General features: G+C 40.9%; 2 protein-coding genes and 1 long non-coding RNA gene across 5 annotated transcripts; all 3 read left to right on the top strand.

Annotated features, from left to right (window-relative positions):
• The first annotated feature begins 14,130 nt into the window (after positions 1 to 14,130).
• Positions 14,131 to 18,096, top strand: LOC127529896 (uncharacterized). Its single transcript, XR_007936501.1, has 2 exons — positions 14,131 to 15,487; positions 15,724 to 18,096. It is a non-coding gene; the product is annotated as an uncharacterized LOC127529896 (long non-coding RNA).
• A 3,433-nt stretch (positions 18,097 to 21,529) lies between these two features.
• LOC114661974 (tripartite motif-containing protein 16-like) lies at positions 21,530 to 37,875 on the top strand. The gene is made up of 6 exons (XM_028815249.2): positions 21,530 to 23,005; positions 25,075 to 25,170; positions 29,312 to 29,545; positions 29,742 to 29,901; positions 30,365 to 30,430; positions 36,594 to 37,875. Exons 1-6 carry the CDS (start codon positions 22,223 to 22,225, stop codon positions 37,136 to 37,138), a joined length of 1,884 nt encoding a protein of 627 aa, XP_028671082.2. The 5' UTR covers positions 21,530 to 22,222; the 3' UTR covers positions 37,139 to 37,875.
• A 2,407-nt stretch (positions 37,876 to 40,282) lies between these two features.
• Positions 40,283 to 62,378, top strand: LOC114661973 (E3 ubiquitin/ISG15 ligase TRIM25-like). 3 transcript variants are annotated; one of them, XR_003717936.2, is made up of 7 exons: positions 40,283 to 41,183; positions 47,586 to 47,678; positions 48,588 to 48,683; positions 51,245 to 51,445; positions 51,526 to 51,645; positions 54,654 to 54,744; positions 61,785 to 62,378. XR_003717936.2 is itself a non-coding variant. In XM_028815248.2 (6 exons), the coding sequence occupies exons 1-5, from the start codon at positions 40,605 to 40,607 to the stop codon at positions 51,622 to 51,624; spliced, it is 1,068 nt and encodes a 355-aa protein (XP_028671081.1). In that variant the 5' UTR covers positions 40,283 to 40,604; the 3' UTR covers positions 51,625 to 51,645; positions 61,785 to 62,378. The 3 variants fall into 3 exon arrangements, 1 of the variants encoding a protein (XP_028671081.1); XR_007936500.1 differs by having other exon boundaries at positions 51,245 to 51,645; XM_028815248.2 differs by lacking the exon at positions 54,654 to 54,744.
• The last annotated feature ends 9,711 nt before the right edge of the window (positions 62,379 to 72,089 follow it).

Genomic DNA, 72,089 nt, shown 5'->3' with positions numbered 1-72,089 from the left:
TTTTTAATTATTCCTTAAATAGTTATACATACACAAAGTGTCATTCTCTGTTTAGGCGGATTGGTCCATGGTGCACCTTACCACAGCACAATCAAGAGCACTGCTGTCTCATAAATCCAGCATTTTAGGTTTGAATCTGGTTCCTGGTTACCTTGTGTTTCCTTACATGTTTTGATTGGAATGGATTTTTGATGAACTGGAGATTCCAATGTGATTGTTTAGATGTATGAAAAAGTGGGCTTTGTGATGGACTGATGTCCTATAGAAGGTTGTCTCCAGTGCTTGCCAGAATAAGCTTTGGATCTACCATGACCCAGTATTAGGGAGAAGGAGAATGTTTTGTTAAACATTATGTTAACACACTATTCGGGGAGTGGATGTAGAGGTGGTGCACTCCTAAAAGTACTTGGGGGTCCACATCAGTGATAGGTTAGACTGGTCTCCGGAACACAGAGGAACTATGTAAGAAAAGGCAGAGCAGGCCATAATGCATGGGACACAGCGATGGCAGGTCTATTAAAGCCATCATATTTAGGACTTTGTTGCATATCCCATGCATGCAATGACTGCTTGAAATCTGCAATTCATAGACATCCCCAGGTGCTGACATCTTCTCTGGTGATGCTCTGTCAAGCCTCTAATGCAGCCATCTTCATCAACTTGTTTCAGCAGCTTGTCTCCACAAGTTTTCCCCTCAGCATATGGATGATCTGCTCAATTGCATTTAAATCTGGTGACTGGCTTGGCCTTTCAAGAATTTTTCATATTATAGCTTTGAAAAATACCTGTGTTGCTTCAGCAGTATGTTTGGGATCTTTAGCTTGTTGTAGGATGAATGAGTTTGGAGGCATTTACTATAGCTTGAGCAGATCAGATGTTTCTCTACACCTGAGAATTCATTGTGTGGCTGCCATCAGCAATTCCATAATCAATGAAGAGAAATGTGCCAGTAGCTGTGGCAGCCACACATGCCCAAGTCATAACACCCGCAAGCACCATGAGGTTGAGGTGGAATGCTTTGGATCTTGAGCAGTTCCTTTTGGTCTTCACAATTTGCTCCTGCCATCACTCTGATCAGGTTCATCTTTGTCTCATTTGTCCACAAGACCTTTTCCCTGAATTCTGCAGGCTCTTTGAAATCTTTTTTCATAAACTGTAACCTGGCCATCCTGCTTTATGGCAAAGTAGTGATTTGCATCTTGCAGTGTGGCCTCTGTACTCGTATTTCTGTTCATGGAGTCTTCTGCTGATAGTAGTCCTTGACACTCACATCTGCCTCCTGAAGACTGTTTCTGATCTGTCAGACAGGCATTTGGGGCTTTTTCTTTACCATAGTGAGGATTCTTCTGTCATGAGCAGTGGAGGTCTACGTTGGCCTACCAGTCCCTTTGCGATTACTGAGCTCACCAGTGTGTTCTTTCTTCTTCATGATGTTTCAGACAGTTGATTTCGGTCATCCTAAATGTCTGTAGTGGCTTTTTCTTGTTTATCAGCCACATAATGGCTTCTTTGACTTTCATTGCCACCGCTCCTGTCCTCATGTTGAACAATGGCAGCTACAGACTTCAAAAGGTAGAAGCAAGCCGTGGGATCTTATGAAGCAATGAAACCCACCTGATGAATCACAAATTGTCCCAAATATCATGGTGCCCTGAAATGGGGGGGACAATGTAGAATAAGTGTTGCCATTTCTACAATGTGTGACAAATCCCCTTAAATTAAAGTCTGCAATGTGCGCTTCAATCACAATGTCTGAATTGTTTGATTTGTAATTTTACACCATGGAGCAGAGGGGTAAATCAAAGGAAAAAATGTGTCTTTGTCCCAAACATTATGGCGTGCAGTGTGTACCGCCATTAAAGGGGCTTTACAAAGTAAGAGAAACACCATCATCTATAATTCTTCAGCTTTCAAAAGCACCAACTTGTTACTGTAACAGAATTAAGGATGGTCTGGTGTTTATAAAAAATGAAACAAGACAGAAAAATCCCCTAAATTACCAGTGCCAAAGAAACCCTAACTTAATGAATGACTGGGAAATTCCTGTATGATGTACAGTATCTTTGTGGTGGGCTGGCACCCTGCCCGGGGTTTGTTTCCTGCCTTGCGCCCTGTGTTGGTTGGGATCGGCTCCAGAACACCCCCGTGACCCTGTGTTAGGATATAGCGGGTTGGACAATGACTGACTGACTGACTGACTGTACAGTATCTCGTCCAATTTATATATTATAAAATATAAGCAGTTTAGGCAAACTTCTTTACATGGCACACATGCAATGTGCTTGCAGTTTCGTTATGCCTGTTTCTCCACAGCCTTCGCGCCAAAAGCATCAACAGAGTCATGTATGAACAAGCAAAGGGCGGATTAAAGCCAACGTCGAGCAACCGAAATGATTTTATATTAATATTTAAACCTTACAAGGTCTAATGTGTTATAAGAATAAGGTGAGTGGCTTCTGTTATTTGAGGGTGGCACGGTGACGCAATGATAACGCTACTGCCTCGCAGTACAGAGACCTTTGTTTGCTTTGTTCCCTGCGTGGAGTTTGCATGTTCTCCCCGTGTCTGCGTGGGTTTCCTCCCACAGTCCAAAGACATGCAGGTTAGGTGCATTGGTGATCCTAAATTGTGCTTGGTGTGTGTGTGTGTGTTTTGCCCTGCGGTGGGCTGGCGCTCTGCCCGGGATTTATTCCCTGCCTTGCACCCTGCGCTGACTGGGATTGGCTCCAGCAGACCCCCGTGACCCTGTGTTAGGATATAGCGGGTTGGATGATGACTGGCTTCTGTTATTTGCATCACTTTTCTGCTCATAACACACTTAACAGAATGGATATTACTGTAAAGAAGTATAAAAGGTTTTAGAATGCAGGCAATAAGGAAAAAATAAAAATGTCTAAAACAAACAATTAAGCTTTTTATCAATTAAAAATGAAAGAAAATCAAACTTTCATTCATGTGCTGATCCCTCTTATTCTATTACAGGGTCACAGGGAATTGGAGAAAACACTGGGAACATTAGACACAAGGCAAGAAGCAGTGCTGGATGGGATACTAATTCATCACTAGCCACACACACTCTTAAACAAGGAAAACGTGGAGTCAGTTATGAGTCTAATCTCTGTTTGGGATATTAAATGGAAATGGAGTACTGGGGAGAACATGTAAACTCCTTACAGACAGCAACAGAGCCGGGATTTGAACATCTAGGCACTTGGATCACAGTGCTAATAAGAGCACAACCCACAAAGAAAAGCAACACAAAACTTGAATAGATATTGAGGATCAGGGGGGTACTTGTGAGATTTAATCGTTTTTTTTTTTTTTCTTTTATCAGACTGCCCCAACGTAAATTCCTAAAAGCCTCCTATCAACGAAATTGTTTCACTTTCATTCCTGCCTTTATATAACACACTGCACAGTCTCCTGAACTCTCATTTCTAGACACAGTGGCAGAAACTAACATGTCAAACTTGAGATGCTTGATGCATCTTCTAACTGACTGGGTCTCCCCACCTCTTTATAAAATGCATTGAAGACTGCTGGCATCACCCTGGACTGTGTGACTGTGTGAAAGACCCTCACCTCAAGGCGTGAGTGGTACACAAACTCTGAGCTGCTTTGAAGTTGCAGAGAAGAACTCAGCTCTCCTCCACCCATAAAATGATCAAGCTGGAAAAAGCAAGGGGTCTCAAACAGGTATGTCTCTTTCGACAGTTACAGACGTTGTCAGAATCGTTACTTCTTCTTCTTCTTCTTCTTTCCTTATGGCTTTTCTCTTTTCTGGGGTCACCTTTTCTATCACATTCTTTTTCCTTATTTCACCCTTCATTTGACACCCTTCTTTCTGGTTTTGATCTCCATCTTTCTCCTGACAACTCTCCTTAACCAGAGTTTTCTTTTTGTCTCCGTCTGTGTATAGCCTTCTGGAGTCTTCTCTCCGTCATCTTCCAACGCAGTCCTGTCACCTTTAAGGTCCTTAATGTGGTCCTTTTGTACTCCCACATTTTGATCACACCACAGCATTTTCATATCTTGAACTCCAATTCCTTCAGTTTGTCCTCTAGTTGTGGCCCAGGTTTCTGGACTACCATCTTATAGAAGTTCTATGTAATCTTTGCAGCTGTCCTTATGTAGCAGAGCATTTTACAGCACTTTGTTTATTTTGTTTTTATCCTACTCTGATTATTTGCCTAATTTTCCCACTTAGTGTTTGTTTATAAAGAGTTTGTACAGAAACTGTGATTCTCTTCAATATAGGCAGACTGACCTTATGCTGTCCTTCTTATAAAATTTTCACAACCCTTCTAAACTGGGGTGGCACTGCGGCACAGTGGTTAGCCCTGCTGTGTCACAAACTCAACATACCAGGTTCAAATCTTTCACCCAACCGATGCCAGCACCGTGTCTTGGGGTCTGCATTGGTTTTCCTCCCATAAGCTACTGCTAGTTGTAAATTGGGTGGATGTGTTTGTCACTGGACCCTGCGTCGGACTGTACAACATATTCTCACAGGTGGCGCAGTGGTAGAGCTGCTGCTTTGCAGTAAGGAGACTGTTTCTCCCTGTGTAGATAGCGCTTTGAGTGCTGAGAAAAGCGCTATATAAATGTAATTAATTATTATTATTATTATTATTACAACTATCCAGGGTTGGTGCCAGCTTTGTATGTGGTGCTCAAGGGTGGGGTGGGCCATGCTCTCTGTTATCGTAAAATATTCAAAATCAAATACAAGCTATAAATCAAAATTATAGAAAACTTTACTTAGCCTTTTAATTTAGTGATGATTCACTGCCTAACCTGGGGGTCTCCTACTCAGTTCCTTGAGGGTTGCAGATTTTCATTCCATCCACTTCCTTAATTAGTTATTACTTTCTAAAATCTAAATTTTTTTTCTTCTAACCAGTTTCCACTTAACAATGAAAATATTTGAATCGTGGGCACCGGCTTGGGGGGGGGGGGGGGGGTCTTCTTATTTAGCCTAAATATAAGTTATTATTGTTTCCTTTTACAGTATTCCTTTTTCATTTTATCAATAAAAATTAGATCATAAAAAATAATTATTTAATCATGTGACTCAAGTTCCATGAGGGTGGCAATGGCTCTGAGATTTTGAATCAAATAATTTTATATTTTCGAGGACATTTTTGCTGTTGATATAGAGGTTGTGCGTTGTACAGTGCGTTGGCACACCCACCACCTCAGGATCCCAAATTAGGACCCAAGCACAGCCATACAATGGGTGACACCTCAGTACAACACCAGTTTAAGTGGAATGAAACAGTTTTTTTATGGTGGCTGGAGTGCCAGTCCTGCCACCAACCTCTAAGTTTTCCCTGCAAGTTGGAGGACCTGCTTGCTGGGCTGGATGCAGATTAACGCCATACCCAGGATGGAGCAATTGCAGGTTAAGGGCTTTGCTCAAGGGCCCAACAGAGTGGGGTCACTTCTGGCATTTACAAGACTTGAACTGGCAACTTGCCGATTGCTGGCGCAGATTGGTAGCCTCAGAGCCACCACTCTGCTGTTTATATACACGCTCCTATATTTAATTATATGACTTGACAATGAGAAGTAGAGTAGAGAAGAAGTAGAATATGCTCCATTAACATTCACTGTGGCCCTCTAGGAACAGAGTTTGCAGGCCCGGTCTTAGGTATTATGGGGCCCTAGGCGAAAGGGGGGTCCAGGGGCCCCCTGAGGGGGGCAGAACCCCCCTGGAAGCTCTGCGAAATGCGTGAAAATTAGACCAAGGAGACATTTTCTTGTAACGTTACGAGGTCATCACCCTGCGTCCCTTTTTCGCCCGGAGTAGTTAGCTGCTACAATTTAGCCAGTTTGAACTGTTTCCACTGGGCACCACGTGGCGGTATGTAGCTAAGCCCAGCTTAGTTTTTTTGTATTTTTTCTTTTTTTAGTTTTTTTGTCGTTTTTTATTTTTTCGGATATTTGAAACTTTTGGAATGCATTACGAGGGGAGGGGCGGGCCGGGGGCCTGGCCGCCGTCGATCCGGGGCCCCCCGGACACCGGGGCCCTAGGCGGTCACCTACTTCGCCTATACCTAAGGCCAGGCCTGGAGTTTGAGACCCCCCCAATTCCTATACCCAAAAGCGTTACTTGGGGGTGGCAAGTGGGGTGACCGCCCCAGGTCCTGTGCCTAAGGGGCCCCTGCTTTTGAGGTCTGTGTGTCTCGTTCAAACGGATTTGTCAAGTTATATTCTCCAGTTAAATTTTGATGAAGTCCACGTGTTATATCTCTATTATAAAAAGAAATCCTGTCCCCTGTCCTGATAGTCTACGATAAGTGATTTTTCTCGGAAGATAATTTAAAGACCCGCGAGACGAAAGAGACCTGCCACGGTGCGTCTCACGGGAACATAGAACGAGAGTCTTGCAAGACACACCCGCAATATCAAAAAAAACAAAAACAAATCAGTAGTGTAAAGGCAGTCATACAGCACACACAGCTCCAGGGCTCTCAGTGGATATAAAGTGTATAAGGTCAATACGGTAGAAATGAAATGAATAGGGTAGAAATGAAACATCGACGATTAAACGAAGAAGAAAGAAAAGCGCTGAGAAAAGAGACTCAAATGCGTTGGACAGAAAAAAAAGCAAAAAAGAATAATCGAGGTGCAAATTCAGAAAATAAGGAAAGTAATTATCAGCCCGGAACAAGAGGAATTGAAAAAAAAAACCCGTCCAAGCCGGCTCTTAAATAAGTGACAGTGAGTAATATGACAAAGTACAACTTCATAGAGATGTTTACAAACACTGGCGCTAAACACATGCAGAACAGGGGGGTATTTTTCGTACGTGGATTACTCGCTTAGCCGGATGTAATTGTTGACGGTTTGGCCTGATCCTGATCTGTCGGTTTTTTGAAACTCTTGCTGGAAGTGTTGTCATAGCAACACATCCAAATCCGCAAACCTGCTCGGAGCAGGTTTGTTCTGCGTAAACAAGGATTAGTGTACACACGTGATCAGTGACGGTGTGGAAGTCATCCAGTCAGGGCTTCGCCGTTCATGAATGAGCGACCAATTGATATTGGTGTGCAAATTATAGGAAGAGAATTTCATATAAAGAGGGTTTTGCGCGATCGGCAAGATCCTTTATTGCCCCCGGAGGAAATTCTGTACGAAAGATACCGCTTTAGCCGAGGGGGAATATTGTACCTCAAAGATTTATTAGCTCCGTATATTCGAAGTCAAACTCGGTGAAGTCGGGCTCTCACAACCACACAGACAGTAGGCATTGCTTTGAGGTTTCTTGCAAGCGGCACTTTTTTATATACTGTAGGCGATGCGGAACATCTATCGAAAAGTGCAGTTTGCCAGGCAATTCGTAAAGTCTGTTTGGCTCTGAAACATTTCCTTCAGGTGTTCATTGTGTTTCCTGGACACCTGCGTGTGCAGACAATAAAAGAGGCGTTTCATGCCATTGCAGGTAGGTAATACACAGGCTAAAACACCCACAGTTCCACGAAGAATCTCAATCAGCCTAACATTCTCATTACCAGGATTTCCAAATGTGATTGGGTCACATGGAACTGATCAGAGTGGAGTTTGATCAAACATTATTTGGAAAGTGTACCTCTCCTCCTGATGAATAATCAGACACAGTGTCTTCATCAAATATTTGACCTTCGTTAATATCTCGTTGGTCAGACACAGGTTCAAGGGATATGACATTCCTTGCAACTGACCCAACAAAAAAGAGGGCTATATGGAACATACCTATAGCACACATGGAGGACAAATATGCAATGACCATCCTTTACCTGAAATGAAGTGACCACTACTTCCTGCCACTGGTTCTGAGGAGGAGCTTCCCCCTGGAATGCCCTCAGAAACAGGGCGATGGGCATTTTGCTGGAGAGCCAACTCTTCTGCAGGGGTTAGGTCTGGACCGCATGGACCTCCACCTGTTTTTTGCTTGTCTGCCTCCTTATTAGCTTTAAAATTAATGTTTTTTATATTATATATGATTCTTCATGTCAACAATTCTTTAAATAGTTATATACCAATATTTACCAGTTTGAAGTATATTCTTGTACTTCACTTTAACCTGTTCCCATGTTCTCCTTGTGCTCACGTTTGATCTGGAATTATGACATATTAAATAATAATTAATCTGACACATAGGAAATGAAACGCTGCATTCACTAAGTACAATGTACACTACTTAGCGTTTAATTTTTTCGGCCACTTTTTGCCAGCCGTCTGTTCTGGTCTGGGCTGCTTTTGCAGTGTTACCCCTTGTGTATATTAAATCTTGAAATTCTTTGTGTCCTTCGAATAAAAGGTCTTGCGCCGCATGTGTGAAAAAAAAATGCGCCCGTTCTTTCGTCATTTTGTTACAGCCTATCAAAGACTTGCTGATCATGTTTTCTAGACTCAATATATATGGGCTTTTCACTCAGCGTGGGCGCGCGCATTCATCTCGTATGATTAGATCCAGCTAAACTAATCTACTACACAGCTGCGTTTGAAAAACCGACTTATCTGGATGAGTTTCACTGGCATGAACTCATTCAAGATGAGGCACCTGATCTCGGATGGTTTAAGCGACGTACGAAAAATACCCCCCAGGTTAGAGATTATGAAACCAGTGAAATTAGAAAGGCTCAAAAAAAAACAAAAAAAAAAAACCAGCACTATACACATGTGGAGAAAGTTAAAGGATATGAAAGTAGGAAAATTAGAAAATATAAAAAAGTAAAGATCGCAGTAGTGCAAACAAACAAACTGCCTCATTTAACTATACACCAGTCTAACTTTGGTTTTGCACAATAATTACTACACTACTGCACCTTAACACTTAATTCTACTTTATTCACATAATTTTACTTATTTATTATGTTCTACTATACTGTTATCTTTCGATCTATGACTTTTTGTTAATCTAACTGATATTCTTCTAACTTTGCACAGTTTTTGATAAGCGGATCAGGATGCATTTCACTGCGTGTTGTCCTGTATAACTATGCATGTGACAAATAAAGAATCTTGAGAATTTCAAAAACGGAGTTTACCGCACATGCATTTATTGGTTACTTTGTTCATGTATATATATTTATCTGTCTGCTTATTTAAAAACCTAAATTTACCCCAGGAGTCAAAAACGTTCTGTCTAGCCCTTGTACAAAAACCTAGACAAAAGCTGGGGTATCACCTTGGTAAACCCATGTACTTTTGGAACTGTGAGAGGAAAATAGCACGAGTTTACAGACAGGAGTCCAATGCAGAACTCTACTTACTTTGTTACTTTGTAAAAAAAAAATTATTAAATGCTGATGATGTCGATCGTTTTGTCTGTGCTGAAATTCCAAACAGAGAAACCTATCCTGACCTCATTAAAAAGATTCAGCATACTGGGACTCACAAGATTACAAATATTGTTTTTACAGAAGTTCTGAAATAAAAGTGAAACTAATGAAATAGCAACAATTGAAAGAAAAAACAATCTTAAAAGTGTGTATCCGGAAAACCAAATATGGGGGTTGGCGAGCGAAGCAAGCAGGGGGCGAAGCCCCCTATTCTTTCAAAAATTTAGCTGAATACTGTAATGAGAAAATCCAGTGTATCCATCCATCCATCCATTATCCAACCCGCTATATCCTAACTACAGGGTCACGGGGGTCTACTGGAGCCAATCCCAGCCAACACAGGGCGCAAGGCAGGAAACAAACCCTGGGCAGGGTGCCAGCTCAAATCTGGTGTATGTTAACATTATTTTTATTAAATTTGCTCGCATGTTTATACAGTCCACACATACTGGTAACAGCGTTTGACGTAACCGGCCCCATGTGGGGTTGGTCAGCCCTAGGACCCGCACACCGCTAAGGCCACCTCTGCCTATTACCTAATGTGATATGAGAGGTAATCAATGGTAGGCAGTGTGGTTAAGTGGTTATGGCTTTGAACCTAAACCCCTGAGGTTGTGGGTTTGAATCTGGGCACATTTATCCCAAAGAAGGCACTCGGAGTCTCAGGACAGGCAGCAGAATCAAGCTTTACTGTGCAGTGCACATACAGACTCAAATCAGATGACTTGAGCCAAAAACAACAGGGCTGGCTTTGCTTCTATTACAGTTGTAATCAAAAGCTGACCTCACTCAACTCATACATCTGACTCCCAAGTTATGGTCCGGCATCTAATTAGCTTCACCAATATTTCCCAGCCTAATGAGCGTAGCACTCTATCTTATCCATTATGCCCCCCTGACAGACCCTTTCCCCAACCTGAACCCATCCAGTTCCTGCCACCATTATTTCTAATCCTCGGCTCACATTCACCATCTGGAAAGAAGGAGGGGAGTTTTGCCTGTCAGCCTTTCTCTACATACCTGACCTTGGCTCATGAAATATTGGTGGTTTCCAGCTTGCTAAAAAAATTTAAAAATACACAGGTGTAAACCTATTTGTGATTTAACCCTTGCTATACTGACGTGCACGTGGATATAATGCTCATTTTCATACATGCACATGATTCTCTTTAATCATCTACTTTTCTACAAAATCCCACTGCTGACACCTGCCTGTGATCCAATTGGAAAAACAAAAGAAACGTAACCTACTGTATCTCAAATGTTATAAGTCGCCTTATGTTAAGTCATCAATCAAGAAAGAGTAATAATAATCAATCGATCAATTCAAGAAAGCTTTGCTATACTTCCTTAGAAGACTGGCGTCCTTCAACATCTGCAATAAGATGCTGCAGATGTTCTATCAGACGGTTGTTGCGAGAGCCCTCTTCTAAGTGGTGGTGTGCTGGGGAGGCAGCATTAAGAAGACGGACGCCTCACTCTTGGACAAACTGGTGAGGAAAGCAGGCTCTATTGTAGGCACAGAGCTGGACGGTTTGACATCTGTGGCAGAACGACGGGCACTGAGCAGGCTCCTGTCAATCATGGAGAGTCCACTGCATCCACTAAACAGTGTCATCTCCAGACAGAGGAGCAGCTTCAGCGACAGACTGCTGTCACTGTCCTGCTCCACTGACAGACTGAGGAGATCGTTCTTCCCCCAAACTATGTGACTCTTCAATTCCACCTGGGGGGGTAAACGTTAACATTATATAAAGTTATTGTCTGTTATACCTGCATTTTTATTACTCTTTAATTTAATATTGTTTTTGTATCAGTATGCTGCTGTTGGAGTATGTGAATTTCCCCTTGGGATTAATAAAGTATCTATCTATTTTAAAAATTATTTTCAGACCCAATATACACTTCTCCTTATTGTGTTTATCTTGCAGCACAAGCATCAAGAAGAAACTTAACATGGACCTGCAACCGTGGAGCCCATCTCTGTGTGCGCCTCCCTCTTGAGGCCTTAGCAGCTAAATATCTCCTGCCTGCAAACTGCTTTTTGAGAATATGAAACTTTCAGCTCAATCGCCACAACGGGAAAAGGTGAACTGGACTAAAATATGATTATGAGAAATTTAGTTGAAGAAATGACCTTATTTTACACAATTAAATCAAATATGCTTTCTGGGGAACAATTTTTATAGTTTAGCTTCTGTGTCACCAAACAAGTCAAAAAGTTGGACTGGAGTTTATGAAGCTGAGCTCTCGATGGTGTTGCACCAAAGCTGCTGTCACCTTTTTGGGAGCACTTGCCTTATCTCCTACTAGCCATGCTTATTGCCTGCATCACCAAGGGATTGTTCCCTCCCAGCATTAATATGGCAATGATAACTTTATTACTAAATTTACTTTATTACTATAATGAGTCCATTTTTTGTCAGAGCTTCCATCCCTTCAATCTATGAAAATACATGTCAAATGGATACATAACATTTTAGAAATTCATACTTTAATCAGTCGTGACCAGAGTGGCTTTATTCACTCCAGATTGCGCCTTTTAACATAATAGCGTGTCTTTCAAACTACCTTGCTGCACATCTCCATTCCTGCCTAAATTGACCCTTCTTCTACCATATCTTTGGGCATCCTTTATTCTTACCCCTCCACTGTCATTTTATCCCTCACACTACTCGCCATTCTTGCCTAAATTAGCCCTATTTCCATCATATACTTGGCCACCCTTTATTCTTACACCTCCATTTTCATTGTAACCCTCATACAGTCTTCATATGCTGGCTCAGTGCTGTGCCTTTATGGGTCTTTTTTGATCCGATTCTCATATAAGTGCCTTGCACATCAAATTTTTCACCCCAAACCTATTTTACATTGTTTGATGACGATCCTACCTTTTAGAACCGATTACTTTTTTATGGGTTGTAACCAAATACAGTACGTTAAATGCAGTAGAAAATATAGTAAGGTCAGTAGTGGATCAAAACTAACCCAAATGACATGGCAGTGCTCAAAATGTGTAGCAGCTGTACAAAAATATGACATCTGGAAAATGTTTAGCTTTTTGTAAATTTAGGTCACTTTGCTAAAAACCTTCACATTTCTCAGTTGAAAATATGCCATTTAGGAAAATTGTATGGGGTGCAAACAAATCATCTACCCTAAATGAAAAGTAAACTACTACAAAGGCCATGGCAGTGCTCACAATGTGTAGCAGCACTGCAACAAAGTGACATTTGGAGACTTTATTGCTATTTGTAAAGTTAAGGCACGTTTCTAAAAGCCTTTATATTTCTGAGTTCAAAAAGATGACTTTCAAGATGTGGTGAAAAAACAAATTACCGTAAATGGAGAATAAATTCTAGTAAAGTCAAACATTGGTCAAAACCTAACAGAAAGACATGGCAGTGCTTCAAGTGTGCAGCTGTACAAAAATAGGACATTTCAAACCTTTTTGTAGTTTGTGAAGTTAGATTACTATACTAAAAGCCTTCACATTTCAAAGCTGAATCTATGATATTCAGGATGTTTTTATGGGTTGTGAACAAATGAACCGCCCTGACTGAGGCGGAAAAATCCATTAAAGTCAATGTCGGGTCAAAACTGACCCAAAAGACATAGACAGGTAAAGAAAAAAATTAGAATCTATAATTAATTGTGGGAAATACAGGGAAAGTCACAAAGTTTGATGCCAAAGAGATTAAATTTAAGGTGCTTTTACTGATTTCAAGCACAAAGTTGGGTCCAATTTGACCCGAAGATACTGTAAGGATAAAGTACCATCCCATTTTACATAAAGGCTCCAGACAAAAATGTCTATTGTCCAAACTCTTATTTGCTCTGTCACTTTAACAACTTCTATGGGTTGTTTCTTCTACATAGTATTCAAATTGTATCTCTGCATAATTTCATGCACATTACTTCATTTTATATTCTGATATTTTTACATAATACCTCATCAGACATTCTACAGCTGCTAATGCCTTATAGCAGGGGTGTTGAACTCCAGGCCTGGAGGGCCACAGTGGCTACAGGTTTTCATTCTAACCCTTTTCCTAATCAGTGACCAGTTTTTACTGCTAATTAACTCCTTTTCCCTTCATTTCAATAGCCTTGTTTTAAGGATTCAGCCCTCTGAATTTATTCCTTTCTTCATTAAATGGCAGCCAAACAGAAATGAGACATGAAACGAGCCAATGGATGACAAGCTAAATTGGGATTTCAAACTCCAACCAATTTCACTCCAACCAATTTCTTAATGAGAGGCCAATTCTTGCTGTTAATTAAACTTGTTATTTAATTCCATGGCTTATTGCTGCTCTCATTCTACCACAGCAGACATTTCCAAAGCTATTGATTTGTTTTTTTTTTCTAAGAACACTGTCAAGATGTTTTGGTGACCTGAGAGATCAACCTTACTGAGACCTCCATCTTTCTTTATTTTCAGATATTGCATGATGGGCACAGGTGAGCTGGTCATGTGGTGGCTCATTTTGTGTCTCGTTATTGTTTGGCTGCTAAGTCAGGTTAATTAAAATTAAGGCAAAAGAAGTTAATTAGCAGCAAAAACAGGTCAATAATGAAGAAGATGGTTAGAATGAAAACCTGCAGCCACTGCGGCCCTCCAGGTTTGACACCTGTGCCTTACAGGTTTGAAGGTTTGAAGCACACACTGGATACAAAACCAAAACATTTTGAAATCAGCTCTTCTAAATTCTACCGCTAAGTTTGTTGGCTTCCAACCAGAAATTCCCACTATTATGTAAATCACTATATTTATATTTATTTTAGATTTCTGCAAATATTGAGCCATAAATATGAGCACTATAAAAATCTTTAGCATTATAAGCTATGTGATTTTCCATTACTTTCTAACTACTTGTCTATGCTGAAATTTATAATTTCAAAATTTGAATGAGATGAAAGGGAGCAAAGATAGAGGCTTATTACACTCAGTTTACTCATCCTGATCTTGTGTAATATCACTGCACTTTCGTCAACAGCCCTGATGTTCCCTGTCACTTGTCCCCTAGCAGCAAATATATGAAAAGCGCCTCCTGCTCTGAACTAGATGAGAGCTGGTTGTGACGTACTGAAAACTAACCCTAACCCTACCCTACTCCTAACCTAACCCTAACCCTTAGATCTGATCTCTTATCGAAAGCCACCCACAGCTTGAAATGCCACATGCAATCTCCCTTATTTAGTAATAATACTCTTAAAATGGGAGGTGACATTTTTTAAATGCCCTCCATTGTCACTTTAAGGTATCTGCTTATTAAATGACATTTTACCAGATACCTCTGTGTTGTATTTCTTCCATTGTTCCTTACCTGTTTTCATTTCCTTTACCTTATATGCTTTAACCAATAAGCACATTTCGCACAACTAACCGTTCCACCCCACACACACTTTTAGAATGTCTCTCTTTAGATTTTTATGACATCCTGTACCTCTGCTGTAATTAAATACTCTTCCAAACCATCACACAGCCTTTCTGAGATGCCAGCTTGGTTTTCCCCTAAGTACGGAAATACAGTGCTTGAACACCTTTTTTCATTATGAATCATTTGTTAACTTACTAATGAAATGAACAGAGGCAGTTTTGAGCTTCAATGTGTGACATAAAACTGACAAAATTGGAAAACTAAATCCAAGAGTTAATCAAGGAGTCAAGTTCTACCTAACATGTGAAGTAAGAACTGCGAAAAGTGGGAAAATAAGTCCACGAGTTAATCAAGGGTCAAGTTCACCTGCCTGTAAATGAAAGACAAAGCCCATCAGCAAGCTCTTTCTAACACCCCTCTGAAAACTGCTATGAATTCTTTCCCTGGTTCTGGGAGTTAACGTGAAACTGGATAATCCAACAACATCAGTTCCTTGCCACTTAACCGATCGACAGCACAATGGTGAATAATTCATTAATAATTCATTACATTTATATAGCGCTTTTCTCAGTACTCAAAGCGCTATCCACACAGGGAGGAACCGGGAAGCGAACCCACAATCTTCCACAGTCTCCTTACTGCAAAGCAGCAGCACTACCACTGCGCCACCTAGTGAAGTCAGCCATATCATCCAGGACAGAGTTCGGAAATATCAGACTACCATGGGACGTCAGCTTCCTCCACCTATCAACCTGAAGAGACAACAAACAACAGGTATGAAGTTTTCAGCTCTGATTACTTTGCTAGCTAACTCACCGGATATTTTAATCATCAGGGAATACATTGTAGAAAATATAAATTCAGACCTGTCTACTAAAAGAAAGCATGGCTCCTGCTTTCCTGCTTCTTGGACTTTTAAATCTGTCAAACACAGCAATATTGAAATTCTACCATTACACACTGAAATAAATGACATTTATTGTTTGAGGTACACTTCTTTTCCTTGTCAGGGAGAAGACATTATCGCAAAGATCTGAGGACCCAAGTCTACTCCCAGAAGATCAAATGAAGCATTCAGTAGAACATACGGCCTGAACAGCTGGCTGCAGGACCTGGTGTGTGTGTGTGTGTGTGTGTGAATCACAGCGTTGACTTTATGAACAACTGAGGCCTCTTCTAGGAAAGACCACGGATTTACAGAAACGATGCCCGGAACCCCAGTCAACAAGGATTCAAAGTCAAATCTAAGAGAACTGATACGGTAATTTAGGGATTTTGATAGCATATCTGTTATGCATAAAAATGCATTAGAATGTTAGTAAAATGCTTGCTTCCTAAATGAAAATGTGTACTATGTAAAGTATCTAATAACTATTCATTGAGGAGTAAAAATAATTACACATATCAAAAATGTTATGCTATTTGAAGGTGCAGTGCTGCTCCACAGATCTCAGTGTCCTTCACTGGAGTCCCACAAATGGCTTTTGTCTGTGTGTCGATTGCACCGTCTCCTCACGTCACTGTAGGTTGTCCTGCAGGTACTCGGCTTTCCTCCCACATGTCCAAAGACTTGCAGGACAGGTTAACACTCAATTGTGCTAAGGGGATTTAAGAATGTTATATTATAAACAATTGAATTCTCATATAGTTTTGCATTAAATATATTCCACAACAAAAGCCTTCCTGGGTCTATGAAGAAAATAACATTCTCAAACCCTCCAAAGCCAGTTAAGGGTCCTGGGAGAGTGAAACTTAACCTAGCAGTATTAGGGCAAGGTCTCCACAGGCACACAGAGCTGTTTGTTTGCACCAATAATATCTAATGTCTTTTCAATAAACAAGTAGTATAGGACATTTTTAGAAAGATGCCAAAAGCACATTTTTCCATTAGAATTATTAACTCATTTTAACAAAGTTTGGACCCTAATACTTAACTAATTAAATGTGCTTAAGTGTGTTTAGTCTATCTGCTTTTACTATTAAAATTATTATTAAATAATAAACGTTAAAATGTGCAATAGACGTTTGTGCTAATTAGTACGACCATCATTTGTTAACCCTTTCTCTTTCTTTTCTTCATTTTTGGTATCCTGCTGTGGCGTTATGCGGCACTACACCCTTGTCAAAGTTTCTCGGCAATCCTATGGAAAATGTCATCGGCTTGAAGGATAACACATCTACAGTGACTCTGCAATCCTCGGACCCACATGACATCACAAGAAGCAGTGACAGTTTGGTAACATTTTAGTTTAGGTACTGCAAAAACGCATCGATTTCTCATGTACTCTTCTGTAACAAGACTTTCACAAAGGCTTCCTTTGCTCTTCATAACACTTATAAAACATCACTAGATGGCATCAGAGTGGCATCTTGACATGATATTAAGATGACTTGATAATATGAGGGTCTTAAACTGCATATGGAATAGAATGAGTGATGGGAAAGGAAGTACAGAGAATGAGAAAGCAAGGGAGGCCAAAGTGGAGGTGAACGGATAAAGTACAAGAAGATCTGAAGGAAAAGGGCTTGACTGGCAAGGAGGTGCAGGACCGAGCTGTTTGGAGAAGGTTGATCAAGCGCATCAACACCACATAAAAGTAGAAGAAGAAGATGAAGAAGAAGAAGAAGAGAAATGCATCTCAGTTGTGCCACTTCAAACCACTCCAAAGTGAAGTTTTGTAAACAGGTCACATTTCAGAGATGAAAAACACTTTATTGATATTTTATAAGTGCAATGAAGATCCAAAGAAGTGTTCGGTGAGGTTTTCTTACATAACAGTTCATGAGTAATAGAAGGATTTTTGCAGGACCTCAACTGAAGTGTTACCCACAGTTTAATATGCTACAGAATGCCCGGGAGGGGCTGGGCGGCCATTTGGCCTAGGTCAACAAGTCTTTGTATTCTTGCACTGCTAATGACCGTGGGCCCCCAGAGGTTTTTCTTTCTCCATTATATTTTTTCTGGAGTTTTTATTTTTCCTCTCCTCCGTTGCCATATGGCCATTGCTATTCAAAATAATAAACTGTTATATCAGCACTTATCAGATAAAAATCAATAAGTAATAGATTTAACAAATTATCTAAAATGCTCTGTATAACTTTTTTAATTATGAATATTTATTTTGTAATTTTTCTTCTTCTTATTCAACATTTATTATTATATAGTCTCAGCAGCATACTATTCTGATATCTTCCCTTTTTTTATCTGTCTTTATAGTTATATAATTTTAAGGTAAATTGTATAGTAATTCTGGTAAAACACTTTCAACCTCATTCAATCAATAAAATGGTCCACTCTGGGTATTGTTCTTCTTCTTATATCCAGGCCTGACGTGTGTACTGACTATACGTTAAGCCCTGTAAATAAAATAATTTTGGAGCTACTCTGCCACCTGTTCATTTGTTCTGATCTGCATTTGTTATTAACTTTCTACATATTTTTGTCAGCTCTGTCCTCAACAAATGATCTTCTTCTTCTTCTTTCAGCTGCTCCCGTTAGGGGTTGCCACAGCGGATCATCTTCTTCCATATCTTTCTGTCCTCTGTATCTTGCTCTGTCACACCCATCACCTGCATGTCCTCTCTCACCACATCCATAAACCTTCTCTTAGACCTTCCTCTTTTCCTCTTCCCTGGCAGCTCTATCCTTAGCATCCTTCTTCCAATATACTCAGTATCTCTCCTCTGCACATGTCCAAACCAACGCAATCTCGCCTCTCTGACTTTGTCTCCCAACCGTCCAACCTGAGCTGACCCTCTAATGTCCTCATTTCTAATCCTATCCATCCTCGTGACACCCAATGCAAATCTTAGCATCTTTAACTCTGCCACCTCCAGCTCTGTCTTCGGCTTTCTGGTCAGTGCCATCGTCTCAAACCCATATAACATAGCTGTTCTCACTACCGTCCTGTAGACCTTCCCTTTCACTCTTGCTGATATCTGTCTGTCACAAATCACTCCTGACACTCTTTCCCACCCATTCAACCCTGCCTGCACTTTCTTTTTCACTTCTCTTCCACATTCCCCATTACTGTGTACTGTTGATCCCAAGTATTTAAACTCATCCACCTTCGCCAACTCTACTCCTTGCATCCTCACCATTCCACTGACCTCCCTCTCATTTACACAAATGTATTCTGTCTTGTTCCTACTGACCTTCATTCCTCTCCTCTCCAGAGCATACCTAAACCTCTCCAGGGTCTCCTCAACCTGCTCCCTACTTTCGCTACAGATCCCAATGTCCTCAGCAAACATCATAGCCCATGGGGACTCCTGTCTAATCTCGGCTGTCACCCTGTCCACCACCATTGCAAATAAGAAAGGGCTCAGAGCCGATTTGGGTTCTTGGTCGCCTTCCTGACAGAGGGCCTTTATGCCCAGTTATTCAGTTTGGCCAAGCGACCAACTCTAAAAGGGGTCCTGGTGGATCCAAAATTCATCCATTTTACAATTTTTGAGGCCACTGTGTTCCTGGGAACATTCAGAACTTTAGAAATGGTTTTATTCTCTTGGCCTGATAAATGCCTCATTAGAACCTTTTTGCAGAGGTCTACAACAAATTTCTTGGACATCATAGCTTGGTTGTTGTCTTTACTAAGTGATGTCTGAATTATTTCGGAATGCACTCTACACTGTGCATTTATTGCTGTAAACTCTTACATGGTTTATTGGTTGTATTTAACATTGTATTTTATTATAATTATACTTTATTTGTAATATTAGTCTATAAGTGGAAGGACACTTCATAAAGATGGATTCAGTTATTTAGGTCTATGACCCTGGACTGGATTTCATGGATTTGATAATGTTTGAATGGATTGATGGATCATGTGGATGCCCTGCAATGGACTTGCACCCTGTGTTATCACAGAATGACTCCTTTAAAAAATTACCTTCTCTTAAGTTCACATTATAGAACCTTTTTATCGCTGTCAGATTTGGAGATCACAGTCGCTGATCTCATCACCCCACCATGATAATCGCCGATCTCCCAGCACAGGTGTGGCTCATTCCGTTTTCTCCTACAGCCAATTGTGTGCTGCCTGATGATGAAGCACTACATGAATGGCTGTGGTGCATTAGTACATAAAACATGAGACATCAGACCGATGAGCTTCTCTTTTACTGGTGAGGTTCAAAAGGTGAGTGTTCCTGATTCTTCGTCATTACATTCTATGCATTGTACGTCTGACTCAATGCTTAAAGGTGTTTGAATGCAGATCATAGAGTAACAAATAAAAATAATCCATCCATCCATCCATTTCCCAACCCGCTGAATCCGAACACAGGGTCACGGGGGTCTGCTGGAGCCAATCCCAGCCAACACAGGGCACAAGGCAGGGAACCAATCCCGGGCAGGGTGCCAACCCACCGCAGAATAAAAATAATCACAAAAGCAAATTCTGAGTTTAAAATCAAACTGACAACTTTATTTATTAATAATAATGATATTGTAAATAATGTACTTTTTCCACAACACCATCATTTATTTGCTGTATCACCTTTTCAAACAAAACATGAAGCTCAAAGTGCTTTACAAGATGTTACAAGGTCTCACGCAGGTAATATTACAAAAATAATAAAAAAAGAAGTGAATACACCCAATAAAATATTTTTTTCTTTTTAAAAATATGTGGACCTATCAATATTTAATCTTCTTTTAAAATTATTTTTATTTTGTTTTTTATTTATAGACACCTTTCAAGGCACACAAGGACACCTTACAGAGTACATTAATAACAACAGTCACAACATAAAATTAATAACATATTACAGTACAATAAAACCAGAATAAATACAATAATAAAATTGAATTTAAATGTATCAGCTAAAATCATCAGACAGAATAAGCCAGCTTAAAAAATGTGTTTTAAGATGAGATTTAAAAGTAGGAAGAGAGTCGAAATTAGGAATGTCTTGTAGGAGAGAGTTCCAGAGGTGAGGGGCCACTCGACTGAAAGCTCTAAACCCCATGGTAGTCAAGTGAGCAGGAGGTATAATAAGAGTGATAGAGGAAGAAGATCTAAGGACACAAGAAGGATTGAGGACACAAGAAGGATTGGAGATGTGAAGAAGATCAGAAAGATAAGGAGGTGCCAGATTGTTGAGGGTCTTGTAAGTAATAAGCAGGATCTTAAAATCAATGTGATATTTAATAGAGAGCCAGTGAAGCTGCTGAAGGACTGGAGTAATGTGTTCTGTGGAAGGGGTTCTGGTAATAATACGAGCTGCAGCATTCTAAACCAATTTAAATTTATAAAGGAGTTTGTGTGAGGAAGACCAGAAAGGATAGAATTGCAATAATCATTACAAGATGTAACCAGAGCATTAACATGAATAGCAGTGCAGGTAGCTGAAAGAGATGGATGCAAATGGCTATTATGTAGAAGTACGCAGACCGAGTAACATTATTAATATGCGCCTCAAAGTTTAAGGTACTATGGAGAATAACATCTAAGCTCTTAACCTGGGAGGAAGAAGAGATTAGAGAATTATAAATAGTCAGTGAAGTATTATTACATTTATCCAAAACAGACTTCGTTCTTCCCAGAAGATAAAGGTGATGTAATTGAAAAAAAAAATAAACCTTGCAATCATTTATTCAGTGAAAAATGAACAGATATGCCATTATAATATCTATCTATCTATCTATCTATCTATCTATCTATCTATCTATCTATCTATCTATCTATCTATCTATCTATCTATCTATCTATCTATCTATCTATCTATCTATCTATCTATCTATCTATCTATCTATCTATCTATCTATCTATCTATCTATCTATCTATCTATCTATCTATCTATCTATTTCACTAAGTAAGTCTACCCTTGGCTCTGATAGCTGGCATTGCCCCCCTCAAGTAGATATCTTCTATGACTGTCTGCCAATCTCTGACACCGACTAGGAGAGTTTTTCTCTGATGTTGTTTGTGTGTCATCACTCTCTGGTCCCTTGGATGGACCATTATTTATGTTAAAAATACATATGGGGTCCCAGACCATGTGATATTACACACATACGATTGGCTAGCTATCCTGGTGAAGGATGGTTCTGCCCAAAAGCTTTGATCCTCATACGTATCTGTGCAATCTCTTGTTGTCTACTTCTTTCACTGTTAAGCTGTAAATTGTCTGACAATTTTAAACTAAAAGCATCACAAATTATTTAGATAAAAATACACATGCACTAATGATATGAATGATTGGTACAAAACAGAAAAAAGTACAAATGTACTTGGGTGATACTATTTTAGTCTACAGGAAAGAAAACATATAGATGTGTTTACTGTAGATAAGATGCTTTCAATATAAATTGCCTTTGCAAGTTAGTTAAGTAAAGTGCCTTCCAGGGTCCTATAAATTCTTTTGTAAATTAGTTATGACCTTTAGAATTTTTTTGAGAAAAATAAAAAAATATAATCTGCAGTTTCAAAACATCATGATTTTGTCCTTCCAGACAAGCTTCCGACAAAATAACTAATAAATTACTTTAAGAAAAGGAATCTATGGCTTCATTTTGTGCATTAAAAATCAAGCAGGCCCAAATCTCTAATCAAAGCAGCATCTCCCATTTTGCGAGTTGTCACGTCTGCCATTTGTGGCATCTTTTAAAAAAGGCTCAGACAACCAAAACTTGCCACGCCCACTCTGTGAAGAGCCAAAAAGCGTGCCTGCAACTTTCAGTTTCATTTCTAGCTTTCTCTGTCTCTAATCCTCCTACGATGGCAGAAGAAAACACCTCGTTGCCCCAGGACCAGTTTCACTGCTGCATGTGTCTAGAGACTTTGGAGGGTGCCGTTTCTTCCCCATTTGGAATTCACTTCTGTAAAAAATGCATCCAAAACGGCTCGGATAAGACAGGTGAGGTCAGCTACCAAGAGTGCAGGGAGACTGTTAATCTGTGTAAGGACACTGTGATAATCGAAGCGGAGGAGGAATTAAAACCAAAAGAGCTCAGCCCCGCTCCGTCTCAGAGTGAGGTTGGACACGGAGATGTCGGCTGTGATGCCTGCACTGGGAAGAGGCGGAGGGCTGAGAAGTTCTGTGTGACCTGCCTGGCCTCCTTCTGCAAGACTCACATCCAGCTGCATTATCAGGTTCCTGCCTGGAAGGAGCACAAGCTCATCGATCCAAGTGAAAATGTCCAAACGAAAATCTGTACAAAGCACCTGAAAAGCCTGGATATTTTTTGTAAAACGGACCAGGCGTGCATCTGCATAATGTGTGTGATGGACACCCACAACACGCATGTAATGGTGGAGCCTCAGAAAGAAAGAACAGAAAAACAGGTGATAAACTTCTTGATTTTAATATTAGTTATACTGTACCTTGTTCTACATTTATTCTGTTTATTACATCTTGCCTGAAGAAGGGGCCTGAGTTGCCTCGAAAACTTGCATATTGTAATCCTTCTATTTAGCCAATGAAAGATGTCATTTTGCTTAACTTCTCACTACATCCATAATGGCTAACACGGTACAACACCCTGGTACTAATTCTACAGTAATTGCATGTCAAATGTTTGTTGTCCTTAATTCATTTTGTTTCTTCTGAGCTCCCCCACATTCCAAAGTATGCCTGCTAGGCAAACTGGTGACTCATAGCTCAGCCTGGTATGAGTCAGTGTGGCTGTGCACATGGGTGTGCCCACTGATCCTGCCATCCAGGGTCGCTTCCTGACTTGTGTCTAAAGTTGCCACGATAGGCCTTAACCTCCACCCTGACTCTCGAATTTGAGAAACCAATTCAGACAATGGATGGAAGGATAAATGGATAAACGGTCTTCTGCCATCGCAATTCATTTTTGTAAAATTGCAGGGAATTCATCTTGTGTGAGTTAATGTGTTTGTGTGCCTTCCTTTCAACTACCCCACTGCATGAATGGTTCATCTCAGAGTGAGGCCAGACATGGAGATGCTGGCTGTGATGCCTGCACTGGGAAGAACCTTAGGGCCATGAAGTCCTGTCTGGCCCCCCTTCTGTGAGACTCACATCCAGCTGCATTATCAGGTTCCTGCCTGGAAGGACCACAATGTGCTTTGCACATGATTCAGGGGTGATCCCACCCATTAATCTGAAATTTAGTTAACACACAGTGCACAGTTATCCGTCTATCCACACATTGCTAAACTCACTTTATCCTGTCTGCAGTGGGCTGGTGCTCTGCCCGGGGTTTGTTCCTGCCTTGCGCCCTTTGCTGGCTGGGATCGGCTCCAGCAGACCCCCGTGACCCTGTGTTAGGATATAGCGGGTTGGACAATGACTGACTGACTGACTTTATCCTATGTGGGGGTCACAGGAGAACTGGAATCTCTCCCAGTAGATATAGGGCACAAGGCAGGGACAATGCCTAGATAGAGCGCCAGTTAATTGCATGGTGGACACACAGACACACACACGCACACACACACGCACACACACACACTAGGGTCAATCCGTAATCTAAATCAAATAATCAAATTACAGATATTTATTAAATGGCCTAGTGAGTGAAAGTGTGGCTGTTGTGTGTGTGTTGGTTTCCTCCAGGTGTTCCAGTTTCCATCCCAAGACATGCAGGTTAGGTGGGTTGACAATATTAAATTGACCCCTGGTGTGTGTGTGTGTGTGTTTACTGCCCCATCCAGGGATTGCTCTAACCTTGTACCCAATGCCTGATGTGACAGGCTCCATCTCCCCCATGACCCTGATCTAGATAAGCGGGTTTAGAAAATGAATGGAGGGATTGTCACTAAACGTTAGCAACAGTCACTCCGAGAAACTTACAGTGAATGAAACAGAAGCAAAGTGCTCTCTTGGTATTCTGATTTTTATATTTAAGGGATGTAGTGTTCAATGCTTAAATCAAGCAGATTGCAGCACAGGAAAATCGATTTTCAAATTGTGATTTTTATACTTGTTATTCTAGAATCGGGATGGCACAGTGGTGCAGTGGTAGCGGTGATGCCTCGCAGTAAGGAGACCTGGGTTTGCTTCCCGGGTCCTCCCTGCGTGGAGTTTGCATGTTCTTCCCGTGTCTGTGTGGGTTTCCTCCCACAGTCCAAAGACATGCATGTTAGGTGCATTAGCGATCCTAAATTGTCCCTAGTGTGTGGTTGTTGCGTGTGTGTGTGTCTGTGCCCTGCGGTGGGCTGGCACTCTGCTTGGGGTTTGTTTGCTGCCTTGTGCCTTGTGTTGGCTGGGATTGGCTCCAGCAGACCCCTGTGACCCTGTAGTTTGGATATAGCGGGTTGGATAATGGATGGATGGATTCTAGAATCTTCTGTATGGTGAGATCTGCTTTAACATTGTCACTTCAGTAATGCAGAATATAAAAACTGGTTAAATTCTTATCAGTGCTTCTTGCTTCTGTCTTCAGATTCATTTGGAGGCGATACGCTCAGAAAATCAGAAAACAATAGAAGAGAGACAGACGAAACTGGAAAAGATGAGAAAGGCCTTGGAACACATTAAGGTGAGGTTTGCAAGTGAATGTAACAAAACATTTTTAAAAATTCTGCATCTGTACAATAATGATGGGTAGTGTGCCACACTGTAAGAAGAGATCTGAGTCCAGGCCAAGCACAAACTGTGTGAGGTGTACTTGCTCTCTCTGTGATTTCTTCCTTACATATCTCAAAGACTTGAAGGTTAGGTGAGTTGGTGTCTTTAAGTTACTGTAGGATGTTGAGAGGGTCCTGGACTAGGTTAATTAGGTTAGGAGCACACGCTGATACAGGACATTGTCGCACCCACCACACGACAAACCAACTCAGGATCGCAGATTAGGACCAGAGTGCAGCCATGCAACGGGTGATACCTCAGCACCACACTAGTACAGATGGAGTGGAACCAGTGTGAGGGTTTGTATGGTAGCTGGAGTGCCAATTCTGACACCAACCCCCAGGTTTTTCCCTGCAGGCTGGAATGCCTACCTGGATGCTGATTAATGTCATACCCAGGATGGAGCAATTGCAGGTAAAGGGCCTTGCTCAAGGGCCCAACAGAGCAGAGTCCCTTTAGGCATTTATGGGATTCGAACCAGTAACCTTCTGATTGCCAGTGCAGATCCCTAGCCTCAGATCCATTAGGTCAATGGCTGGCTGTATATACTGACATGGGCTCCTACTGCTGCTAGCTTTTATTTAAATAATAAGAATTAAAAATGTATTGATCCATTCATCCATATTCTAAGCACACTTCTCCATAAGCTCAAGCCTGTCCCACCAAGCATTGGGCACAAGGCAAGAACCATCGTTGAATATGGTGTGAGCCCATTGCAGAGTAAAAACACACACACACACACACGAGGGTCCAGTAGTAGTATCTGCTGGCTGCATATACTAGCATGGGCTCCTACTGCTGCTAGCCTATATTTAAATAATAAGATTTTAAAATGTAGCAATGCATCCATTCATTTTCTAAGCACAATTAGCCAGATCAACGTCACAGGGAAGCTGAAGTCTGTTCCACTAGTCATTGGGCGAAAGCAGGAACAATCTTTCAACCTGCTGCAAGCGCATTGCAGGGTAAAATACATACAAATACACACACACATACACACACACACACACATCCGGGGCAATTTAGCATTGCCAGTCCACCTAACCTGCATGTCTTTGGACTATGGGAGGAAACTGGAGCAACCAGTGGAACACAGGGAGAACATTAAAACTCCACACAAGAACTTGAAACCCAGTTTCCTTGTTATGATTAATTTATTTGCTTTCCTTGCACAGAGTTTTCATTTCAGTTTATGTATCTGCCTTTGTGGTGTTTACAGCACCTCCTCTGTTTCTCTAGATCAGGGGTCCCCAACTCCAGTCCTGGAGGGCTGCAGTGGCTGCAGATTTTCATTCTAACCCTTTTCTTAATGAGTGACCTGTTTTTGCTGCTAATTCAATTCTTTTGAATTCATTTTTATTGACTTGCTCTTGAGGACTCAGACCCCTTAATTGTTTCTTTTTCCTTAATTAGCAGCCAAACAATAATGAGATACAAAATGAGTGAAAACAACTGGTGTCCATCACACAATATCTGAAAATAAAGATAGGTGAAGGCCTTAGGTATGTTGATCTGCTCAGGTCCCCGAAACATTTTACCAGAGCTCTCAGAAAAGAGAAAATTAACAATTTTGAAAATGTCTGCTATTGCACAATGAGAGCCTCAACAAGCCATGGAATTATAGAATGGGTTTAGTTAACAACGAGAATCGGCACCTAATTAAGCAACTGGTTGGAGTTTGAGGCCCTGACTTAGTTGGTCTCCTGTTGGCTCAGTCGCTTCATATTTCATTTCTGTTTGGGTGCCATTTAAGGAAATAAATGAAGCAATTCAGAGCAACGATGAAGAAATGCAGGGGAGCAAATCTTAAAAAAACAAGTCAATTAACATCAATTCAAAAGAAGTTAATTAACAGCAAAAACAGGTCACTCCTTAAGAAAAGGGTTAGGATGAAAACCTACAGCCACTGCGGCCCTCCAGGACTGGAGCTGGGGACCACTCATCCTGATTATTTACCTCATTTATCTCAAAAAGACAGGCAGCTTAGTTGAACTGGTGACTCTGAGTGAGCCCAGTATGAGAACGTTTTTGCTCTGTGTTTCATTAATATTCTTGCCTAATCTTATTTGTTTTTCTTTTCTTTTCTTGTAACTTTCTCTTTGACATCTTGTAAAGCACTTGGGACTATTAGAAATAAATGTTGTTGTTATTGGATGGATTCTTCCCTCCAGCACCCTTGCATATGTCTTTCCAGGCATGCTGAGCAGTTTGATCCCTCTGTAGTTGGAACACACCTCTGGTCCTCTTTCTAGAAAATGTAAATAGCTGGCAAAGTCTAGATGTATATGTTGTGAGTGCTGCAGGAGATGGACGGGCGTCTCAGAGGATGATTCCTTGCCCGGATGGGATGCCATGAAAAAAGAAAATGAAAGGACAGGCTCTCTGACCAGATGGGTCCAAGAATACTCACCTGGCAGCAAGTCCAGCCTGATGGGAGGACAAGGAGGGACACCAGCATCTGGGTACTATGTCCTCCAAAATGCTAGAGGGCATCATGGGAATTGGAGTTCTGGTACACAACCTTGTTGGGTTCAGTGAGTGCCATCGGGAAGGCGCTGCATGGGGATATTGATCATTACTTTTAGGGGACTTTCCTATGACCCAGAAATGCTTCCTACCCCAGAAGTGCAGCCAGGTCAAAGATAAAATGGAACCGCATCATCTTAACCAGCAGACAGATTTGGGAGGAAGTGGAAGAGGTTTGATGGGACAAGTGTGAAGAAACAGGATTGTTTACTGGGCTGTATAGTTTGGTTGTTCTTACTTCATCTATTAATAAAAAGGGACTGTATCTGAACCTGTGATTGGTTTGGGTGTGATTGTGTCTGAGGTTTGGGGCTCAGTGGCATCCCCTACTGGTTACAATAGACTGAAAATCCACAATGTGAAATTTGAAAGTTATCCTGAGTGGCTTTTTGATTCAGAATTCATTGTGATGCATGAATTTAATTCTCCAACGTCCAGATGAAAATGTCCCCCCCTCTATTTCTGACATATCTCAATCTCTGACATTGTTTCTGTATCGTCACTTTCTGGTCCTTTAGATGGGCCATTATTTATGTTATAAAATACACGTGGCATTCTAGACCATGTGATATTATTACACACATATGATTGGCTAGTTATTCTGGGGATAAATGGTTCTGCCCAAAAGCCTTGATTCTCTTAAGTTATCTGTGCAGTTTCTTGTTGTCTCTTTCTTTCACTGTTAATTTATAAATTGTCTGACCAGTTTAAACTAAAAGCACCATAAATTGCTTAGATAAAAATACACAAGTATTACATTTAGAAATGATTGGTACAAAATATATAAATATATTTGGGTCATAATTTTTAGTATATAAGATAGAAATAATGTACATGGGGCGGCACGGTGGCGCAGTGGTAGCGCTGCTGCCTCGCAGTTAGGAGACCCGGGTTCGCTTCCCGGGTCCACCCTGCGTGGAGTTTGCATGTTCTCCCCGTGTCCGCGTGGGTTTCCTCCCACAGTCCAAAGACATGCAGGTTAGGTGGATTGGTGATTCTAAATTGGCCCTAGTGTGTGTGTGGGTGTGTTTGTGTGTGTCCTGCGGTGGGTTGGCACCCTGCCCAGGATTGGTTCCCTGCCTTGTGCCCTGTGTTGGCTGGGATTGGCTCCAGCAGACCCCTGTGACCCTATGTTCGGATTCAGCGAGGTTGGAAAATGGATGGATGGATGGATAATGTACATGTATTTAGATAAGATGTTTTCTATATAAATCACCTTTGCAAATTGCCAGCAATTATCTTTGTATAAATTCCTTTGTAAATTAGTTAGATCCTTTAGAGTTAATCAAAGTTAATTTTTTTTTTTTTTTGCAAAAATCTTTAGTTTAATAAAAAGAAAATCACGATTTTATCTTCATGGACAAGTATCAGACATAGTAACTAATAAATAATTTAAGAAAAGGAATCTATGGCTTCATTCAAAGACTGTTTTATACTACTAGCCACAAACTAGCTTCTTATATGTTGCATGACTTCATGCTCATCCAATCTGATCTCTCAAAATTATTAATCTTTTACGAAATCAGGTGTCTGCAGACAAGGAGGTGCAAGAATGTGAGAAAAACTTCACTGATCTGATTCACTGCATCGAGGAAACCTGCAGGAAAGTGACGGAGCAGATTAGACAGCAAGAAACGAGAGAAATGGAGAAGGTGGAAGCCATCATCAAGAGACTGGAGAAGGAGATTGAGACTCTGAAGAAGCGAGACGCCGATGTGACTGAGCTTTTAGTGACGGACGACAACATCCATTTCCTCCAGGTAAGAGCGCTGCTTCAGAGAAATTCTCATTGGGCTAAGAAGTGCTGGAGCTCAGAACATTTTGTGCCATGGATGTGAACCAGCAATGAGCCCATGGCCTCTTTCTTACACAAGATTTCCTTAATAGATGACCTTATTCTTAATCTTTCTTACTTCCTCTCTCAGATATCCCATCTTTTCTTCTTTTTTAATCCAGACTTTCTCATCACTGTGTGTCCCTCCTGCAAAAGAAGACTTGAGCAACATGAACTTCATGGCAGACTTCTCATGTCAAACCCTGAGGAAGGAGGTGTCTCTTCTGAAACAGCGTCTCGAGAAACTGAGAGAGGTTAAAATCGAAAAAGTGACATCTGCAGGTACTCTTACTCTGTCTGCGGGGCTGCTTTTAAGGCATGAGTGATAATACGAGATGAGACACAAAAATAATCGGATTGGTAAAAAAAATATAGGCAAATAGGAAGGATGATCGAGGACAGGAATGTTTTTGTCAGACAAAAACTGGTTTACAGAAAAAGAGAAAATTCATGAAAAATTTAATGTTGATTCGCTGTTCAATTTTTTCACCCAACATTATTGCGACTTGTGTAGCAATTGTTGTGCAAATACTGATTGGGCTATTCACAGGATATACCTAGTCGGTCAGCGGTTTGAGAGGGCGTGTAGGAGGGTATATAGTTCTATGATTCACATCCAGACAGTTTTCCAGGAAAGCCCCAAGCCCAGTCCGGTTATTTTTGTGTCTCACCTCGTAGCTAGTAATAAGAAGTGTGGCGTGATTAAACCCGCTGTGAACAATCTGTACTTTCTATTTCTTTCTAGTGAATGTAATTCCACTTCATATCCCAATGTTTCCAGAACAGAAGTGCAGACCCGAATTATTGAAATGTAAGAATGTTTCACTTTACAAATAATTTTAATTCTTGAAGGTTACTTTTTATTTTGTCACTCTGAATGAGTCTATTAATTAATACACTGTGACAGATAGGGGGTGCCACTGAAGTCCTGACACCAAACACAGTCAAGGGTACAAATAAAGTGTATTTTATTTTAGCAAATACCTTCCATGGATTCTTCTTTCAACATAGGATCACAAGCACCATCCAATATGTCCTCCTGTCCTCTTTAATAAAACCCCTGTGTATGTCCAATGTCCGTGTGTGTGTGTGTGTCTTCTGGTGAAGTGCGCATGCGCGGGGCATGGTGCGATGCTTCAAAGCAGATGCTTCAAAGGCCGCCTGACATGTCACACAAGACAGAGAGGGCGGGACCTATAAAATATCGCGTGGCCGATCCAATCGGATTTCGGTAAATGAAGTAAGACCTAAAACATAAAAGACGAAAAATCCAATTGGGTACTGAGACGTGGAGACCAGCTTCCCCAAAGAGGTGGGATTAGTGTTTGTTGTTGTGCAAGTGTTCACTCTGAGGATGTCAGATTTGCAATTAAGAAGCTTGGCCCGGTGAAGTGTAAAGTGTCAGTCATTGAAGGGGTTTTCCTAAATATACGAATTTTCATGATATTACAATACGATGACTTTTAAAAGTAGATTTATTTTCGCGTACATAAAATCCGTTGCTGGGGAGATGTCACACATACAATAATCAGCCACTAAATTGGCCCTAGTGTGTGCTTGGTGTGTGGGTGTGTTTGTGTGTGTCCTGCGGTGGGTTGGCACCCTGCCCGGGATTGGTTCCCTGCCTTGTGCCCTGTGTTGGCTGGGATTGGCTCCAGCAGACCCCCGTGACCCTGTGTTCGGATTCAGCGGGTTGGAAAATGGATGGATGGACATTATATCGGTTGCTGGGGAGAATCTGCTGATTGCCCACTGTTGTGACAGAAAATTAAACGCATATTACAGACATCAAAGCCAGTATTATTGTCAGACAAAATTACAGGCATTTTACAGAAAAATTTCATGAGGTAAAAAAATTGAATTTTTTTCCTAAATATCTTCTTCAGACAAGAAACAGAATGAGGTCAAGGTCCCTAGCCATTTAATATAGACTGTTCCTACTTTATGCACTACTGTTCTGGCGCCTGTTATTGTAACGGGCTTAATGTCTAGTATATATTGTAGCAGTAGAGGTGTGTGTCCACCTCTTGAACCCTCAGGTACCACTCCAAACACCAGATGAAAGTACAAGACTTCTTTATTTTGTAATCACGTGCACAAAGCACCCTCCACTCCACACTATTCATATAATCAATAAACTCACAATACTACTCTTTCCTCCTCGCCCAGACGCTTCGCCACCCTACCTCCCAGCTCAGCTCAGTGTATGGGCTTTCCCAGAGTCCTTTTATACACCCTGACCCGGAGGTGTTCCTGCCCAACATTCCACAGTTCCTTATTCCTTCCGGGTCAGGGTAAACAGTCCTTATCTTCAACCTTGAAGCACGTCATCTCTCCTGTTCACGTGACCAGGACGTACATCCAGGTTATAGGGCACACATGAGTCCACGGGCTTCCCGACAGCGACTCCTAGTGGTCCCCAAGGTATCCAGCAGGGCTGTGTATAAAAACTACATAGTCCATGAGGCCCTGCTGGAATTCGGGGCCCGTCCATGCTGTCGGGAGAGCTCCTCCTGGCGGCCTGGGGGTGAGGGCCGGAATAAGAAGCCGGCAATCCATCACAATATATAAATATTGTGAAGTGTGTGTCTCTGTCTTACACACACAAAGACAAGGCTGAGATACGGTTCTTTAGCAAAACCAGATTTATTCATCTTGAAAACAGGAACAGCACGGTTATTTATTGCAGCATGATCTACCACTCTCCTATGCACAGACACAGCAGTCAGGCAGAGTCATGGCTAAATAATACTGTTACCTGCATTTATAATGTTCCTTGCATCACCCATCGAGATCTTTTCAGAGTTGCTTCGGCGGCAAGCCACTGCAGCGCTGTGAGCCTGCGATTGTCCTGGCAACGGATAAACAGTCTTCCACAGATGCGGTGATCACACTTCAGGATGCTCTTTGGCGTGTTGCTTCACTCACCAGCCCGCCCGGCCTCCACTATGCGTCAGCCACTCGTGTATGTGGATTTCACTTTCATCAAACAACAAATCTTTTAATTCTTGTGGATAGGCCTCTTCATTGGGAAGAAACACTACTTTTCCCTGATGGCAACACAAATTAGACGATCTACAAGTCTCCGACTTAAACTTTAAAGCCAAACAAAATCTACATACTTCTGTCATATCACCTATGTCCATATATTTGATCTCGTTTTTCTGTTCAGTTATTTCACCGAGTAATAATTTCTGTTTGTTAGTGCTAATGCAATCTTTACTATCAGTTTTTGGAGACTTTCGAATTTTAGTACTTTCATAATCCCTAACCTGCTCATGCATATTTTTGAACTTCTTTATGATGTTCTACTTTGTCTTCAACTCTTTGTCTTTTATTTCTGACCCACTTGGAGCTGAGAGCGAGGAACTGTGTCTGACAATAGCATTCACATGAATGAGAAGTGAGAGTGGACCATGGGTGTGGTTGTAAATGTTTGAGAGGAGGGCGGGACATGTCAAAATCTCTTGGCAAAAACCTGAAATTATCTCTCGCGGGAGTTGAAATTATCTCCGAGAAAGTCTTGTCCCAGGATTTGCTTTTATAATATATATATATGCTATATATAAGCACCATCCTCCACTGTCCTCCAGGCAAGCCCTGTCCTCTACTTCCCAATTCAAACTTGCCTGGATGAGGTTTAGTGGCTTCGTTCATGCGAGACCTTGAAGTACTTCTTCTGTTACATGATTTCAGGCCGAACCTGGTTTTGCTGGTGTTCAGGTGTAGGTGGTTTGAGTCGCACCATTTAACAAAGTCCTTGATTAGGTCCCTATACTCCTCCTCCTGCCCACTCCTGATGCAGCCCACGATAGCAGTGTCATCAGCAAACTTTTCCACGTGGCAGGACTCCGAGTTGTATTGGAAGTCCAATGTATATAGGCTGAACAGGACCGGAGAAAGTACAGAGCCCTGCAGCGCTCCTGTGTTGCTGACCACAATGTCAGACCTGCAGTTCCCAAGACGCACATACTGAGGTCTGTTTTTAAGATAGTCCATGATCCATGCCACCAGGTATGAATCAACTCCCGTCTCTGTCAGCTTGTCCCTAAGCAGCAGGGGTTGGATTGTGTTGAAGGCACTAGAGAAGTCTAGAAACATAATTCTTACAGCACCACTGCCTCTGTCCAAGTGGGAGAGGGATCGGTGTAGCATATAGATGATGGCATCCTCCGCTCCCACCTTCTCCTGATATGAAAACTGCAGAGGGTCAAGGGCGGGTTGAACCTGTGGCCTAAGGTGGTGAAGCAGCAGCCTCTCCATGGTCTTCATCACATGTGATGTCAGAGCAACAGGCCGGAAGTCATTCAGCTCACTAGGACGTGATACCTTTGGGACTGGGGTGATGCAAGATGTTTTCCAAAGCCTCGGGACTCTCCCCTGTTCCAGGCTCAGGTTGAAGATGTGCTGTAGAGGACCCCCCAGCTCCGATGCACAGACCTTCAGATAGATAGATAGATAGATAGAACTTTATTTGCCCACAGGGGAGATTTGGATATTTATGGAGCTCTTTAAATAATTAAAAACATAAATAGGTAGATATTTTTCCCCAAGGGGAAATTACAACTTTACAGAATATCAAAAAATATAACAAGACACAACCACAAAACTGACATGAGAATGTCTTGCTTGGATAACAGGAGAGCTGCTGCTGTCAATAACAGGCATGCAGGTGGCAGTAAGATGTAGTCAGGCCTGCCCATTTGTGCCACAGGCTTACATTTAGGGGCATTTAACTTCTGGATAGAGCAGGTCATGTCAGCTGGAACATTCTTATACAAATGTGTTCCTTCCAATGTTCCCCTAGTTGAAGTCACCAGCAGAACGATTCATCGTTAAAGTGTTAGTAACAGAGTGAGTCATTTCTGTTGCTGAGCTCTCCTTGGGCAATAATGTGATTGAATTCAGTGAGTACTTCAATGTCCATAATGCACATTTTAGTTCTAATTTCTAGCCATTGCTTATTTACATAGATGTCTAATCCCTCTCTTGCCTTTTCCTCTGCATTTTACCTGTTCTGCATTAAAATAGCATCTGTAATAATAAGTTTAAGCCTGTTCTCCACAGTACCCAAAATGCTACCATAGCTGAACTTGCTGTGACTCACCATGAGATGTGTCAGTTCATCCATCTTATTTCAAAACAATTAAATATCTCTCATTATATGGAGGCAAGACAGATCTGAAATCTTTCCAAGTTACTTTTATCCTTGCTCCAGATCTTCACCCCTTCCATCCTCTGTGAACTGATTAGGTGTGTGGACGCTAGGGGTCACTGTTGCCCTGTTGAACCCACCAAACAGACGTCCCAGTCACACGTGTAAAAGCACAGAAGAGTAATCTTTAATATTTCTTCAATAATAGTGCCCAAAGCACCACGCCTTCCACAATTCTCAGTAAACAATTACAATAACAATAATCCAATCCTCCAACTCCCAGCAGCTCCGTCACACTCCCACCCAACTCTGGCTCGATCTGCTGGGGTTTCCCAGAGTCTTTTTAAACACATCTTCTTTTGTCAATTGTCCTGGAAGTACTGCGGGCTTCCATCCTCGTCACCCCGAAGCACTTCTGGGTTGACGTCCTTGTAATATCCACCTGGTTCTTGGTGAGCTCCCCCTGGCGGCACCAATGGCACCCAACAGGTCTGAGGATACGGACTCCATGTCCCATGCTGCCCTGCGGGAATCAGAGGAGCCATTTCTATCCGGGGGAGCTGCCATCTAGCGTTCCGGGGGATGTAGTGTCCTGAAAAGGCTGTTTCTTTCAGTTGAGGGACGTCCTGGCCAGACTGGAATGCTGGCCATCCCTCACAGGTGTAACAGAGTTTCTTATTGCACTAGTGGTTACAGTGCAACCAGCTGAGTAGGGAGTATTTAATATTTCACACATTATGTTCCTCAGAGTCGCTTACATTTTGAGACGTGGCAGTCATAAAGTAGCCTACAGATCCTCCTTGCTCACCCCATGACTGCTCTTATGTTTGCAATTCATCTAAAAGACAGTTGGGATGAGCTGATGCTTGGGTTTGCGACGACAGTGGCCTACCACCAATTTAAAAATCCATTTATCCTAGTGACAATCTAAATGTCAGCTCAAATCTCATCTCAACACTATTAATTAAATTGTTATTTTTAAAAAGTAGAAAAGAAGAGTGAAAGAGAGAGACAAAAGTAAAGGGCCGTTGCCCGTGCAACACTAGGAAGTTGCTAAAAATCCAGCGGCATCAGTCCAGATTTTCAATTCCTTTAAGGTCACTCTTTTAGTGACCATGTGGACTCATCTTGTTCCTTCCTACCTTCCCTTTGATTTCTCTTGGTCCCCATTACCTTATCTGAAGGTGTCACCTCTCTGTATTCTGCCTTTTGTTAAACTGCCTACAGGCCTTTACATAGGAGGCATGACCTCCCATCCTCCCTTTCTTTATCCTGGAATAGTATTCATAAAAATGTCTCTCTCTCCTTCTCTCTTCCACAAAAAAAAAATAAATAATAATAATCACCAACTGATTTTAACATTTTGAAACATATTATTTGCACCAAACACCCCTGAAAATGTTATACTGTGAGCCTAGACTCTTCTCTGAATACCCATAGTACCTTTCTTCACAGATTTTTGGGACTGTGCCCATCTCCTCCTTTAGGTGCTTCATCTCTGACTCTCCTTCCTCATTCAACATAAAGTATAATAAGAAACATGAAATAGCCTCAAGCCCGTAGTCAGCAGCACGTTGACCTAGACACATAAGTGACAACCCATAAATGAACACATTCATTTATAGCTAAAGAGTTTATCCATCCATCCATTATCCAACCCGCTATATCCTAACACAGGGTCATGGGGGTCTGCTGGAGCCATTCACAGCCAGCACAGGGCGCAAGGCAGGAACAAACTCCGGGCAGGGCGCCAGCCCACCGCAGGCTAAAGAGTTTAATGAATGCAAATTATCTCACTGATTTTGTTGTCTGTACGCAGATTTCTGTCATCTAACATTGGACCCAAACACTGCAAATGGACACCTCTTTCTGTCTGAAGGAAACAAGAAGGTGACGGTAATGAAGAAGGAGACCATGTATCCTGATCACCCTGACAGATTTGACCACTGGTGGCAAGTTCTCTGCAAAGAGGCTTTGTCTGGGACTCGCTATTACTGGGAGTTGGTGTTGAGTGGAAGGGAGACGGAGATAGGAGTCACTTATAAAAAAATCGCCAGGAAAGGAAAAGGCAGAGACTCTCACATTGGGCGCAATGAAGAGTCCTGCACTTTAACTTGCTTTTCTGTCTCCTCTTTGAGGCATAACAGCAGGCACACTAAAATAACTGTTCCCCACTACCACAGAATAGGGGTGTATTTGGACTGGCCGGCTGGCTCGTTGCTGTTTTTCCGTGTTACGGACACAATGACACTCCTGCACAAGTTTCAGTCCACCTTCACGGAGCCACTTTATCCTGCTTTTTGGCTTCCTTATAAGGACAGCTGTGTAACAATCTGCACCCTTAACAAATCTGGCCACTCTTAAGCACCAGGCTTTGGATTTGCTGTTTTTTCATGCATAGATTGCAGCATAAAGCAATGCATTTCATTTGTCCTCAGGATGAAAGTGGGCAAGAGTGTAGGAAATACTGCATTCAGCAACTTAAATAGATATAGGCTTTTATTATTTGGGGCAATGTAAACTTCTGTATTATTCAAATCTGATATCTTGGATCATCTGCAGACAACAAATTAAAATCTACATTAAGTAGGGCCTACCTTGTGGTGTAATGCATGAAGGAATGGGTGTATATTATACTTATAAGGGCATTACAAGAATAGCAAAGGTGGAAACATGGAAGCAGAGGGGGAGCACCAGCTCCATTTCGATTTTGAGGGATAAAGAAGAAGAATGAAACTCCTGGAAGTATTTGCTTCGATGTTCACAGCAAGTCCCTTGCAAACACAACAAAGTCCATCCATCCATCCATTTTCCAACCCGCTGAATCCGAACACAGGGTCACGGGGGTCTGCTGGAGCCAATCCCAGCCAACACAGGGCACAAGGCAGGGACCAATCCCGGGCAGGGTGCCAACCCACCGCAGGACACACACAAACACACCCACACACCAAGCACACACTAGGGCCAATTTAGAATCGCCAATCCACCTAACCTGCATGTCTTTGGACTGTGGGAGGAAACCGGAGCGCCCGGAGGAAACCCACGCAGACACGGGGAGAACATGCAAACTCCACGCAGGGAGGACCCCGGGAATCGAACCCAGGTCCCCAGATCTCCCAACTGCGAGGCAGCAGCGCTACCCACTGCGCCACCGTGCCGCCCATCACAACAAAGTCCTTTCAAAAATTGGTCTTGGACAGAGGAGTTGATCTCAAGCCTGGGTCATGACCCACATATTCCAATGGTGTGTCACATAAAAATGTTGTTCAAACTAAACCATTATCTACATCAGTGGTTCTCAATCTGTGGGGTGGGCCCCCCTAGGGGGGCACAAAGTAACAAAAAAGGGGCCACGATGATGTGAAAAAAAGAAAACAAGAATCGAAAATATGAAAAATACATCTATTGAAACCAAAACAAATTAACTTAAACTACATTCTGATACTAGAAAAATAAATATAGAGTTAGATAAATGTCGATAAAAGTTAAGTAGGTATAATAAAATATCCATCCATTCATTACCCAACCCGTTATATCCTAACTACAGGGTCACGGGGGTCTGCTGGAGCCAATCCCAGCCAACACAGGGCTCAAGGCAGGAAACAAACCCTGGGCAGGGTGCCAGCCCACTGCAGGGCACACACACACACACATCAATACACCAAGCACACACTAGGGACAATTTAGGATCGCCAATACACCTAACCTGCATGTCTTTGGACTGTAGGAGGAAACCGGAGCACCAGGAGGAAACCCACGCAGACATGGGGAGAACATGCAAACTCCACGCAGGGAGGACCCGGGAAGTGAACCCAGGTCTCCTAACTGTGAAGCAGCAGCGCTACCCACTGCACCCGTATAATAAAATATGCATCTATGATATATCATTAATTAAAAAAGAAAAAATTGGTATTAGTGGGCTCCTTTCAAAAAAAAACTTAGGGGGGCATGATTAAAACTGTTATGAAAACTCGGGTCGCAAATACTTAAAGGTTGAGAAACGCTGATCTACATCAACTCCAAGTGCATACTAGTCTTATCAGTGGTGGAACAGATCATTTTATACACAGCAGATTTACCGCTGTTAAATAAAGACTTAACATTTGTCCATATACAGATGTGGACAAATTTGTTGGTACCCCTCCAAGAAGAACCAACAAATGTCTCTGAAATAACTTGAAACTAACAAAAGTAAATGGCACCCATCATTGTTTATCCCGTATTTAACAAAAATCAGACTTTGCTTTAGAGCTTTGATTCAACAGAATATTTCAAATCATAACACAAATGGAAATGGCATGGACAAAAAAATAATAGGACCCTTAACCTAATATTTTGTCCCATAACCTTTAGAGGCCATCCATCACTGCAAACATGCAATTCCTGTACTTTCCAATGAGACTTCTGCACATGTAGCTTGGTCCACTCATCCTGAGCAAATTTTTCTAGCTCTTATTTATACTTGCATTATACTGTGTGCGAAAGGAATTATCATTTTAATAATAATAATTTTACAGAAATATAGCAGAATGTGGTGCCTCAGTTGAACAAATGTTCACATGTGCCATGTTTAAATGTCCACAAATGAAAAAATTCTACAGTAAAATGTCTTGTAATTCAACATAACTGTATCGGAACATTTGTGTTTTCATATGCCAGCGTCATTATTTTGAGACGGTGTATAAAAGAAAATTTTATAGAAATATTGCAGAATGTGATGTGTCAGTTGAACAAATGATCACATGTGCCATGTTCAAAGGTCTACAAATTAAAAATTCCACAGTAAAATTTCTTGTACCTTCAACATATATTTAGTGGAACACATGTACTTTCATATACCATTGCCATTATTGTGAGGCGGAGTACATGAGAAACAACAATTCTATAAAAATATAGCAGAATATGAAATGTTAACTGGCCCAAGTGTTTACAAGTGCCATGTCATAATTGTGAAATGGAGTACAAATGAAAAGTTAAATTCCTTGTAATATAGCAGAATGTGTTGTGTTGATTGGCCATATGTTCTAATGCTGTTTTCAGAGGGCCTCACACGAAAAATTCCTTGTCATTCAACATACAGCATCTGTAGTAGAACATATGCATTTTCATATGCCAGTGTCATTATTTTGAAAAGATAATTTTATTGAAATAAAGAGGAATGTGCTGTGTAAATTGAAGAAATGGTCACATGTGCCGTGTTCAAAGGGCTACAAATAAAAAGAAATCCACGGTAAACTTTCTTGTACTGTACTTCTGCTTATGTGTAGTGGAACAAATGTATTTTTAGATTCCAGTGTCATCTTGGTGAGACGATATGTAAGAGAAAAGATAAGGTCATTGCAATCGATGCAGATGTGTCAGCTTTAAATTTTGAATGCTGAAGAATAATTTTTTTTCTACATCTACTGACTATTACGTAAATTATAGCAGAATTTAATGTGAAATGGGAAATCCGAATAAGTAGCAAACGTCACCCTCCTATCTTAGTTTGCCTCCTGTTATCTCTCTATGCAGATCGGTTCAAATTTCGTGACATTCGTAAAATACTTTAGTTCCTAAACCTAGTGCAACATCAGTTATTAACATTTATTTTAGAAAATCCGACATTTTCGAACTAACTCGTAATGCAATACGGACCAGAATGAGTAACTGTTCACGTTCTGTTAGGAGAGATGAGTTGCTCTGCCGGATGTGACGTCACATGCCCAGTAGCCAATCCTAGGAATCTTCTGCAAACCACAACCGCAAGTCTGGCCCTCTTTCCTCACTTCTTCAACGCTCGAAGTGCTGAAAGTGTTTAACTGTTCGTTAGTTTTCAGGCTAGCTGGGGATGGCAGCAGCTATCTCAGTATCTCAGGAACTGCTGACCTGTTCCGTGTGTCTAGACATTCTGAAGGAGCCCGTCTCTCTCCCATGTGGACACAGCTTCTGTATGGCATGCATTTTATTCTGCTGGGATCGAAAAGGAGTGAACAGCTGCCCACAGTGCAGAAAGACCTTCAACCCGAGGCCCGATTTGTCTAAAAATATTATGTTGGCTGAACTCGTGGAACTTTTAATGAAAACGGGACTCGGTGCGGCTTTGTCTCAACGTTATGCAGGTCCCGTGGGAGTTTTGTGTGACATGTGTATAGGAAAGAAGCTCACCGCCGTGCAATTGTGTTTGACTTGCGAGTTGGCCTTCTGTGAGACTCACATGTGGCTTCATCCTAAGATTATGGATTGGAAATATTACAAAATGAATACTCCTCCTAGAAGTCTACAGGAGAAAGTCTGCACCAAACACCAGAAGGCACTGGAATATTTTTGCAGAAATGACAACACTTGGATCTGCTTCTTGTGTGTTGCCACCAGTCACCGGAGCCATGAGACTGTGGAACTAGGAACAGTAAGTGCTGAGAAAAAGCAGGTGAGAGAGAGAGAGCAGGGGATATGTGGTGGTGGGGTTTGGGAGCATGCATTGATACAGCGCGTTGACGAGCCACCTCAGGATTTTAATTTTAGGACCTGGGGGGTATTTTTCGTACGTCGCTTAAACCATCCGAGATCAGGTGCCTCATCTTGAATGAGTTAATGCCAGTGAAACTAATCCAGATAAGTCGGTTTTTCAAACGCAGATGTGTATTAGATTAGTGTAGCTGGATCTAATCATACGAGATGAAAGCGCGCGCCCGCGCTGTGTGAAAAGCCCATATATATTGAGTCTAGAAAACATGATCAGCAAGTCTTTGATTGGCTGTAACAAAATGACGAAAGAACGGGCGCATTTTTTTTCACACACGCGGCGCAAGACCTTTTATTCGAAGGACACAAAGAATTTCAAGATTTAATATGCACAAGCGGTAACACTGCAAAAGCAGCCCAGACCAGAAAAGACGGCTGGCAAAAAGTGGGCAAAAAAATTAAACGCTAAGTAGTGTACATTGTACTTAGTGAATGCAACGTTTCATTTCCTATGTGTCAGATTAATTATTATTTAATATGTCATAATTCCAGATCAAATGTGAGCACAAGGAGAACATGGGAACAGGTTAAAGTGAAGTACAAGAATATACTTCAAACTGGTAAATATTGGTATATAACTATTTAAAGAATTGTTGACATAAAGAATCATATATAATATAAAAAACATTAATTTTAAAGCTAATAAGGAGGCAGACAAGCAAAAAACAGGTGGAGGTCCACGCGGTCCAGACCTAACCCCTGCAGAAGAGTTGGCTCTCCAGCAAAATGCCCATCGCCCTGTTTCTGAGGGCATTCCAGGGGGAAGCTCCTCCTCAGAACCAGTGGCAGGATGCAGTGGTCACTTAATTTCAGGTAAAGGATGGTCATTGCATATTTGTCCTCCATGTGTGCTATAGGTATGTTCCATATAGCCCTCTTTTTCGTTGGGTCAGTTGCAGGGAATGTCATATCCTTTGAACCTGTGTCTGACCAACGAGATATTAACTAAGGTCAAATATTTGATGAAGACACTGTGTCTGATTATTCATCAGGAGGAGAGGTACACTTTCCAAATAATGTTTGATCAAACTCCAGTCTGATCAGTCCCATGTGCCCCAATCACATTTGGAAATCCTGGTAATGAGAATGTTAGGCTGATTGTGGGATTCTTCGTGGAACTTTTAGCCTGTGTATTACCTACCTGCAATGGCATGAAACGCCTCTTTTATTGTCTGCACACGCAGGTGTCCAGGAAACACAATGAAAACCTGAAGGAAATGTTTCAGAGCCAAACAGACTTTACGAATTGCCTGGAAAACTGCACTTTTCGATCGCTGTTCCGCATCGCCTACAGTATATAAAAAAAGTGCCGCTTGCAAGAAACCTCAAAGCAATGCCTACTGTCTGTGTGGTTGTGAGAGCCCGACTTCACCGAGTTTGACTTCGAATATACGGAGCTAATAAATCTTTGAGGTACAATATTCCCCCTCGGCTAAAGCGGTATCTTTCGTACAGAATTTCCTCCGGGGGCAATAAAGGATCTTACCGATCGCGCAAAACCCTCTTTATATGAAATTCTCTTCCTATAATTTGCACATCAATATCAATTGGTCGCTCATTCATGAACGGCGAAGCCCTGACTGGATGACTTCCACACCGTCACTGATCACGTGTGTAAACTAATCCTTGTTTACGCAGAACAAACCTGCTCCGAGCAGGTTTGCGGATTTGGATGTGCTGCTATGACAACACTTCCAGCAAGAGTTTCAAAAAACCGACAGATCCAGGATCAGGCCAAATCGTCAACAATTACATCCGGCTAAACGAGTAATCCACGTACGAAAAATACCCCCCTGATTGCAGCCGTTCAACGGGTCACACCTTAGCACAACAGTAGTTCGATTGGAATGGAACAATGTGAGTTTTTTTTTTTTGGTTTTACTTTACGAGGGCGATTTTTTTGGCCCGTAAAACTTTTTTTTACTTTCGGCTCGTAAAACGTCTAGAGAGCGAGCAGAAAATTACATATTATGTCACAGTTTCTAAAAAGCAACGCAATGTGTATGACACAAATACTTAATGCATATCGTTTTGCAAATGTATTTTGGGATGAGACGTCGCTTCTTTGCATGAGGAAGAAATAAACTTGATTTGGTCACAGTTGCTACTAATTTGACTCAAGGTCCTTTCCAAATAAAGCCATCTGTATAATTTATATATAAAACAAGTAACCAAATAACTTGATATTGTATTGCATTATTGAATTTGAGTTGTTAGTGCGACACCGATTACCACAAAGACTTTCTAGTACATTTAAACATCGTTATGAAATTATCCATCAATCCTTATCATACATGAGCAGGGTCGTGCGGGTCTTGGCGTCTATCCCAGCAAGCGTCGTGCACAATAATAATAAGTCTTTGGACAGCGTGCCAGCACATTGCAGGAGAAACGCACACATACTCTGGTCAATATAGCAATGCCGATTCGCCAAACCGGCATATCTTTGCACGGAGATGTGGACTGGGGATTGAATACATGGGCACTGGGGCAACGACACTCTTTATGAGGAGCCACCTTGTTTAGAGCACTGACGTGAACCACAGTCAATTACTGTTTTAGCAGTACCGCTGCACCACCGTGTTGCCCTTATGGATCGAATTTTCCTTATTTAGAACAGTAAACAGTAAAGTAATGACTTTAAGGATGCTAATGTGTTATCAGCAGATCCATTTTATTTAAAATGGAAGGACTCGGGACCCCATATCCTTTGCTCAATAATGAACAGATGATGGATGTATTCATAAAGCCCCCGTTGTTCATGACATATTCTTATTCATGCATTCTAGACTCTTATCCTGCTAGTGTCCTCCAGTCACCTAGTGCAACATTTCCAGTGAAACCGTGTCTTTCACTGGTACAATGAAATATTTGTTCTTAATATTAGTTACACACCCTTTCCTTATTGCTGTATTTTCTGCCTCTTAATAAAACTTTTTCTGCTTAAGACTGGCATCTACTTGGATGGGTGATAACTTCTGATTCTTCAGATTCCCACTTTATGAAGCCATGCAGGTAGAGTGTTTTGACATGTCTCGACTCTTTTTACAAAAGTCTATTAATGCAGGGTTTCTCAACATCGCTCCTGTGGACCCCCTGTAACTGCGGGATTTTGTTCCAACCAGCTTGTTTTTAGTTGGAATGCTAGGCTAGTAAAGTGAACGGTTATTGCCCAGATTCTTTGTCTTAGGAACAATATAGCAATTAGAAAACTGAGTTTGGTTAAAAAAAAATTAATAATAATAATAAAATGCACTAAGCAGTTATATATTTTTTTGTTCTTTTTTTAAGACTATTTTCATCTTGATGTTCATTCTATTTTTCCAGGTGTTCTAATTGTTTAATTAATCCATTGTTTTCAAATTAGTGGGTCTGACGCTAAAAGTAGTTGCAGCCTTTTGTGATTCAATGTCATTTGCCTGGGTGTCTGCTCTGCTCGTTTTTAATTGTCATTAATAAGATGCACTGAAGAGAGCAAACTGCACAGAGAAAGGGCAAAATATAATGAAAGCAATAAAAGTGAGTTAAGCATTTAAATCTATAGCAAACATGAAATGTCTTATAAATACATGTAAAAAGTCTTATAAATACATGTAAAAATCATGCCGCTGTGCTTTCTTAATGTAGAATAAGAAACGAGGAAAAAAACACCAGCTAATGAATTGAGATGCGTGTTAGCAGTTGTCACTGATTATGGATCTGGTTGAAGCAAAATCCTGAAGCCCCACTGGGCCCCCAGGACCGACTTTGAGAATCCCTGTATTAATGTGCACTTTAGTTTAATTCCCAGTCATTATACCTTTAAAGTATAAGCATTGGCTGCTACATCTTCTAATGCAGAAACAAAAATGTAGCAACAGTACATTGTACTGCGTACAGCAACATACATAAACTGCTGAATAAAACAGCAATAAATACACAGTATTAAATTATAAATATTACATATAAACAAGTATCAGCAGGAGCACACAAGTAACTGAGCTGCCATATGGTAATATTAAGTCAGTAGCATAGGTGCCAACATACTGGACTCCTGGTCACAGGTCAATCAGATTACCACACCGAGTATTTATTTATTTTTTTTAATTTATTTTATTTATTTTTAAAGCACTTTAAAAACAACATCAAGGCTGACCAAAGTGCTGTACGAATGTATGTAAATGAAAGTATGTAAGTACTGTCATGTTTGCTGATGCCCCTTTACGGGAATGAATCAACGGAAGTGGTCAATAAATACTGCCTAAATAATAAGATAAAGAATGAGTTGGTAGTAGACATCAATTGAGAAAAAAATCTGATTACTCTTGCTTTTACACATCACTGGCTGGGTTGTAGAGATGATAGAGAATTTCCTGGGCTCCGCCATATCCAGGACTAACACAGGAGACCAGCACATCTGTTATGATCAGGAAAACTCAAGAAGTTCTGAATGTCACTGTTAGAAATACCCATGTTCCACAGTTTCATAATTGAAAGTGTATTTTGACCCGTTCCATTATGATTTGGTTTAATAACGGGGTCTGTGTTTAAAGAGTGGTATACACAACTTCTTAATTTGCCGATTGTCATAGCCCCCTGTGGATTCACTCTGCTTTTTAACTCTGAAACATAAACTCATTAAGTTTTTTTTTTTTTTTTTTCTGATCCATCACATCCCTTCACCCGAGTTCATTTTCTTTGTGTCTGGTTAATTTTCTATGTCAATAAAGATCCGAAATTTACACAATCGTACTTAATGGGCTGAGAGGATAATCAATGCCTTAAGACCACAGTGATCTAATAAAAGTTGACGTGTTTTTATTTAAATTGGCTGGTTATTTGGAATTGTTTCAGGATTATTACCGTTGTCCTTACATTGTACATTTTTTTGTGAGATGTTTTATTGTGTGAGCAACTGACATTGTGACATTAAAGAATATACCATATTGTGAGCTTTTTTTTTAACTCTTTTGAGACCCTCCCAATGGGACAACACGCCGAAACACGATTGCCTTGTCCGTCGCCATAGAGGCAACAGTAAGCTCACTTCTTCCGTGCGCAACACGTTTGTTGCCTGATGGGTGATGCAGGAAATGTTGTAGCTTGGCCACTGACCTGTCCCCAACCCTGCCTGTTTGCTGTGTGTAGTAGAGTGGTAGCTCCTGTTGCAGTAAATAAGCTTGCTGTCCCTGTTTCAAGTTTAATAAAGCTGGTCTTCCTAAAGTCCATAGACTCAGCCTCGTCTTTGGGGTGCACGACGTCGACTCGCGCGTTACAGTACCATTCAGAAATTCATAATCACAAAGTCATTTTCATATTTTTGAAACAAAGTTTTTATTCATCTGAATTTTAATATCAGCTGTGTTACCTGTCTAAGATGGGTTGAAATATAAGTAATCAACCTAAACCTCAGCATTAACATTATGTAATGCATAAGTTTCTGTTCAGTGCCATCTTGGTATGAGAGTTGTAAAAGCAGTGTTAATGCGAACCGTCTCTTGGAATAACAAATTCAATTATATTACTAAACTAGGGGGCTCTGCCCCCTGCTCGCTTCTCTCGCCAACCCCTGTGTGGGCGCTACACGCTAGCCACTTTGCAGGTCTGTCACTCGCGTATGGGCAAGCGGATATACAATTTAAAAAGATTATTTTCATGGGAATTGTTACATATGCATAATAGAACTAACTATTTTACATTACAGCGAGTAATTAACCACAATAAAAAACATTAAAATGTAATAAATTGAAAGACAATTATATTTCATGTCGCGTTAGAGGTATTCGTTGCGTTAAACATTTTTGTTCTGTTTGGCTTTGAAATTAACAAGCACATACTTTTTAAACTTACATTTTTACTGTAAAACTTAAGTAAAAACAATATTTGGAATTAATTTTTTCATCAATATCGCATGGAGTTTTGATTCCGTGTTTGGACTTACATCATGACAACGCAACGTATAACTGCCTGTGAGTGAATATCGTTTTGATTTTTTCGAATGTTTGTCCCTGTGATTTGTTAATTGACATAACAAAAGCAATTCTAACGGGAAACTGTAAACATTTTAATACGAATGGCATGTCAAGATCTCCTTTGGCGTCTAATGTTGGAAGATGTACTACATTAGATTTCTTGTCTCCTGTTAAAATTTTACATGTCAGAATTGTTCGACCAATTTTGAATACAACTAATCTTGTCCTATTGCATAGCCCATTACTCATACATAAATTATGCAATAACATTACAATATTACAATATAGTCTCGTCTCACGGGACTTGAAAAAATCTCTTGGCAATAGTCTTGTCTCAAGATTTTCTTTTATAATAGAGAGAAATGTTTGACGCACCATCTTTTGGAACGACTGAGACATGGCAACCAGATGGACCCACAAACCCATACCTCATTTGTTGTGGATTATTGGTAAGTAAATATGCAAGTATATTTGTATATGTATACTGTGAATTGAAGATGGGTAGCAATCATATTTATACAATGCCAGAGTTGCTACCACTGGAGCATTGGGTCCTAATATTGAGTCCATGGGGAAACCTCTGTTGAAATAGCTCAGGTATTTAAAGGTCAGTTTGGAGCTTGTATCACACTATGGCTGGGCTCCTCTCTGGAGTTCACTATAATATTTCAGTTGTGCTTGTAGCCAATAGTGCAGGAGCCATATGTTTTAGTTTAAACCCTTTTTTTGCCAATTACAGTATTACTTTTATATCATTAATTTTTGGCACAGATAATTATTTTTGTTTTAGAATCTGTGAAAACGTTACACTTGCATTTATCTGCGAGATAACGTTATTCAGAACCTTCACCTATATTATTCAAACCTACTTCCTGGCCCTCCCGCCCCAAATTACTGATTCCTTTACAGGGTAATGAGACTGTTACAGTGACATTGGACATAAGGTTAGAATCAAATGTAGTGGAGGCATTAGTACGTCACACATTGCACTCACTGATGCTCACCCATGCTCTGGAATATTTGCCAATTTAGTAATGTTAAGTAGTCTGGAATGCATATGTTGGGGATCTGAGAAACCAGTGAGAAATCCACACAATCCTACAGACTGCCCACAGGTTGTAATTCAAATTCTGGAATGCTATATAACCACACTAGCTACTACACCACTACGTGTCCATGTGTTTCTGATTGGCTTAATTTGAATTCAATCTGTGATACTTAGGTGGAGTTGCATCTTATCTCTGCAGTATTTGGGTATAAGAGAGGAAGTTACCCTGAATGTGTGCAGTTACTTTAAAATACATTTTATTATTTAAATATTTTTACTAGACATACTCCTTGTATGTGATTCCACATAGGTCAGGATGAAGGGGATATTAAAAGGAATACAGCACAGAATTCAGGAGAGAGAGAAAAAACAGGAAGAGATGAAAGGAGCCTTGGAACGCATCAAGGTGAGTGTGGGTTTTTCAGTGGTATGTATCATATATAGTCGCATACGAGCGGGGACCCAAAAATAACCGGAATTTTGTTGTTGTTAGGTTGGTACTTGTAGTATGTGGTTGGGCCGCTAGGGTGATCTAGTTACACTCCTCACAAGTCAGTCTGCCAAGTGCCATCAGTCTGGAAGGTTGTGCTTGTGTTCAGTGAATTTTTTTGTAAAAGTAGGTTGTGCAACAGTGTGAGAAGGAAACGCCCTGATTTGTGGGAGTCGGGCGATTGGTTCTTTCATCATGACAATGCTCCATCTCACTCTGCTCTCAGCATTCGCCAATTTTTGGCAAGAAACGGTATGACAACCCTGAACCACCCACCCTACTCACCAGATTTAGTTCCGTGTGATTTCTTTTTGTTCCCTCGGATGAAAAAAGACTTGAAAGGAAGGCGTTTTGCTGACGTCGAAGAGGTAAAACAAGAAACGACCAGAGCATTAATGGGCGTTACTTCAGACGAATTTAAAAAATGTTTCGAACAATGGAACAAACGGTTAAATAAGTGTATTTCCGCCAATGGAGAGTACTTTGAAGGAGACTAATTGTAGTTTGTACAGAAAATTAAATTAAACACGTTTTAAAAATATTTCCGGTTATTTTTGGGTCCCCCCTCATATAAGTTGGTACTTGAAACCTGAAAAATTGATCATAAAATCAGACCCCGACTTATACGCCCATTCAAAAATGCGACCCTCCTCCTTTTTTACATCTTCTTGCCTACTCCATTCTCGCATCAGTTTCTCAGACACATCAAATTTTGTTGCAGCAGCGCAGGTACCAATTTTTTTTGCCACGTCAACGACTTTTAATTTAAAACCAGCATCATATTTTCTTCTGATAGAACGCTGCATCGTAGATATGGGATGCTCTTATGATAAAGGCTTATGAGAGTGTAAGATACAAAAAACACAAAACAGTGCAAATGTCGCTTTGGAATAACTCGGGTATTACCGTGTGGTCACGTAGGCATAATAGATAGAAAAAAAAAAAAAAGGCAGTGTGCACTGTGGTTACTCTCTCAGGTGTGTGTTAGCATATAATAATCTCTTGGATCAATAGCGTTAGTTTTCCGCATTCGACATTATAAAATACCGGAAATTATACTTTAAAATCAAGCCCCGACTTATCCGTGGAAGAGCTTATTCATGAGTATATGCAGTATTTGGTTTTTTTTTTGGTTTTTTAAACTAAAAACCAATTTTCCAAATTTGTTAACTATGATTAGAAATTCTTCAGTTTTGGTTTACTTGTCCCTTCAAACATGACTCAGATTTTGGCCACCAGTATTTAATTCGGAAGACTGTAGTTTGAATGTAAACAACACATAGACAGTCAGTACCATCCAATCTTTTTTTACATCACATGATACACTTTCCAGTTCTTTTACCTCTGTCTTACATCAGTGGTGCTTTGTGCTTTCTTTTTCCCTCTCCAGTGAGAGTTTGATCTCTTTGACCTCAGCTCCTTGAATCAGAGCAGTTGCAGCTTTATAGGCTCACAAGACGTTTAAGGAACTTTCTCACAGGGCTGTGGAGTTTGAGTCGAAGTCTGAGACAATTTTGGGTACCTAGAATCAGGGTTGGAGTCGTCAAAAATGTACCGACTCTGACTCCTAATAATTTTAAATTGTAATGGAGGAAAAAAAATCCGGCAAGTTCAAATGTCCCATTTCACAAACAATAGTCTTAATTAAGTAGTTCTCATCTGAAGTAGTGTGGTGCTGAGGTATCACCTGTTGCATGGCTGCACTCGGGTGCTAATGTGGATCCCGAGTTCGTTTGTTGTGTGCGGCAATCCACTGTATCAGTGCGTGCTCCTAATATCTCTCTCTCTCTCTCTCTCTCTCTCTCTCTCTCTCTCTCTCTCTCTCTCTCTGTCTCTGTCTCTGTCTCTGTCTCTGTCTCTGTCTCTCTGTCTCTCTGTCTCTCTCTCTCTCTCTCTGTGTGAAGTTCAGCAGAGCTATTATACAACCTGACATTCACATATTGTAATCGTGATTATGGTAGGTGGAGGAGTGTGCAATGGCCTTATGTGTCTTCAGGGGTTCTTGTCTTTTGTTTAAACTGGCCAGTATGGTAGAGAGTCAGCTTCCTAGCCAGTAGTTCTGTGGTTAAATGATGTGTATGTTGCCTTCCTTCAATAAACATGGAAAATACATTAGCATATTAAATACAGGGTAGTCGGAGTCAGAAGTACCGGAAACTAAGGAGTCGGAGTTGGAGTCGAAGGATTTATCTACCGATTCCACAGCCCTGCTTTCTCATAATGTGTTTTATTGATAAGTCTTTAGTTTCTGATTTTAGAAAGAAACTGTGAAAATTCTGTTTATAGCTTGTTGCCAGGAGTTTGATTGTGTCAGTTAACAAATTGTTAATTATAACAACTGGAAAGTTTTATTGGTCAAGCAAAACAGGATAGTAATGTTTGTATTTGAGCCACACAATTTATTGTATTATTTGCACTTATGTCTGTGTTTTGAACATTCAGTCTCTCATGGTATGTCATATATTTCATGCAATCAGGTTTTTGCAGACAAGAATTTGCAAGAATGTGACGAAGCCATTTCTGTTCTAATCTACACCTTGGTGGAAGGCTTGAAAACATTTACAGAGAAGATAGAAGTGAAAAAGGCAGAAGTGGAGCAGCTAAAGAAGAAGATTGAAGAGCTGGAGAGGGCAGAAACTGAGCATTCTGAGACTGATGATGAAATCCAGTTCCTCTGGGTGAGACTCTTGCTTTGCACAGGATATAAAAATTACACTTTGACTGGTTTACTTTCACATTTTTATGTGTTTTTTTCTAGAAATACCCATCTCCGGATGTCCCACCTAGTAGCAAAAACTGCTTGACATCAAATCAGGAAGGCGTTCCAGCAGCCTGCTATCGCATCTATCTAAGATAAAAAATAACCTGGAGAAGATAGGTAAAAAAATATTTCATGAAAATGAAATGGCATGTCGATTATTTTGTATTAATTCATTCAAGCAATAAAGTCAGCTTGGACCACTCAAATCACTGTTTTGCAAAAGTCAAATGGTGGGTTCATGTTTCATAATATGTTCTTGTCTTGGAATGCTAACTGCAACGTTTCTGATCCTGCAGCTTCTTTTTTTACGCCAGTATTCTCTGTTCTTAATTATAATCCAGTAACTTCATTGTCTGTCTTCCACATTACCCCTCTAATCCTCTTTTTTTGTCTCTTTGAAATTGTTCTAAAAATGCCCTTTTCTGCTTTTCTCAATACCTGCTCATTACTCTTCCCTTTTGTCCAGCTAATTGTTTCCATTCTTCTCCAAAACCACAATTTCACATGGTTCCAGACTTTTAATATCTGCTTTCCTTGACATCCAGAGAGAGGCCTTATGTATAATGCCTTGTGTACAATTCACACAAATCTAGAAATGTGCATATGTACAAAAAATTAAGCTATATGAAACTGTGCGTAAGCAAAGTTCTACACACTTTCCCTTTATAAATCTGAACCAACATTAGTTTGAATGTAAAAAACACATGGAGAAGCACATGTAAAGATAAGAATGTTAGCGAATGAGATATGGAGGTCGTGCTCAGTGAAGTGGAGGCAAGGAAAAACATAATATTTGGTGGAAATTGGTGGCGTGGCACTTTGTCGCGGAGGCATTCAGCAGTTTATGCTCAGAAAGTTGCACAGTGCTTGAACAGAAAAAAAGTGGCCAGATATCAGAGTTGATGTGAAATGGCAAGTCGCAGCCCACCATCTGAGTGTCATAGGGCCATAGAGGAGGAAAAAGAAAATTGGGACACAGTGAAGAAAAAAAAGGCCTGTGTCAACATTAAAATTAAAAAGGCAACTTTAAACTCAGTTTATTTTGTCATTAAAATAGAACTTCATAAACTTCATGCTAAAAATCGATGCTTAATTTACTAGGGTTTCTCAAATCCCATTGTAACTAAACTAGCACGTTAAATGCTTTGTATTCTAAGTGTTCCCTGACCCAGTTGCTAATCGATCTGTGCTTCTTAAACGGGCTTCCACTTAAGCAGATAGGAGCGCCCATGCAGTATTCTCCATACATAATACATTACATTCATGATTTTACAGCTCTCTGAATATTTTAGAATACGTTGAGGTATATTTGATAATCATTTTTATGATGAAATGCAGTAAAGCCTGTATTAAACATGTGGGGGCACGGTGAGCTGGCGACCTGTCCAGGGATTGTTCCTGCCACGGTCACGATGCTTGCTGGGACAGGTGTGATCCTGGATGGAATAAGTAAACATGTATAATGAAGATTTTCCAATGTTCTTTAAAATTTCTGATCAGTCTGTTCTAAGGTTATTGCTAGTTTTACTATCACAAAGAATTTTATTGTGTGGTGATTGGTTATGTGGGGAAAGAAAACTGAAGGTTATGACCCGGGGTTTGGTATGTTAGATAAAGGCAGCATGGCTGCAATAAAGAAAGGCCACTCGGAAGAACATTCATTAAATTCCTAGGACACCTTGCCACAATATCTCTAAAAAGTGTTTGGAAAAGCAGCTGTACGTTCTATGCTGAGAACAGTTGTAACCAATCACCACAAGCAAGTGCCTGTAAGGAATGCCTTTGGAAGGAAACCGAAACATGCTAAGGAAACCAACCAGGAAAACATACAAACTCCAGGCAACAACACCCCGGGATGTGACCCCCTTATAGAGAGGCAGCAGCACTCCGTCATTCTACCATGCCCCCACATGTTTAATTATTAACAGTACACATTATTTAAGTAAAGTTAACAATTTAGCTGTAAAATTAAATATCCATATTTTAATGAATTTAATCATAAAAATCATGTTAAGTATACATTCTAGTATTTGAACAGCACACAGCTCCAAGAGGATAGCTTAGCTCTTGGAAGTTTAAATCCACTTAGATGCCAGTCATCATCATGGGACAAGAAGTCAAGTATGATCTGTAAATACACATTCTCTTCTAATTCTTCCATTTGTGATGTTTTCTAGCAGCGCTAAAGCCGCCATGGCAGGTGGAATAGTTTGGCCATTCCGTGCACCATTATATTGTTATAGATTGATTACAATCAAGTGCCTTAAATTTGTAAATGATATGGAATTGATTTTGGTGTATTTGATAAAACCTGCTTCATGGATGCAAGTATGAAAATAAAAGGGAAACGACACAGAAACAGCTCTGCGTTGATGCTGGATGCCGCCCATTTACAAAACCGAGCAGAAACGTGCGTACGTATGGTCTAAGGCTGCCGTGACAATATGTGCAGCTTTACTCAAGTTTAGTTTTTAGACATCTCAATGTGAGTGTGGAAACGGCAGTATGCAACATTTTGTGCATATGCACCATTTATACATGAGATCTTTGTATCATTAAGTAAAACGCTTCACAGTAGTGTTTTTCCCCCATTTGTTTTTTCAGTTCTCTATTCAGTTTGCTAGTAAAAAGGGCTGGCTATTGCAGTTCATGGTTTAACTTTTTTTCTCATAATTACCATCTTTTGTGATTATACTACCAAAATATTTAAACTGACACAAATGATCCTGGGGCTTTCCGATAATTTCTGCTTTCTGTCCATTATATATATATTCTTTTCAGTCTTCATATCTTTTGTCTTTGTGTTAATTTTCATTCTGAGGACCTACACTGCATTATTGAGAGAATTCAACATGGCTTATAATCTATTTCTTGTGCTTGCTTGATCATGTGTGAATTGGATTGTTTTCATCATTTGCCCTCTAACCTTTAGTCCTATATCCATATTCTCTAGTACTTTCCTCTCAATTGCTTGTTCATAAATATTGAGACATCCTTGCCTACCTCTTCTTGCAACAATACAAGGGTTTGTTGCTTCTTCGCCAAGTCTCACTCTTGCTGTTTGTCCCATGTACAGTGCTGATACCAGTGTTTGATCATTCTGGTGTATTGCTTTGCATTTTAAGGACACTCATCAGCAAGTGCCGTGTCAGAAGCCTTCATGTATTCAACAAAATGGGCAGTGAGATCTCTCCCATGATCAGCGTTCACCCACTAGTGAGACTCAATATTTCTTTTGCATTTCTTGTTCTGAAGTGGTATCTGTTGATGTATTCTTATACCTTCTTCTATTTTTTACCCTATTCTATTATTTATTTTCCTCAATAGCTCTTTTGAGGCAAGGAGTAACATGATATAATCAATATATATGATTATATATACAGTGCGTACGGAAAGTATTCAGACCCCCTTCAATTTTTCACTCTTTGTCATATTGCAGCCATTTGCTAAAATCATTTAAATTATTTTTTTCCCTCATTAATGTACACACAGCACCCCATATTGACAGACAAAAAAAAGAATTTTTGAAATTGTTGCAGATTTATTAAAAAAGAAAAACTGAAATATCACATGGTCCTAAGTATTCAGACCCTTTGCTCAGTATTTAGTAGAAGCACCCTTTTGAGCTAATACAGCCATGAGTCTTCTTGGGAAAGATGCAACAAGTTTTTCACACCTGGATTTGGGGATCCTCTGCCATTCCTCCTTGCAGATCCGCTCCAGTTCTGTCAGGTTGGATGGTAAACGTTGGTGGACAGCCATTTTTAGGTCTCTCCAGAGATGCTCAATTGGGTTTAAGTCAGGGCTCTGGCTGGGCCATTCAAGAACAGTCACAGAGTTGTTGTGAAGCCACTCCTTCGTTATTTTAGCTGTGTGCTTAGGGTCATTGTCTTGTTGGAAGGTAAACCTTTGGCCCAGTCTGAGGTCCTTAGCACTCTGGAGAAGGTTTTTGTCCAGGATATCCCTGTACTTGGCCGCATTCATCTTTCCCTCGATTGCAACCAGTCATCCTGTCCCTGCAGCTGAAAAACACCCCCACAGCATGATGCTGCCACCACCATGCTTCACTGTGGGGACTGTATTGGACAAGTGATGAGCAGTGCCTGGTTGTCTCCACACATACTGTACCTCAGTGCAAGACACATGACAGCCCGCATGGAGTTTGCTAAAAGACACCTGAAGGACTCTGAGATGATGAGAAATAAGATTCTCTGGTCTGATGAGACCAAGATAGAACTTTTTAGCCTTAATTCTAAGCGGTATGTGTGGAGACAACCAGGCACTGCTCATCACTTGTCCAATGCAGTCCTCACAGTGAAGCATGGCGGTGGCAGCATCATGATGTGGGGGTGTTTTTCAGCTGCAGGGACAGGATGACTGGTTGCAATCGAGGGAAAGATGAATGCGGCCAAGTACAGGGATATCCTGGACAAAAACCTTCTCCAGAGTGCTAAGGACCTCAGACTGGGCTGAAGGTTTACCTTCCAACAAGACAATGACCCTAAGCACACAGCTAAAATAACGAAGGAGTGGCTTCACAACAACTCTGTTACTGTTCTTGAATGGCCCAGCCAGAGCCCTGACTTAAACCCAATTGAGCATCTCTGGAGAGACCTAAAAATGGCTGTCCACCAACGTTTACCATCCAACCTGACAGAACTGGAGAGGATCTGCAAGGAGGAATGGCAGAGGATCCCCAAATCCAGGTGTGAAAAACTTGTTGCATCTTTCCCAAGAAGACTCATGGCTGTATTAGCTCAAAAGGGTGCTTCTACTAAATACTGAGCAAAGGGTCTGAATACTTGGGACCATGTGACATTTCAGTTTTTCTTTTTTAATAAATCTGCAACAATTTCAAAAATTATTTTTTTTGTCTGTCAATATGGGGTGCTGTGTGTATATTAATGAGGGAAAAAAGTAATTTAAATGATTTTAGCAAATGGCTGCAATATGACAGAGTGAAAAATTGAAGGGGGTCTGAATACTTTCCGTACCCACTGTACATATGTGTATATATATACAGTATATATATATATATATATAGTAATCCCTCCTCGAAAGGTGAAAATCCACGAAGTAGAAACCATATGTTTATATGGTTATTTTTATATTGCCATGCTTGGGTCACAGATTTGCACAGAAACGCAGGAGGTTGTAGAGAGACAGGAACGTTATTCAAACACTGCAAACAAACATTTGTCTCTTTTTCAAAAGTTTAAACGTGCTCCATGACAAGACAGATGACAGTTCCGTCTCACAATTAAAAGAATGCAAACATATCTTCCTCTTCAAAGGAGTGCACGTCAGGAGCAGAGAATGTCAGAGAGAGAGAGAGAGAGAGAGAAGCAAACAATCAAAAACCAATAGGTTACGTTCGAGCTTTTAAGTATGCGAAGCACCGTGTGGGAAACATGTCACTTGACAAAGCAGTTGCAAGGCAGCCCAGCAAGGAAGGGAGCAATGTGAAGGTAGTCTTTCAGCATTTTTAGACGAGCGTCCGTATCCTCTAGGGGTGCAAACAGCCCCCCTGCTCACACCCCCTCCGTCGGGAGCAGAGAATGTCAGAGCAAGAGTGAGAGAGAGAGAGAAAAGCAAGCATGTGAGATGTGAGTACTGTACAAAAGTTTTAGGCAGGTGTGAAAAAATGCTGTAAACAAAGAATGCTTTCAAAAATGGAAGTGTTAATCATTTATTTTCATCAATCAACAAAATGCAGTTAATGAACAAAAGAGAAATCTAAATCAAATTAATATTTGGTGTGACCACCCTTTGCCTTCAAAACAGCATCAATACTTCTAGGTACACTTGCGCACAGTTTTTGAAGGAACTCGGCTGGTAGGTTGTTCCAAACATCTTGGAGAACTAACCACAGATCTTCTGTGGATGTAGGCTTCCTCACATCCTTCTGTCTCCTCATGTAATCCCAGACACACTTGATGATTTTGAGATCAGGGCTCTGTGGGGGCCATACCATCACTTCCAGGACTTCTTGTTCTTCTTTACGCTGAAGATAGTTCTTAATGACTTTGGCTGTATGTTTGGTGTCGTTGTCCTGCTGCAGAATACATTTGGGGCCAATTATACACCTCCCTGATGGTATTGCATGATGGATAAGTATCTGCCTGTATTTCTCAGCATTGAGAACACCATTAATCCTGACCAAATCTCCAACTCCATTTGCAGAAATGCAGCCCCAAACATTCAAGGAACCTCCACCATGCTTCACTGTTGCCTGCAGACACTCATTATTGTACCGCTCTCCAGCCCTTCGACGAACAAACTGCCTTCTGCTACAGCCAAATATTTCAAATTTTGACTCATCAGTCCAGAGCACCTGCTTCCATTTTTCTGCACCCCAGTTCCTATGTTTTCGTGCATACTTGAGTCGCTTGGCCTTGTTTCCACGTCTGAGGTATGGCTTTTTGGCTGCAACTCTTCCATGAAGACCACTTCTGGCCAGACTTCTCCGGACAGTAGATGGGTGTACCAGGGTCCCAGTGGTTGCTGCCAGTTCTGAGCTGATGGCACTGCAGGACATATTACGATTTTGAAGGGTAATAAGCTTGATGTGTCTTTCATCTGCTGCACTAAGTTTCCTTGGCCGACCACTGCGTCTACGATCCTCAACGTTGCCTGTTTCTTTGTGCTTCTTCAAAAGAGCTTGAACAGCACATCTTGAAACCCCAGTCTGCTTTGAAATCTTTGTCTGGGAGAGACCTTGCTGATGCAGTAGAACTACCTTGTGTCTTGTTGCTGTGCTCAAGCTTGCCATGACATGAAACTGTCTTCCACAACCTCACCTTGGTAGCAGAGTTTGGCTGTTCCTCACCCAGTTTTAAGCCTCCTACACAGCTGTTTCTGTTTCAGTTAATGACTGTGTTTCAACCTACGTGTGACATTGATGATCATTAGCACCTGTTTGGTAGAATTGGTTGATCAGACACCTGACTAGAATCCTACAAAATCCCTGACTTTGTGCAAGTGGACCTATAAGAATTGATGCTGGTTTGAAGGCAAAAGGTAGTAACACCAAATATTGATTTGATTTAGATTTTTCTTTTGTTCGCTCACTTTGCATTTTGTAAATTGATAACAATAAACAATCATTATTTATATTTCTGAAAGCATTCTTTGTTTACAGCATTTTTCCACACCTGCCTAAAACTTTTGCACAGTACTGTGTGTGTGTGTGTGTGTGTGTGTGTGTGTGTGTGTGTGTGTGTGTGTGTGTGTGTGTGTGTGTGTATGTGTGTGTGTATGTATATATATGTATGTGTGTGTGTATATATATATAAAAAAATATTATTAGCTGCGTAAGCCCATGCTGTAAAAAGCCCGGGGTCCTAGAAACTATTGAAATCGTCAGAAAAAAAAAATTGAAATGTAGAGATGTCGGGTAATTGAAAGGAACTGGGCGTCTCTCTCCTAGGTTTCGTTTTGCCGACGTGCTCGAATCGCTTGTGTATTGTTAGTGGCGGGAGGAAAAGTAAAAGGGATACCATTGTGCTGATGTGCTCGTCTCACTTGCGTAAGAGTTTCTGTCTTTTTTTTTTGCCGGTTTTACTTTGGCAACAGAGTCACTTTCTTTTTCCGACTCTTTAAATTGGGGCCCCAGTACTGGCTCTCTGAGCTTCATGCTGTAGTAGCCTCAAACTTCCGGGCCAGAGAGATAGATACACACACACACCACACATTTCCACGCGTAGATGTTTTTTGTTTCCTTGGACATGGAGCCCTTACCCCAACTCCACCAGACAGAGACATACACACACACACACACACACACACACATAAAAAAAGACGTTTATATATAAGATGTGCTTCATCTAAATGCTTTTTACTCCACAATTCAAGGATAGAGTGTATTTTTAGGTTGTTTAGCTGGAATGTTTTGCATTAGTGATGGACCATCTCGTCTGACTGTGTCATTATTTTGTTAATTTCAGAATGATTTTCTGCTTTTTTACTTATTTGTTTAAATGAGCAACTCCTAATAGAATTCTTCTGGAAGTTCTAACATGCATTTTCTCACATCTGTTGGAAGACAGTGTACATTTGTAAATTTTAACCTGATTAGAAGGAGAACTAAATAGTTTTTTTTTTCTTTCTTTTATGTTTTCACCATACATTGCTGTAAGTAATTTACGGAAGTGTATTAGGGCCACAGTGAAAAAAAAAATACGGACACAGTGAAGAAAAAAAAACTGTCGAGATTAAAGTCGACATGTTGACTTTATTCTCGACATTTCCACTTTAATTTCGACGCTTATGACAAGAATAAAGTCGACAGGTTGACTTTATTCTTGTAGTTTGGCATTAAAGTAGAACATTGTAAAGTAAACTTCATCTTAGAATGAATATTTAATTTAGTAGATCTTCCCAAACCCCATCATAAATTATGTTGCGCATGAAATGATTTGTGTTGAGCATTCCCCGAGCCATGTTAATCACTATGTGCTTCATAAACTGATTTCCTCTTCACTAAGAGGAGGCCGCAAGCAGCGATCACCACACATAATACATTAATTTCATTATATTCCTGCTCCCTGAACATTTACAATGCTAAGATAAATACTTGATATCATTTTAGTGATGAAATGCATTAAAGCATGTACTAATCATGTGGGGGCACGGTGGTGTATAGGTTGTACTGCTGCCTGGCAGTAAGGGGGTCCCGGGTGTACCCTGCCTTGAGTTTGCATGTTTTCCTGGTGGATTTACTCCGCGCGCTTCACTTTCCTTTCAAAGTCATGTAGGCAGTGGGGTTTTGTTATGCTATATGGAACCTGGGGTATGTGTGTGCTCATATTCACCATGCAATGAGCTGGCATCCCGTTCACGATTTGTTTCTGCCTGGCACACGATACTTGCTAGGATGGGCGCAACCCTGAATGGATGACATATTTAAAAATGTATAATGAAGATATTTTTAAAGTTCTGAACACTCTGTGGGCTAAGTTTCTAACTAGTTTTTAATTTCACAAAGACGTTTATCGTGTGGTGATTGGTTATGTGGAGAAAGAAAAAGGAAGGATAGGAACGGTGGGTTTGGTACGTCAAATAGAGACAGCACGCGTGCAATAAAGAAAGCCCACTCAGAAGAACATTCATTAAATTCTGTGTTCGTGTCTCCGACCACCAGATCACAAACCCAACATTTACACAATATTTAAATTAAACCTGTGCGATACCCATTCATACATCCAGTTTTTGGAGCCTCATCACACCTGCCATAAAGTTCTCTACACTGAATGTACACCTAGGGACCCCTTACTGGGAGCAGCACTACCGCCACACCACCATGCATGTTTAATACCTGCTTTAATGCATTTCATCATGAAAATGTCAAGTATTTATCTTAGCATTCTAAATGTTCAGAGAGCAGGAATATCATTCTGTGTGGCGATCGCTGCCTGCGCCTCTACAATGCAAGAGGAAGTCAGTTTAAGAATCATGGAAGGGCGGAGTGGTGGCTCTGAGGCTAAGGATCTGCGCTGGTATCCCGAAGGTTGCCGGTTCGAATCCCCGTCAGTGCCAAAAGAGATCCTACTCTGCTGGGCCCTTGAGCAAGGCCCTTAACCTGTAATTGCTCCAGGGGGCGCTGTACAATGGCTGACCCTGCGCTCTGACCCCAAGGGGTATGCGAAAAAAACTAACAAACACTGTTGTAAGTCGCTCTGGATAAGAGCGTCTGCTAAATGATGTAAATGTAGTGATTAATAACTGGGTCGGGGAACATTTAACACAAAGCATTTAATGTGCTACATCACTTGTGACGGGGTTTGAGAAAATCTAGTAAATGAAATATTTATTTTAAGATGAAGTTTAATTTACGACATTCTACTTTAATGAAAAAATAAACTACAAGAATAAAGTGGTAAAGTCGACTTTAATCTCGACATAAACGGCAAGAATAAAGTCAGCATGTCGACTTTGTTCTCGTCATAAGCGTCGAGATTAAAGTGGAAATAAAGTCAGCATGTCGACTTTATTCTCGACATTTAGTTGTTTTGTTTTTCTTCACAGTGGCCCTAATACGCTTCAGTAGTAATTAGTCCATAGTATATGTGTGTTTTTTTTGTACTTTTCTATGCTATGCCAGCACTTTTTAGAACGTTCTGTTCGCTATTGGAGATACTGAAATTTGTATTTATTTATGTGTGTATGTATGTTTGGACGATCTGTCTTTAGATAAGAACAGATTTACAACTGTGGTTGTGTTTTTTTTTTGTTTTGTTTTGTTTTTTGAAATACAGTTCTGTGACCTTAAACTGGAACCTAAAGAGGATCAAGAACTTTCTTTTTTAGGAGAAGATGGCAATCGTAAGACAGTTGGAGAAAATACATTTAATTTTCAGTCATCTAGTGTAAAGGTCCAAACTGGTCTCGCATCCACTTCTGTTTTCTGAGAAGTCAGCGACCCAAACTTCCAGCCTGTTGACATTCAAAGCCACTGGGTCTTCAACAGTTGAGCAAATCTTGGATGCAACAAAACCATCATCCTGGTATAATTTTTAAAAGCACGTCATATGGTAAAAAAATTTTTTTAAAAGGTATTGGATGACACGTCCTAAACATTTCATCAAATTTTGAATGGCTACAGTGTATGAAAACAATGTTTTGATTTTTTTACAAAATGTTTTTTTATCTGTTGCTTCCTGAATATTTCAAATAAAGTTCAGGAATATAGAGAGACATAACACAGGAAAGCCATAAAGAATACTGCTGTGTTTTTCTCTTCTTTGTTTAAACCTAGTAATGTTAAAAGTGACCAAAGATTCATTGTATACAAGTTCAAATGTTACTTAATACTTTTTAACAAGAAGCAAAAAAAAAAAAAAAGAAGAAAATCATACAGAAAATGTCATAAGCACTGCAGAAGTGTTGAGGTTAACATTGCTGCCTTCCAAATGCTCTGACCCCAATATACAGTATTTAACAGTACATTCCGCCATTAAAAATACGCATTCCCTGCAAGCCAGTAGTCTTTGCAGCAGGAATGGTACAATGGAAGAGCATGAAATCGAATCCTATTGCATTCTTGCTTCAAGGTTTTCCGTTTTCTTTTGTCAGTGTTGCCTGCCATCTGCATTTTAAACCTCTCTCTAATGGAGAGTGTATGGCAGGAGCACGTCGTTTAGGTCAGTTCTGTAGTGACATTTGCATCTGGCTTGAGAAGTTAGCTGCTGTTTTAATAGTCAGTGGTGCAGCTATAAAATGTGGGAGCTTTAAGAGTGACTGCCTCCTTCTGAGTTCTGTTCTTTGCACCTGGGATCTCTCCGTTAAGTCATCCTGTATGTTTGGGGTAAATGGGATAATCTCTAGTTGTTTCTAATTAATGTTGTTTTGCTCAAAGTTTGCAGGAAGTTGTAACAGATTCATGCGTTTTGTCATTTTATTAAATAAACCAATAAAAACTGCACTTAAGCTAATTTTGTTTTTCTTGTGTTTTCTACCATCATTAAGTTCAGGGGTCCTCAATTACGGTCCAGGGTTAGGGTTAGGGTTGCTGTAGGTTTTTGCTCCAACTGCTTAATAAGAAGCACTTACTGCTCAAGTAACATTTTTCTGCTTCATTTTAGTGGTCTCGCTCATTAAGATTATACATGTTTAATTATTCCATCCATCCAGGCTCATGCCAGTCCCAGCAAGCATCAAGCACAAAGCAGGAACAATCCCAGGACCGGATGAATACGAACACACACATACACTAGTAGCATCGACTTAGCAGCACCAAATTCCCCATCCTGCATGCCTTTGGAAGTCTTATACCGCCGTATTCCTAGTTTTTAATGGCTCCTAATTAGCAATAACATGCAAAGGACAAAAGAGACCAGCATTTCTCCATTTAGCTTGTTGCCATTTACACCTCTGTCTATTTATCCCCTTCCTTAGAAAAGGGGAAAAAAAATCTAGGATATGTGAATGACCTGGCACTAACAAGCCATGAAATTAAATTATTGGCAAGAAGTCCTTTCTAATTAAGCAACCCGGTTAAAACAAAATCCTGTGGCCCTCCAGTATTATGATTGAGGACCCCTGATTAAGTTAAAACCCCTTGGTCTCTGAATGAAAAGGCCCAGTCTTCACAAAAGATGGCCTCTTTTGTAGAGAAAAGCCAAGCCAAATGACACCTTTTATTGGCTAACTAAAAAGATTACAATATGCAAGCTTTCGAGGCAACTCAGGCCCCTTCTTCTTGCCTGAATTTGAATTTTGAATTTGTTTTCCTTTTTGTAATAAGAGTATAAGTTCCATATGTCACTCTACTTTGAGCAAATGTATTTTACAAATCTGCCTTTTTCTACTCACATGCACAGTTGACACAGAGCCAGATTTAGCACAGGGGTTCACCATTTATAACTGCTAGGCAGGCTTTATAAGACAAGACAGTTAGGGACAATCTGCAAAATCGGCAGTCAGACTGAAGACCATTGTATACTATTTTTCGTCTGTCAGTGTAAGCATGAAGCTATATCCTTTTTTGCCTTATTTGGAAAGGCATGATTCACTTAAGTGGGGGCCTGCATATGAAGAAAGAGTATAAAGCTGCCTGGCACACCTTTGAAGCCTACGGACGGATGGAAGATAACGTCATCTGATCCTGAAAATCCTTCCACAGCAAGGCGGAAATGGCAGACTCTATACATCGGGCCCCCGCTCCCGGACTGGGTCCTTGCCATTGGCTTCCTTCATCTGTTATGCTGCGTAAGCTGTCATTAAATGAAGTTATTTCTCTTACGTGATTTTTTTTTGTTTACCTCTCCTTTAGTGATACGGCAGTATCGCCTTTTTATATTATATCTGTATAGATTCGGGTTATGTAACACGCCGCAATTACAAAAGAACTCATTCCAAAAAGGGAGCTAATGCCCCCTGCTGGAAACGGTGTGTACAAATTATAATTTCGTTTTAACACACATCATGGTATACAAGAGATATTTCTGCTAGAGCACAAAGAAAACCTTCAGGATATAGAGCTTGACGTCTCTTGAGAGTCGGGCATGACAAGAAATTGCCTCAGAAAAGTCCAAAGAACTTGACCTCCTGGAGTGAAGGGTGAGGTAGGTAGGGAGAAGATGGAAGATTACTTTTAGAAATTGGGAACCCTGAGGAGAAAACTGTTTCAAGGACTACATTTATGGACTTTGAGCTTAGCTACTAACTTTTTTTGTTCTCTTTTGTTAGAATCTCCTTTAGTATAAACAAACAGTGCTGGCAAAAATGTCTGCTGGTGTGAGTGCCCCCTGTAAGTCACATTCATTTTGCATAAGTAACAAAAATGTACTTGAAATTTTAAAAGGGTGTCACTGTCATTTTTCACAAATCAACCTATCGTCTGCTTATTGTCAATTCATGGTGTCTGTATCAACGTTTTTTAAAAGAGCATTTGTGATAACTGGACATTAGCTTGTGATGTATTCTGGGTGAGAAAAGTCAGTCATTTTCCAATCTGCTATATCCTAACTACAGGGTCACGGGGATCTGCTGGAGCCAATCCCAGCCAACACAGGGTGCATGGCAGGAAACAAACTCTGGGCAGGGCACCAGCCCACTGCAGGACATGCACACACTAGGGACAATCTTTGGACTGTGGGAGGACCCGGGAAGTGAACCCTGGTCTCCTTACTGCAAGGCAGCAGCGCTACCACTGAGCCACCGTATTGCCCGGTGAGAAAAGTGCATTGTGTTAACAGTTTCATTTAGTTGGGTGGATGATAAACATTCCTGGTTGCACTACTGAGATGTTCTAACTGTGGTGCCTGTTGGAGTTCTGAGTATCTGAGAGCTTCACAGTCTTAATGCCAATTATTTATTTACAAGTAAGCCCGCGATTCTCTAGAGAATCGTAGATCCAAGAATGGCAATCAGTTTCTGTTCCGTCCGATATTTGGATGGATGACATATCATGGAGGGTGGGTGCGTCTGGGGAAATGTCATTTAATTAAATAAGCATATCTGTACTAAAGCGGTTTCGTTTTGTGGAGACATGATTCCGTTGCCTTTGCTGACACCGACTGCTGGCAGAGTGGAGCACAGCAAGTTCAGTTTACAGGTTGTGGTGTTCGTGTGCCAGCCACTGAGTCTGGGAAGCCGCTGGGTTAGAGTCTGTGACCGTTATGTGATCTATATTACTGGCACAGTGGATTAGAGCAAGTGTAGTGTACAGGTTGTGTTGTGTGGGCGCCACGTACTGACTCTGGGAAGCCGCTGCGTTTGACTCTGGGGTGTGCGCCACGGCGCAGTACGTATGTGCCTTGGTGGGAAGCCGCTGCGTGATGAAATATCATGGAGGGTGGGTGCGTCCTGGGACAGTTCATTTCAAAGTGCTTCTGTTATTCTTTGCAGTGTCGTTTTTGTTTTTTTATGGCTGTGTCGTCGTATATGCGGTGGTGTGGGCGGTCGCGTCCGGGTGGCTGTACAACCTGGCGTCCATGCTTTACCTCGGGTTTAGTTCACAGGTTGTAGGCATGGTGAAGTTTCCATTTAATTCAGTAATACCATTTGAACTAAAGCGGTTTCTTTGTGTGGGCGCCTTCGTTCATTGTGTTTATCCATACGGGCTTGTGTTGTATTTCCGTTAGCTGAGCTCTTTCATTGTGGAGCCGTGATGTCTTTGCTTCTGGTGTGTGTGAAGCGCATTGTGGGAGCCTCCTGGCACAGTGGAGCAGAGCAAGTGTAGTTTATGGGTTGTGTTATTTGGGCACCACCTACTGACTCTGGGAAGCCGCTGTGTTTGCGCCGCAGTGCGCATGCGCTTCAGTGTGTCCGCCGTGCATAAATTAACTGTGGTTTAGTAATATAGATTTTACATTACGATAACCAATATCCATTTCTGGAGCTCTCTTTTTTTTATTTTTTATTAGGTAATAAGTACCTGGAGGTAGTGAGAAAATAAACTCGACGTACATTAGTATCATCAGTTATTTCAGAGGATGTGTTTTTTGTAATATGGAGGCCTAAAAACACACACAGCGTTTCAGAAAGTGTTAGTGATGAGCGAAGCAAGTAAGTTTTGATCCGCATACGGTTTCATGAAATCCACACTACAATTGTTTTTCCTCAAAATTTCACAATTGAGAGTGTCACTAAAGGGGGGAGGGTGTGGTTGTGTATTTTGTTGTGTTTTCATTTTTAATTTTCATTTGGAAAATGTGTATAAGGCTTTAGGGAGCAGTACAGTGCATCCGGAAAGTATTCACAGCGCATCACTTTTTCCACATTTTGTTATGTTACAGCCTTATTCCAGAATGGATTCAATTCATTTTTTTGCTCAGAATTCTACACACAACACCCCATAATGACAACGTGAAAAAAGTTTACTTGAGGTTTTTGCAAATTTATTAAAAATAAAAAAACTGAGAAATCCCATGTACATAAGTATTCACAGCCTTTGCTCAATACTTTGTCGATGCACCTTTGGCAGCAATTACAGCCTCAAGTTGAATATGATGCCACAAGCTTGGCACACCTATCCTTGGCCAGTTTTGCCCATTCCTCTTTGCAGCACCTCTCAAGCTCCATCAGGTTGGATGGGAAGCGTCGGTGCACAGCCATTTTAAGATCCCTCCAGAGATGTTCAATCAGATTCAAGTCTGGGCTCTGGCTGGGCCACTCAAGGACATTCACAGAGTTGTCCTGAAGCCACTCCTTTGATATCTTGGCTGTGTGCTTAGGGTTGTTGTCCTGCTGAAAGATGAACCGTCTCCCCAGTCTGAGGTCAAGAGCGCTCTGGAGCAGGTTTTCATCCAGGATGTCTCTCTACATTGCTGCAGTCATCTTTCCCTTTATCCTGACTAGTCTCCCAGTCCCTGCCGCTGAAAAACATCCCCACAGCATGATGCTGCTACCATCATGCTTCACTGTAGGAATGGTGCCAGGTTTCCTCCAAACGTGACGCCTGGCATTCACACCAAAGAGTTCAATCTTTGTCTCATCAGACCAGAGAATTTTCTTTCTCATGGTCTGAGAGTCCTTCAGGTGCCTTTTGGCAAACTCCAGGTGGGCTGCCATGTGCCTTTTACTAAGGAGTGGCTTCAGTCTGGCCACTCTACCATACAGGCTTGATTGGTGGATTGCTGCAGAGATGGTTGTCCTTCTGGAAGGTTCTCCTCTCTCCACAGAGGACCTCTGGAGCTCTGACAGAGTGACCATCGGGTTCTTGGTCACCTCCCTGACTAAGACCCTTCTCCCCCGATCGCTCAGTTTAGATGGCAGGCCAGCTCTAGGAAGAGTCCTGGTGGTTTCGAACTTCTTCCACTTACAGATGATGGAGGCCACTGTGCTCATTGGGACCTTCAAAGCAGCAGAAATTTTTCTGTAACCTTCTCCAGATTTGTGCCTCGAGACAATCTTGTCCCGGAGGTCTACAGACAATTCCTTTGACTTCATGCTTGGTTTGTGCTCTGACATGAACTGTCAACTGTGGGACCTTATATAGACAGGTGTGTGCCTTTCCAAATCATGTCCAATGAACTGAATTTACCACAGGTGGACTCCAATGAAGCTGCAGAAACATCTCAAGGATGATCAGGGGAAACAGGATGCACCTGAGCTCAATTAATCAGATTAACGGCAAAGGCTGTGAATACTTGTGCTTTCTCAATTTTTTTATTTTTAATAAATTTGCAAAAACCTCAAGTAAACTTTTTTCACGTTGTCATTATGGGGTGTTGTGTGTAGAATTCTGAGGAAAAAAATGAATTTAATCCATTTTGGAATAAGGCTGTAACATATTCTCATGTCTGTGTTTCCCTGCGTTCTTTTCTTCAGCCTTACAAACTGATCATCTCTTCCACACTGGTAAAATGCCATCTATTTATGCCTCCTTTGTCACATCACCATGTAGGAGTGCAGTGGAGGGAAGAAAGCACAAGAGAGGTAAACCTTGTGCAAAAATCTAGATATTTAAGGTCAACATCTTAATGCTGATCAGCCGAGATAGTTGTTAGTTTATACAGGGTGAGCCAAAGAGAAGTACCACATTTCAAATGTTTATTCTACAAAACCGCCACAAGATACAATAAATGTCATTACGACACAAGAAAGGGTGTATAAAATGATACTTTTCACATTGTTTTAAAAATTCTTCAAGGCGGTGGCCATATTAGTGATACACTCTTCGAGACGATTTCTGAACGCTCACACGACTCATTTGGCTATTTCAAGGGGAATGGCGGTGATTACATGGCGAATTGCGTTCTTGAGGGCTTCAAGGTTTTGAGGTCGGTGTGTGTTTATATCTTCAACTTGAGTTAGCCCCATAAGACGAAATCACACAGAGCAAGATGAGGCGAATGTGAAGGCCATCCGACATCGCCACGCAGGGAGATCAGCTTCCCCGGAAACATCTCCCACAAAACTAGCTTGGATCTCCATGCCCTATGAGTTGTTGCTCCATCCTGTTGAAACCAGGTGTCCACCACATCCATTTCTCCCAGTTGGGGCCGCAAAAAGTTCTCTAGCATTTCAATGTAATGTTCTGAAGTGACAGTGACCATTGCTCCCCCCTCCTCAAAAAAGTAAGGACCTACAATACCAAATTCTGCAATGGCACACCAAACTGTAACACGCTCACTGTGCAGGGTTCTCTGATGAAATTCATGAGGGTTGGTTTCAGCCTAATAGTAAAAGATTTGCTTATTTACTTAACCATTCAAATAGAAATGTGCTTCGTCGGCTGCACGATGGCATCTCGATAAACGAATGCTTGTGCACAACTCTCTACGGCTCTCCCAGTCTCTCTCAGTGAGTTCCTGCACTACCATCATTTTGTATGGATGCAAAATCCTCCTCACAGACATGTTGGAAATGCCTAAGGCGGAAGCTGAACGTCTAGGAGACGGCAGAATTGATGCCCTTACAGCTTGGATGTTTTCAGCTGTTCATTTGTACAGTGGAGATTTTCTGTTCAATGTTGTACTAAATTTATTAATGTCTAAATTTAGCCACCCACTAAAGAATTGTTTTCCAATTTGGGACGTCACCATTAAGAGGAATGCTGAAGTGCATTCAGAAGGCACGTTGCGTAGTGATGATGGATTCGTTGTTTTTGAAGAGCGCTTCGACAGCAAAAGCACAGTGCACACCGGCATGTTGCCGTCTGAAAACTACAAGGGATCGCCTATCAAAGATCCCCCACCCCAACCTAATCGGCCACCTCTACCTCACGCAATGACTTTGATAAATATGTGGTACTTCATCTTGGTGACTCTGTAGTAAGTACAGAGTGTGTGTGTGTGTGTGCACACTTTGTTGGACTGGCTTATCATCCAAGTTCAGATCCAGCCTTGCACCAAGGGTTGTTCGCATGGACTCCAGTCTCGTGATAATAAACCAAATTAAGATGTTTTGATAACTAATGAGCAGCTTATTCAAGGAATAGTTCATTTATACACTTTCTTAACATACAATGAATGAAAACTTAAAAAATGAAACACAAAAATCATTTTGAAGATAATACCAAATGCAAGAGAAATACATAAGGCAGAAGTCTGAGTGGTCATTTAAAGAGTTTTGATTACAATATAAAAGCTAAACTAGAAATATGTTGTGTAATGTGCTGGCCTCTTGTGTTCAACTCTTGTAATAAAGTTTTTCATTTTATTGAAATCATTCATATGAACATTTAACATTCTTGATATCACACAGATCCTTTAAGGAATCGCTACATCAAATTGTCGAAGTAATAACAACAAAGATATTTCTACTTAGGCTGTAACTGCAGTAAATTTAAATTTTAAACACGCCTAACGCCAAAGTACTGCATTGAATACTGCAAACATGCAAAGAAGAAAGTGTCTTCTGTTATATCAAATAATTTTATTTCAAGTTAACATTTTCATACTGAGTGCTTGCACAAAACACTACAAATCTAAAATGACTGCAACAAGTCCTCTGACCAGATGTGTTTATGAAGATGAAAACGCTTGCTATTACCGTCTAACTGTAAAATAAGTTTACACAATTGATTCATTGTAATTTTAGCCATCTCTCTCTCTCTCTCTCTCTCTCTCTCCCTCTCCCTATATATATATATATATATATAATATATATGTGTGTATCTTCAGGGAGAATTTGTTTCAATTTGTATATTAATCTTTCCTTATTAATCTTTCAGCTACTTTTTGCTATAACTTATTTTTTCACATGCTTGCAATTCCTCCTAATTTTTTTTGTTTAATTGCCTCATTATTATTCAGTCTAGTTTTGTATTCTCTTTGTGTTGATTGTTAATAAATACATATAATATCTCTGCCCGGGGGTTTGTTCCTGCCTTGCGCCCTGTGCTGGCTGGGATTGGCTCCAGCAGACCCACACACCAAGCACACACCAGGGACAATTTAGGATCACCAATGCAACTAACCTGCATGACTTTGGACTGTGGGAGGAAACTCATGCAGACTAGGGGAGAAAATGCAAACTCTGCGCAGGGAGGACCCGGGAAGCCAACTCAGGTCTCCTAACTGCAAGGCAGCAGCGCTACCGTGCTGCCCCAATCAATAACTATTAGAAATTACTGTCAAGATCAAACACCAGTACACAGTTTGCATCAGTTAAGTAACAACAACCAATAGCAAACATCCATCCATCCATCCATTTTCCAACCCGCTAAATACGAACATAGGGTCACGGAGGTCTGCTGGAGCCAATCCCAGCCATCACAGGGCATAAGGCAGGAACCAATCCCAGGCAGGGTGCCAACCCACCGCAGGACACACACAAACACCCACCAAGCACACACTAGGGCCAATTTAGAATCGCCAATCCACCTAACCTGCATGTCTGTGGACTGTGGGAGGCAACCAGAGCGCCCGGAGGAAACCCACGCAGACACGGGGAGAACCCGGGAAGCAAACCCAGGTCCCCAGGTCTCCCAACTGCGAGGCAGCAGCGCTACCCACTGCACCAACGTGCTGCCCAATAGCAAACATGTATCATTTAATTACATACATTGAAAAGAATTCGATGATTAAGGAAGTTATGGCATATTGTCTCGTATTGACGTAAAGTTGGCTTTTGTGGTGTAGCTTATCGAATACGACCCACCATCAATCAGCTTCCATAACCTCAAAAAACCTTCAGTACGTAGGGAAAAAGAAGTCTGCCAACTTTTTTTAAGATTTTTTTCCTTACTGTGCAAAGGTCTGCGGTTCACCAGGAACAATACGGTAAAAGGGGGCGTGTCCTTAGGCAAATATCGGTGTTTCTGAAACAACATTTTACATTTGTTTACCTTCGCTTTTTAACAGTTTTACATTGTAAAATTAACTGGTTTTTTTTTTTAGCGTAACTGAAAACGGTATGTAGCATATTTTGAAGGTAGAAAAATATTGATTTTACAGAACTTAGCTGTAAAAAATAATGAAATGCACTGTTTAAGATATACAGGTAAGTTTCAATAGAACATAAGGTAACTTTCCTTTTTTTCAACAAAGGTATTTTACTTTCTCCATTTACAGTTCTTTTACCATTAAATTTACTGACATTTTTTTACAGTGTAACTTTCCCTGTCGGGACTTTTGACCACTCTATTATACTACTTGTTACAATGGTGGTAT

Source organism: Erpetoichthys calabaricus, chromosome 12, assembly GCF_900747795.2.
Source record: "Erpetoichthys calabaricus chromosome 12, fErpCal1.3, whole genome shotgun sequence".
In the NCBI taxonomy this organism is placed as follows: Eukaryota; Metazoa; Chordata; class Cladistia; order Polypteriformes; family Polypteridae; genus Erpetoichthys; species Erpetoichthys calabaricus.
The sequence above is the reverse complement of the archived record's forward strand: the minus strand, read 5'-3'. Positions and strand labels throughout refer to the sequence as shown.

Bases quoted from the DNA above. Each gene is read 5' to 3' on its own strand.
- LOC114661974 (XM_028815249.2), top strand. From the start codon at position 22,223: ATGGCTTCATTTTGTGCATTAAAAATCAAGCAGGCCCAAATCTCTAAT. The intron at 23,006-25,074 runs GTGATAAACTTC...TTCTGTCTTCAG, and splicing joins AAGAAAGAACAGAAAAACAG to ATTCATTTGGAGGCGATACG. The intron at 29,546-29,741 runs GTAAGAGCGCTG...TTTTTAATCCAG, and splicing joins ACAACATCCATTTCCTCCAG to ACTTTCTCATCACTGTGTGT.
- LOC114661973 (XM_028815248.2), top strand. From the start codon at position 40,605: ATGGCAGCAGCTATCTCAGTATCTCAGGAACTGCTGACCTGTTCCGTG. The intron at 47,679-48,587 runs GTAAGTAAATAT...GATTCCACATAG, and splicing joins TCATTTGTTGTGGATTATTG to GTCAGGATGAAGGGGATATT. The intron at 48,684-51,244 runs GTGAGTGTGGGT...TCATGCAATCAG, and splicing joins GAGCCTTGGAACGCATCAAG to GTTTTTGCAGACAAGAATTT.